Source organism: Lipotes vexillifer, unplaced genomic scaffold (genome assembly GCF_000442215.2).
Source record: "Lipotes vexillifer unplaced genomic scaffold, Lipotes_vexillifer_v1.1 scaffold680, whole genome shotgun sequence".
Classification (NCBI taxonomy): Eukaryota; Metazoa; Chordata; class Mammalia; order Artiodactyla; family Lipotidae; genus Lipotes; species Lipotes vexillifer.
Window position 1 is genome coordinate 1,260,513 of NW_006780838.1, and position 58,697 is coordinate 1,319,209.

General features: G+C 53.6%; 3 protein-coding genes across 5 annotated transcripts in view; 2 read left to right on the plus strand and 1 right to left on the minus strand.

The window, feature by feature from the left end:
- Positions 1-6,126, plus strand: part of MNT (MAX network transcriptional repressor) — a 15,139-nt gene extending 9,013 nt beyond the window's left edge. Inside the window, exons 6-7 of the mRNA XM_007454193.1 lie at positions 5,047-5,239; positions 5,378-6,126. Of these exons, the coding sequence (XP_007454255.1) occupies positions 5,047-5,239; positions 5,378-6,126 (942 nt within the window). The remainder of the gene's footprint in view (positions 1-5,046; positions 5,240-5,377) is intronic.
- A 7,089-nt stretch (positions 6,127-13,215) lies between these two features.
- SGSM2 (small G protein signaling modulator 2) lies at positions 13,216-50,677 on the minus strand. Of its 2 annotated transcripts, XM_007454194.1 has the most exons (24): positions 50,433-50,677; positions 45,825-45,900; positions 31,393-31,555; positions 30,956-31,117; positions 30,627-30,694; positions 30,384-30,529; positions 29,929-30,063; positions 29,281-29,405; positions 28,797-28,864; positions 28,494-28,654; positions 28,182-28,308; positions 26,502-26,636; positions 21,650-21,803; positions 20,655-20,719; positions 20,403-20,548; positions 19,758-19,886; positions 19,324-19,506; positions 17,320-17,694; positions 16,974-17,098; positions 16,453-16,535; positions 16,179-16,288; positions 15,658-15,754; positions 15,022-15,189; positions 13,216-14,826 (listed from the first exon to the last, which is right to left on the minus strand). In XM_007454194.1, exons 1-24 carry the CDS (start codon positions 50,487-50,489, stop codon positions 14,738-14,740), a joined length of 3,147 nt encoding a protein of 1,048 aa, XP_007454256.1. In that variant the 5' UTR covers positions 50,490-50,677; the 3' UTR covers positions 13,216-14,737. The 2 variants fall into 2 exon arrangements, with proteins under 2 accessions (XP_007454256.1, XP_007454257.1); XM_007454195.1 differs by lacking the exon at positions 26,502-26,636 and having other exon boundaries at positions 50,433-50,675.
- Positions 50,678-51,778: 1,101 nt separating this feature from the next.
- TSR1 (TSR1 ribosome maturation factor) overlaps positions 51,779-58,697 on the plus strand; it is a 10,066-nt gene continuing 3,147 nt past the window's right edge. Inside the window, exons 1-11 of one of the 2 annotated variants that reach the window (XM_007454199.1) lie at positions 51,779-51,956; positions 52,144-52,247; positions 52,572-52,791; positions 52,911-53,045; positions 53,419-53,843; positions 54,617-54,776; positions 55,210-55,367; positions 55,626-55,822; positions 56,574-56,736; positions 57,086-57,196; positions 57,939-58,071. In XM_007454199.1, the coding sequence (XP_007454261.1) occupies positions 51,860-51,956; positions 52,144-52,247; positions 52,572-52,791; positions 52,911-53,045; positions 53,419-53,843; positions 54,617-54,776; positions 55,210-55,367; positions 55,626-55,822; positions 56,574-56,736; positions 57,086-57,196; positions 57,939-58,071 (1,903 nt within the window). In that variant the 5' untranslated portion in view covers positions 51,779-51,859. The remainder of the gene's footprint in view (positions 51,957-52,143; positions 52,248-52,571; positions 52,792-52,910; positions 53,046-53,418; positions 53,844-54,616; positions 54,777-55,209; positions 55,368-55,625; positions 55,823-56,573; positions 56,737-57,085; positions 57,197-57,938; positions 58,072-58,697) is intronic. The other variant, XM_007454198.1, reaches the window with a different exon arrangement.

Consider the following 58,697-nt stretch of genomic DNA (forward strand, 5'->3'; position numbering starts at 1 on the left):
CCCGGGGCCCCCCCCCCGCCCCCCCCCCGGCTCCCCCGCCCGCCTCCACGCGGGCGCCGAGCACATGGCCCGGCTGACGTCAGCGGGGCTCCCCGCCCGGGAGGGGGCGGGGGACCGGCGCGCGTGCGCGGGGGAGCGCGGTGGTGGCGCTCGGCTCCCCTCCCCCGCCGGGCTGCCCCGCGGAGCCCCGCGATCGGCACGGTCCCTGCGGCTCAGTGTCAGCTCGGTCCGTGGCCCTGCCTTACCGCCTGCCGCGCGTTAGTGCCCCGGCGGGTGGGAAGGGCGTGGGGTGGCCGGCTCCTCCACCGCGCCCGCCCGCAGTGCCTGGGCGGGAACTGGTTTCAGCCTGAGACTATCACGGGGGGGCGGGGGGGTTGGGCGTGGCTCGTTCCGCAGGGTGGCGCCCTTGAAACACCTTCCCCCGCCCCCAGCCCGCGACTTGTAGCCCAGACGCACCAAGATCCTTGCAGTAAGCGCACGGAGGTGCCACCCCCTGACTTTGGGGGGTAAACCTAGAGGAGGGTGCAATGCGGCAGTCTGGACGAAGAGAAGCCCCGGGGTCACCGAACCTAAAGACTTACATTCTCCTTCCCTCAGGGTTTAAAAGCTCTTTTTTAAGGGACCCTCCTGGCCGTGTGTCCCTTGCCTTTGGGCATTGGCTCCTCTCTACAGTACGGGGGTGGGGGCACCGCCAGATAAGACCGTTGCCGTGACGGCCCGAGTTTCGGTTTCCCTGGAAACCGGCCGAGGGTTCCGCGTGCCGGGAAGGAGGCTGTGGGGGTGGGGCGAACGGCCATGCTCGGCTGCCCTGGAGACAGAGCCGGAGGTAGCCGTTGGGGAGTAGGAGGGACTTAGGGCTCCCGGGCTGCGGAGGCGGGGCAGCCTCAGGGTCTCCCAGTCGGCGCTCTCGGGAAGCTTGGGGGCTGGGCGGCATCACGCCCTGGGTGGGCCACCCTTTCCCCGGCCTCAACTACCTCAGGGGTCACAGCCCTGAGGTAACCGGAGCCAGACTTGTTGAAGGAGTGGGGCGGAGGCGCTGCTTCGGGCCTGCTCCCAGCCGGCAGTTCCCTCCCCGCCTTCCGCCAACGAGCGCCCTTCCGCCCACCCTCCGGACGAGGTGGAGGGGCTGGCGCCCTTCCAGGCCGCTTCCCGGCACGGGAGGGGAGGGGCCGGGCCCGCCGATTGGCAGAGCTGGGCAGGGGGCGGGACTCCTGCGCGCGCGGAGGGAGGGTGCGGCCTATGGGGAGTGACGCAGCAAAGCCGGGTCCGCGTGGGTGCGCGCGTGCTCCGGGAGGGGCGGGGCCTCGGCATCCGAGAGGGAATGGGAGAGAGAGAAGGGGCCAGGGGACCCAGCCTCGGGTTTCAGAGGCGAGGATCCCCGGGAGGCTTTTTTCTGGGATGTTTCTGCAGAACTTGGGTTTGAGTCTAAATTGCTAGTCTTTCAGCCGTAGGAGGTCATGTAGCCTGGGAGCAAACCCCTGTCTAAATTATTTGACATTTTCTGTCAACATCGGTTTCCTCTTCTGCACTGCGATGATGCTAAGTGGGAAGAAGCAATAGTATCTTCGTCATAAAGATGTGAGGAGGATGGGCCGTCTATAAATATTAACTTGATAGCAATTATCGAGAAGTAGGAAGGATGGAATGGCGCGTTCCTCCCTGTAGGCACGTATTTAGGTCCGGAAGCCTTGATTGCGAGACGGTGGATTTGAAAGTAAGTCAGAAATAAGAGACTCAGGAGAGCCAGCAGACTTGGGATTTGGGGCTGGGCTGAGTGGGAAGCAAGGTGGACCCAAGCTGTCCATAAGAGATACTTGTCCTGGGGCTAGCAGTGGAAGCAGAAATGCTGGAAAACTTAAACAAGACTCTCTGTAAATCCTCAGCTTCATTCATTTACTCATTCAGGTACTTTTGGACAGCCCTGTGTCTGATTGGGAGGCTGGAAAGTGGGGAGCAAAGGAAAAAATGTGGATCTCTGTCCTTAGGTTGGTCTTGCAGCAGAGTATCACATAACCAAACAGAGAACTCTTTTACGAGGGCATAGTAGGGATAGGGGTCACAGGATCTGTTCTGGGGAGTTAGGGAAGTCGCTGCTGAGGAAGGGGCATTTGAGTTGGGACCTGAAGGCCAGGGTGACCGAGACAAGTGGAGGGCAGAAAGCCCAGTGCAGACCAAAGTTTCTCCAGTAGGAGGAAGCAGGATGCATTTTTGGAAGTTAAAGGTGGTCAGGAGGGTTGCTGTGCAGAGATGGAGGCAGCAGGGCACCAGATGGGAGTTGGGAGGGAGTACTGGAGAGACCACGTAGGGTGGGGAGACTGAGGGCTTTGGTTGTGTGCTGGGGTGGGAAGCTATGGGAAGGCTGTAGCCCCCAGCCAGACCCATAGTACCTTGGAGGTAGTAAAGGATTTGAAAACAATATCAGTGAAGTGGACAGAAACCGGAAGAGGAGTAGGCAGGTACCAAACCACGCATCCAGGTAGTCTTAGAAAGGAAATGGGTTTAGAATGAAGCAATGGGGAGAAAAGTTTGACCCTGGGAAAGCTTTCCAGGGATCTCTAGGCCTGTGGAGAGCTGGACTAGGTGAGAACTGGAGGTTTTGGCCCCTGACATCCTCTCTTCCTGAGCCGGCAGTCTACTCTCCCCAGTAGCTAGCAGGTAGCATTCCGGACAGGCACTTCCAGCCCCCTGCATCCAGGTTTGAGTGAGGGCTGACTCACCCCAGGCCTCATCATTAGTGTGGTTCCATCCAATTGGCATGTCTAGCACTGGCCTCTCAGGGTAGAACCAGGTGAGAAGCCAGATATGTGTATGTGTGTGTGTGTGTGTGTGTGTGTGTGTGTGTGTGTGTAAATCAGGGCAGTGGGGAATCTTTCTGGCAGAAATATGGGGAGAGACAGGTTAATCTCAAAGCCAGGATGATAGAGCTGTGTGTGGCCTGGGACTGGCAACAAGTATAAAAGGTGTAAAGCTGCCAGATCCCAGGTCAGTACAGAGCATCGCTGTGTCTGGGTTGTGTGTCACAGGCATTAATGTTTGAGGCATCTCTGACTTGTGAGGCCAGGAATGTAAGCAGTTTGGGGCTGCAGGAGGGAGCGTGGGGAAGTTGGGCCTAGCTGGTGTGTGGAGTTGAAGACGTTGCTGTGCCTGGGAGGTCAGGTGAACAGTCAGGAAAGGCTGTTGCAAAATTGCCCGAAGGAATTGGAATCAGGGGAAACTCAAGTCTAATGAGAGACTGTGATTCTCCTGTAATGAGGCGGAGAGACAGGGTAGAGGTGGGTACCAACACCCTCGAGTCATCATAGATCGTTCCCCCGAGGCTAAGACGTCACTCATGGCTCTGTCCTGGCCACTGGTAGCCTTAGGGGATGTAAGGTAACCGCAGAACAGTCCTTGCCCCGCTCCCAGGGTTGGACAGGGACAGCATGTATTGAGATGGAAAAACAAAACGTGGAATATTAAGGGGCTCGTGTGAGCCAGTGTCAGTCTCAATGCTGACAGTCTCATTAAACACTCAGAGGTGTGGTGCCAGTGCCAAGAAGGGCTTGAGGGCAGGAGGATGTACCGGGAGGACGTGGGATGGGGATGGAAGTGAGGAGGTGGGGGGCCCAGTGGTGGGCCTGGAGCACAAGCAGGTAAGACCTGGAGGGGTGAGAAGGGAGGATGTGTGTGTGAGCCAGTGGGCTCTACACTTGACTGTGAATGGCAAGTCTTGGAAGCTAGAAGCTCAGGAGCAGGTCAGGTAAGAGACTCAGGGTGCAGCAAGCAAGATTGTCCTTGCTGTCTGGTGGACCCAGCAGTCATGACGTGCCTGGGCTGAGGAAAAGCTGGCAACAGGGAGGCCTGCAAGATTTAAGATGAGATGGTTTAATAAAGTGTCAGTCGGGAGGTCACAGAGGACAAGGAGAGAGTTTCAGTGTGGAAGGGAGTTGAGAAACAGGACAGGAGCTGGCAATTCAGAGCTGCTAATAAGCATCGTTCAAAGGGAAACTGGAGGCACTTCTGACAGGGGAGCATTGCCACAGTCTGGGTAGCGGGGCATCCAGCACCTGCGGGAGGGTCGACCTGAGAGCTTGCCTGTGGCCCTGGGGGAGTTGAAGGGGAGATGGTGCCATGGACAAGGGAGCTCTCTCCAGTGTTCTTAGTGAAGTGGGTAGCCTCAGTGTCACGGGGGAGGAGCTACCTGCGACGTGTCGTAAAGGACGGAACCTCTCCAGGGGTGCTCAGGTGGAGGCAACGGTGCTGTCCTCCCAAGAGCTGTTTCTCATTGGCCGGGGCAGCTCAGGGGCAGGTGTGGAAGAAGGGGCACATTGCAGGGCCTGGGGTAGCTCAGCAGCCTGGGGCGTCTGGAGGGCTGCGGGCAGCGTGGACGTAGAGCAGTATGGAGAGGCGGCACAGGTGGGCACCGTGGGGAGGAGCCCAGGAGGTCGGAGAGGAGGTGCACAGCCAGCAGCTGTCAGGGACGACATAGAGAAGGTCAAGGAGCTGAGACGGGGGTCTCAGAATCTGGTGGCTCATCCTCCAAGGGTATTGAAGTTGAGACTAGTGAATGATGAAGGAGAGAGAAGGGCAGGATCGTCTGGGGATCTTTGAGGCATGGGTTCCATGGAGGGTAGCTTGTGGCATCCGTGAGTGACAGGATGGTGTGAATGACAGCGGGGGCCTTGGACACCACTGAGAAATCTGTTACCCTTTCCGTCCTGCTCCGCAGAATGGAGGGAGGTGCCGCCAGGACGGTGGATGGGGCAAGAGGCAGCGAAGCCCCTCAGGATGGAGTTGATGTGGGGGTAGGGGAGGGACTGACCTGGATCCACACCTGCCTGAGTGCCCACGGTTGCCAAATGCTGGGCCTCCCTAGGCAGAGCCGTGGACCAGGAGGCAGGTGTGGTCTCCAACAGCCCCTGTCCGCCTGGGCCCCTGGTCACTGCACAGCTGGCCCTGGGGGCCAGGTAATCTGGAGGTGAGGGCAGCGGCGGGAGGTGTTTGTGGTACCGTGGGCCCCGTGGCTGCCGCTCAGGATACCTTGCTGTTACTGGTTCTGTTCTCCAGTCCCTGAAGAGGAAGGAGAAAGAATATGAACATGAGATGGAGCGTCTGGCGCGGGAAAAGATTGCCACGCAGCAGCGGCTGGCAGAGCTCAAGCACGAGCTGAGCCAGTGGATGGACGTGCTGGAGATCGACCGCGTGCTCCGGCAGACGGGCCAGCCTGACGACGACCAGGCCTCCACCTCCACTGCTTCCGGTGAGCTCCACCCCCCACCCGCTCCGTGTCGGCTCCGCCCCAGCCCCATAACGTTCCGGGCCCCCAGGGTCATCTGCTCCTCCAGGCTCTCCCTGCCAAGCCCTTCTGACCTGTGCCTATCTGCGTGCCCCCCCACAGAGGGCGAGGACAACATAGACGAGGATATGGAGGAGGACCAGGCCGGCCTGGGCCCACCTAAGCTGAGCCATCGCCCCCGCCCGGAGCTGCCGAAGCCACCACCCAGCACTGTGCCCACGCCTCTGCCTCCCCACCCCCAGCCTGTGGCCCTGTCTCCTGCCCACCTCCCCGGGCAACAGCCGCCGCCGCCACAGCAGAAGACACCTCTGCCAGCCCCTCCCGCCCCACCAGCTGCCCCGGCCCAAACGCTGGTGCCCGCTCCAGCCCATCTGGTGGCTGCGGCTGGGGGAGGCTCCACGGTCATTGCCCACACCGCCACCACCCACGCCTCAGTCATCCAGACTGTGAACCATGTTCTGCAAGGGCCGGGTGGCAAGCACATCGCCCACATCGCCCCCTCGGCCCCCAGCCCTGCTGTGCAGCTGGCGCCCGCCACACCCCCCATTGGCCACATCACGGTGCACCCTGCCGCCCTCAACCACGTGGCCCACCTTGGCTCCCAGCTGCCCCTGTACCCGCAGCCCGTGGCGGTGAGCCAGCCCGTGGCGGTGAGCCACATCGCCCACACCCTCTCACACCAGCAAGTGAATGGCACGGCCGGGCTGGGGCCCCCAGCCACGGTCATGGCGAAGCCAGCCGTAGGGGCTCAGGTGGTGCACCACCCCCAGCTGGTGGGCCAGACAGTGCTCAACCCTGTGACCATGGTCACCATGCCCTCCTTCCCAGTCAGCACGCTCAAGCTGGCTTGAGGATGAGGCCACTCAGAGGCCCCCTGTGGGGGCAGGGAGGGAGACCTGTCCCCCACTCTCCCACCCACCAGCTCCACACATTCCAGCCAGGCCCAGGCCCGCCCCACCCATACCCACCCCCAGGCCTCCTAGGGGAAGGGGGTGCAGAGACTCTGAGCCAGGGGAGGGAGGGGCCTCCCCAGGGAGCTGGGCACAGGGCAGGGGGTCACCCCACTGCACTAGGACTTGACAAAGTGATGAGAGACGCTCTGGCAAATGTGCCGCCTGTCCGGCCTGGTGCCAGCTCCAGAGGCGCTCCCGCCCCCCATCCCCGGAAACCAGTGCGATGTGGACATCGTGTTCTCCTGCTTCCCCCCCTGCCCACCTTCCTGTGCTGCTGCTGCTATTGCTCTGTCTGGTGAGATGGCTGAGCGCCCGGGCCCTCCCCTCCCAAGCTTCAGCTGTCTTCCCTGGGTTCTGGAGGGGAAAGGGGAGAAGCAGAACTGAAGCAACTTGGCCCGGAAAGCTGGGGACTGAGGGGGGCCCTGCTCTGAGTACAGGTGACAGATCCTAGGATGTGGCTTGTGTGGAGTCCCACAGACTCCAAACAGGTGGGTGCCCCAGCCTGGAGCTCTCCAACCTGGTTGTAGTCATTGTGACTCATCACAACAAACTAGTAAAGACAATTCTCTACTAATAGTAAACCAAACCCAAGCCCTTGCCAAGCTTCCCAAGCCCCTCAACCCTTGCCACTGGGCTCCTGTCTTAAGGAGGGCAGGCTGAGGGTGGGGGCGGGGAATGAGGAGCTTGGCTGTCTCCTCCTGCCCCCCCTTGACCTCCAGCCAGGTCTGGACTGAGAGGAGGGTGCTCTGGACCCTGTCCCCATCCCTGGACTTGACTCTTGGCTTCCAGAAAGTAGAGAGGAGGTCTGGCCTCTGTTCGGTACTGTGCACTCCCTGGAGGGATGAGTACACCTGGATGCCTCCTTGCTGCCTGGAAGATGGACCAGCGTCTGGTCTGGGTTCCAGGAGCCTGAAGCCACGCTGTTGAGGTAATCAGGAAGTTAAAATCCAGGGGCTTGGCCCTGGGGACCTGTGGGAGGGAGCATGGCCAGACCCGGGAGGACTGTTGCTTCTGACCCAGCTTCTCCGTCTCTGGCACCATCTTTCTTTCCTCTGAACGTCCCCCTTTCTCCAGCAGGCTGTTCTGAGCCTGCCCTCCCAAGTGGGGGCTGCTGTGTGCCACCACCTTCCTGTGAGGAAAGGTCCTCAGCTGGGCCAAGGACAGGGCTGAGCTTGCGGTGGGGAGGAGCAAGGGGGCCTGTGTGTAGGGCACGGTTTTCCCTGCCTTCGCCTCAGCAGACTGCTTTGGCTTCTCTTTTTACGTGCATATTTATTACAAGTGGCCTTGTGTCAGACACACTCAGTTACACATGTGCACACTTGGCTCCCCACCTGGACACACTCACCAATGGCCTTTCAGAGTGTCTGTGGAGGGGGAAGCCAATGTTCCTGGGTGTGAAGTTTGAAATGACAGCCTGGGGAGGGGGACACTGAGGAGGCCAGCAAAAGTCTTGAATAGATTGAGCCACCTAAGAACTCCCTTTCAGTTCCTTCTGGTCCTGGAGACCTACCTGGGGACTGTTTCCTTGTCTCCTGGGGTGGGGAAAGGGAAGGTCTTCTGGACACCTCAGAGGTCTCTAGGAGGGCACCCTGTACCCCCCCAAATTGCGGCTCCCACCTCACAGTTGCCGCCTTTCTGCACCTGCAGCCACTGCCACTACCACCCTGTTTTGGGCGGAGCTGGTTTCACTCTTCCTGGTGTGATTATGTTAGAAAGAGCAGAGGGAGAAGGGCAGGCCTGGCCCCCAGGAGCAGTCAGAAGTACTGGCGAGCCGTCCTCCTCTGAGCTCTGCTCACCTCGAAACTGTCCTGTTAGCCAGTTGCCCCTCGCCTGCACAGATACCTCATCCGCCCGCGCCCCTGCCCCTCCCCGCCCCCACTGCAGCAGTGCGGGCCTCGGAATCTAGTGCCGAATGACTATGTCCAGATTGGTGACGATGGGTGTTGTTGCCGTTGTTTTTGTTGTTTTCGTGAACGCTGTGACGCTGTGTGCCCAAGAGGGCAGCCTCCACCCAGCCCTTCCTTGGGCATCTCCCCTGAGAGCTGTCAGGACCACATCTGTCCTCGCCCCGTGGGACCGCCTGCCCCTCCCCTCCCTAGCCCTTCCAGCCTGGGGGATGCGTGCGCACGTGCGCACGCACACAAACACACACACACACATCTTACCTCTCATGCGTGTTTTACTTTTTGATGTTCAGAGTGGCTCACTGGCTGGGAGTCTTTACCTCGGGGAGATGGGGAGGTTGGTTCCTTGGGGGGCCAAAGAAGGGCAGGGAATTCCTGGAAGGGAATTAGGGGCCACCACAACCCCTGCCCTTTCCAGGAACAGCTGCTTCTTCCCCCATCCCAGAGTCCCACCCCCATCCCCCAAAGAGGTGGCCCTTGTTTACAGTGAGGACTTGGTCACTGTGTCTCTGTTTCCTAAAATATAAATCGTAGCGACCCCAGACTGTAGAGATTTTTATGTGTTTGGATACATCTGCTGTGTGGGAAAAAACAAACAAAAAAACTACAAAAACCCTAATTTTGTACATATTGTATTTTTACTATTGAACTGTATTCTAGTGGCTGTTCATGCTCCAAGACATTAGGTATTGAGACATGAATACTATCCATGTAATAAGCACTTGCCTGGAATAAAATATAAAATTGAAATAAACCTGCACTGAAACCCGAGACAGAGCTGCCACCTGCAGCATCTGGGTCATTTTGTTGCAAAAGGAGGCAGAGACCTTCAGGGAAGGACCTCCAGCAAGAAGCAGTAGCATCCTTTCCCTGTTGATGGGTTGGGGGCAGAGTCTTCAAGTAGATTCTAGGCTGATGGAGTTTAGAAGAAAGATGAGGGACCTTACTGTTCTGATCCCAAGGCTCAATCCTCAAGCTCTGAGAACTGCTGCTCTTCCTCATGCTTTTGCAATACTTTACACTTCCTCAAACCATTTTTACAAACACTATCTTGTTTCATCTCCTAACAGCTCGGTGAAGTAAATAGGCCAAGGAATAGCAGATGAGGAAACAGGTTCGGGGTGGCTGAGTGACTTGCTGAGGTCACATGACCAGCCGGGGACCTTGTGGAGCTGCAGTCCGATCTCAGCTGGTGCAGAGCTGTCCCCAGGCACGTGCCACCCTGTTCTGGGTCTGTCATGGAGTCGGGGATCCTGAACTCCAGAACGTTCCAATGGGAAAGCTGGAGGATCCTTTCACAGGAGGGCTTCCTGAGACAGGGTGTACTTCTGGGATTGTAGTTAGGACAGGTCATCTGGGGAATCTATAAGGCTGTCCTTTCACGGAAAGGAACAAGAAGATGAAGTTGGAGGTCAGGGGTCAAAGAGCCATGTCCTAGGCTGAGCCTTGAAGACTTGGTCCTTGTAACGACATCTTATCTCCCCGGTTTAGGAGAAGCCACCCATTTGGCAGGCTGGTAGGTGGGGAGGTAAGGGAGAGTGAGATCAGGGAGCAGTCAGCTGGGCTAAGCTGTAGACCAGCCAGGCCACTGCTCTAACTCCCTGACACTTGCCCCGCTCCCAGCTGCAGCCCGGACAAGTGACTCAACTTCTCTTCCTGGGGTGGGTCTGAGGATGCACGTGGGGATGTCATCGTGGGGAAGGGACTGGTGGCCACCAATGCCGCAGGGTCCCCTTCTCTGAAGACCCGACCTCAAGAAAGGCCGGGCTCGGTGCTCCTCCCCACTACCCTGCAACCCGCCAGCTCCTTTCATTTGTGAGATGCTTGCTCCCTCTGCTGGTAGCTCCGGGAAGTGGTCGGTCCCTTCCCCTTTAGGGAAGGCCTGGGGTAAGAGTTAACGTAAACTGAATGTCAGATGCTGTGCCCAGCACTGGGGACAAAGATGAAGACTCTACCCCTGGCCGTGATGACCCAGTTTCAGCTGAGGGCTACAGTACCTGACTCATGCTTCCTGCTACTTGTTTCCACACACAGCCCCCAGCAGACCCATCGTTTTGGCTGTGGGATTCGCTCTGGCCCTAGAAGCTCAGTCTGGGGTCTGGGAGTGCCATCACTTCTGGGTGGAGCAGAGAAGAGGTGGGAGTGTGTGAAGGAACCAGCCACTTTCCAGGCAAGTTATCAGGGCCCTTTGGTGAACTTTCAGGTGGTGTCACAGCAGAGGGATTTTTTTTTTTCTTATTTTTAAGTATACTTGATTTACATATAATGTCATGTTAGTTTCTGGTGTACAGTAAAGCAATTCAAATATATATACACATACGCACACATACATGTAGATATTCTTTCACATTCTTTTTCATACCCTTTTCCATTATGGTTTATTATAGGGTATTGAATATAGTTCCCTGTGCTATACAGTAGGGCCTTGCTGTTTATTTTTTTATTTTATTTATTTATTTATTTTTTGGCTGTGTTGGGTCTTCGTTGCTGTGTGCGGGCTTTCTCTAGTTGTGGCGAGCGGGGGCTACTCTTTGTTGTGGTGTGCAGGCTTATTGCGTTGGCTGCTCTTGTTGCAGAGCATGGGCTCTAGAACGCAGGCTCAGTAGTTGCAGCGCACGAGCTTAGCAGGCTCAGTAGTTGCAGCGCATGGGCTTAGTTGCTCCGCAGCACTTGGGATCTTCCCAGCCAAGGACTGAACCCGTGTCCCCTGCATTGGCAGGCGGATTCTTAACCACTGCACCACCAGGGAAGTCCCTTGTTGTTTATTTTTGTATATAGTAGTTTGTATCTGCTAATCCCAAACTCCTAATTTATCCCTCCCTCACCCCACTTCCCCTTTGGTAACCATGAGTTTGTTGTCTATGTGAGTCTGTTTTGGTATCCAATTTTAGATTCCATGTATAAGTGATATCACATGGTATTTGTCTTTCTGTGTCTGACTTCACTTAGTATGATAATCTCTAGGTCCATCCATATTGCTGCAAATGGCATTATTTCATTTTTTTAAATGGCTGAGTAGTATTCCATTGTATATATGTACCACCTTTTATTTATCCATTCATCTGTTGGTGGACATTTAGGTTGCTTCCATGTCTTGGCTATTGTGAATAGTGCTGCTATGAACATTGGAGTGCATGTATCTTTTCAAATTAGAATTTTCTTTGGATATATGCCCAGGAGTGGGATTGCTGGATCATATGGCAACGCTATTTTTAGTTTTTTGCGGAACCTCCGTACTCTTTTCCATAGTGGCGGCACCAACCGCATAGGAGGGTTCCCTTTTCTCCACACCCTGTCCAGCATTGGACTGTAGACCTTTAAGCAGGGCCATTCTGACCTGTGTGAGGTGATACGTCATTGTGGTTTTGATTTGCATTTGTCTTAAAATTAGCGATGTTAAGCATCTTTTCATGTGCCTCTTGGCCATCTGTATGTCTTCTTTTGAGAAATGCCTACTTAGGTGTTCTGCCCATTTTTCAATTGGGTTGTTTTTTTGTTGTTGAGTTGTATTAGCTGTTTGTATATTTTGAAGATTAAGTCTGCGTTGGTCACATCATTTGCAAATATTTTCTCTCAGTCCGTAGGTTACCTTCTTGTTTTGTTTGTGGTTTCCTTTGCTGTATAAAAGCTTATAAGTTTGATTGTTCCATTTGTTTATTTTGCTTTTATTTCTATTGCCTTGGGAGACTGACCTAAGAAAACAATGGTATGATTTATGGCAGAGAATGTTTTGCCTGTGTTCTCTTTTAGGAGTTTTATGGTGTCATGTCTTATATTTAAGTCTTGAAGCCATTTGGAGTTTATTTTTGTGTGTGGTGTGAAGGAGTGTTCTAACGGCATTGATTTACATGCAGCTGTCCTGCTTTCCCACCACACCACTTGCTGAAGAGACTGTCTTTTCTCCATTCTCTTGCCTCCTCTATTGAAGATTAATTGGCCGTAGGTGTGTGGGTTTATTTCTGGGCTTTCCATTCATCAGTTCTAGTAGTTTTTGTGTGGAGTCTTTAGGGTTCTCTCTATACAGTTATCATGTTATCTGCATATACTGACAATTTTACCTCTTCCTTTCCAATTTGGATACTTTTTTATTTCTTTTTCTTGCCTGACTGCTGTGGCTAGGACTTCCAATACTGTGTTGAATAGAATAGGTGAGAGTGGGCATCCTTTTTCCAGATTTTAGCAGGAAGGCTTTCAGCTTTTCACCATTGCGTATTATGTTGGCTATGGGTTTGTCATAAATAGCTTTCACTATGTTGAGATATGTTCCCTCTATACCTACTTTGGTAAGAGTTTTTATCATGAATAGATGTTACAGCAGAGGGAATTCTGATTGCTCCAGGCTACAAGGTCAGCTAGGGCGTGGAGAGGAGTTTCCTTGAGGGGGCTTATAAGGTCCTGGCCACAGGGTTCCTGGTGTGAACTGGTTTTCTTGCCTGGGCAGCTCTGAGTGAATTGACAGCAGGCCCTAATGCCCAGAAAGCTAGTGTCCTCTACACCAAACAACATGCTGGTGACTGCAGCCCTCTATCTGGAACTGTGGCTGATGGGGCAGTGGCCCTCTGAGGCGGGGGGAAGGCAGACGGGAACCTGCTATTTGAGTCCAGCACTCTCCATGCCTCCTCAGTGAGTTTGGCCTCTCCTGCCACTACACCCCCCACACTCCCGCCTGAAGCAGGCATCTCAAAGACGGTGCTCAGTGGGCTGGAGCCAAGGCCAGAGAGGCCGGGAGGTCTTGTAGGTTCCCCATCAAGCTCCAGCTCGGGGGGCAGAAAGGCTGGAAAGGGGCGGGGCAGGGCAGGGACTTACATGCCATCCAGAGGCTGGAGAGGCCATTGGTCAGTCTAGGCCTTTCTCTTTCTGACTTACTTCAACTCTCTAGGTACTTAGAGTCTGGCTATCACCCTGGACCGTTCCACAGCCAAGGCCCCGCTCTTCTGGAAACTTTGGTTCTCTCTCTTCACCATCCTTCCCTTGTGGGGCTGGTCCTCTTTACCGCTCAATCCGGAGCTTACAGAATTCCCCAACACAAACAGTCACTGACGGTCCAGTGCCAGCCCACAAATAGCCACCAGAGCTTCAAGCATTGCCAAATGCTGTGTTTATTCGCCTGTTACATTGAAGAGTATAGTTTCTGAGCCAAAAAACATACACACACTGCTCCTCAAAAAACCACTGAGTCACTAAGGCAGGCACACAACGGCCACTGTGCTTGGTGGAGGCCAAGGACTCACCTGGTGGGTGGGCAATGGGGCAGGCTGGCCTCCAAACAGGTGGTGCAGTGCCCGGGGCAGGGCTGGGCTGGGGAGACTGTGCTGGATGCAGAGGGGTGGCTGGGCCCTTTCTCATGTTTCTCAAATGCAGGAAGTCTCCAGACCTTAGTGATAGCTGGGCAGGCCCAACCCCGGGGCAGAGTGGCCTCCTGGCCCCAGAACAAGGCCTATCCTGCATGTATTGATGAGACGGGAAGTGGGGATGACAGAGCAAGCAGTGTGACTAGGCCTGGGGTCAGGAGCTGGGCCCTTCCTAGCACCTCCATGAGTGAGGCTCCTCTAAGGGGGTTTGTGGGTCCCTAGCGTCCTCGGCATCCTGCGAAGCATGTGGAAGGAAGAGCTAGCCTTGCTTCTCACCAAGGACAAGCTGGGGAGATCCAAGCACCCTCCCCTCCACCTCAGGGACTCAGCAGATGCCTGGGATAGGCAATGGGCTGCCCCAAGCTCTGGAGCCCGTCCCTGAGAGGAGGCCATGACAGGATTGCCTCCCTAAAGAATCAGCCTGGAGAGCAAGTGCTTCTGCCACATTCCAGGTCATTCTGCTGGCAAAAGGATCACTGATACACAGTTTTCGGGGATGCATCTAATGCATAAAGCAAGAGCAGGGTGGTAAGAGTGAGACTGTACAGATACACATGGGTGCACTGTATAGGCCGGGGGGGCGGGGGGTTGGTGCATGGGGTCACCTCGGGTGGCCAAAGGCAGTGGCAGTGCTGCTGAGGTGGGTTGCTCCCATCCAGGGCCCATGTTGTTGGGCTGTCCCGCAGTCTCAGGGGAGGGCCTGGAATGCAGCCCAGGTCTCCTGCACCCAGGGCACACACCCAAACTGGCAGCCATTCTGGCTGCTCTAACTGGGGCTGGTGCGTGCACATGCACTGGGCCTGCAGAGGGACGCTCAGAAGAGATACAGCACAGAGTCCCCTTGACCCACCCAGGTAGGGTCCAGGCAACTACAGCCCTCCTAACTCTCCAGGGCCCCAGGAGAGGCCATGGGGAGCTGTCCAGGCTGGGGCTGCCAGTGGCAGTGGGACTATCCCCAGGTGTTTGAGAGGGGAGCAGGGTAAGTGTCCCCCAAGGCAGCCATTCCCTGAGGCTGACCCCTCCCTCCCCAGTCCTGACCTGAGGGCATCCTGGCCCCTGACTCGCCCTGAAGGGCCAGCACTGCCCGGCGTCCGATCCCAGGCTCACAAGCGCTTTGTTAGGAATACAGTTGGGCAGGTGGGTCAGCTGGGGGCTGGGGCAGTCTTGGTTCTGCCGCGCCTGCACCTCCCTCTGTGGGACCAAAGGGGCCCGGAGCCCAGGCTCTGGTGGGCTGCTGCCCCCTGGCCACAGCCCTCACTTGTTCTCTATGAGCATCTGCACCTTGTGGACGAGGTCCCGGGCGATCCGCAGGATCTCCTGGGCGTCGTGATGCTCAGCCCGCTCTGGGGGAAACATGGATAACTGAGCGGGGGCAGCAGTCTGGGAGGAGCCCTGGGACTGGCCACCCTGCTCCGCTGCCACATTTGCTTACGGGGCAGGGGCCAGTATTCCCGAGGGCCCCCCAAAACCTGTGCCGGCCAGGAGTGGAGGCCCCCACGCCCCTGCTGAGGCAGCCGGAATGGCCGAGTGGCTCCTACCGTTGAAGAACTTGATGATGTCCGTGAAGTCCATGTTGTTGTCACGGATGATCTCTCGGTAGGCCTCCACCAGGGCCAGGGCGATGAACAGGACAAAGTGCTCCGAGGAGATGTGCCGGGCTGCCCAGATCACCTCCCACACAGCAAACACATCCTCATACGGCAGCTCTGGGGACGGCGAGGGGCTGAGGCTGGGCCTGGCTGTCCACAGGCCTCTGGACAGAGCCTCCTGCCGAGACAGAGCTCCAGGGGCCAGAGTCCTGGGACTCTCTCCACCACAGGAGCCGCTCCAGGAGAGCAGTTCTCTGCCCCAGGCCAAGGCCCCACCCTTCCCCTTGTAGTTCCTGCACGCTGGCCTCTGCTAGAGCAGCCTTTTATAGGCCTTGGTGCTCGGGAAGATTTGGTTCGAAAACAGTTCTGAAAACCATTGCCTTTGGGTGATTTTCAACCCTAGCTGCACTGTGGACTCACCTAATGGCTGTTAAAACGACCCCACTTAGGAAGTCTGGGGCTGGGTGGGGCGCAGGGCTCCTCAGGGGGTTCTAAAGTACAGTGTGGGTGGAGAACCACCGACTTCGGGGAAGAGGATCTCCCACCGCCCCTGACCCCAGGCCCACTCTGCAGCCCGCCCCTTACCTCTCTTAAAATCCAGCAGGAACCAGCGGTAACAGAAGTAGAAGTGGGTGTAGTCTCCATTCTGATGCATCAGTTCAAACAGCTCTGAGTCCAGTATCTGGTTTGAGTGGAGAACGGGAGCCAGACTGAACCCGTGCTGCCTCTCCCCAGCGCCCTGCCACCCAGGCCCATCCGCCGGGCCTCCCTGGCTGCCTGGCAGCTGCTCCCGCCCCTCCCGTCCAGGCTGCACTCTGCAGCCCCACCTGTCTCTCTGGGATGTACTCTTTGGAATGATGCCATATTCTGGGTGATTTCATCATCAACCGCATGACTCGCCAGAACTTTCAGAGCATAAGCGTTCACACGCTGACACTCCTCAATTAGTAAGGTTGCAAATGGTGGTGGTGGTTGGGGGGTGGTTTAATGAAAGAAACTAAGCATACGTAAAAGACATTTTGGGAGCTTTCCCCGGTCTCCCCGTGGATCGATGAACAAGCCCAGCGCTGCCCGGTCACTTGCCCCCAGGCTGCTGCCAGCCTCACCTGGATGAGGGAGCGCATGTTGGCAAAGTGGGCGTCCATGGCGCCCCCGTTGGGGAAGTTCTGGCTCATCCTCTTCATGAGGCAGCTGAAACAGCTGTAGGCCAGCTGGTCTGTGGGAAGGTGGGCGTGAGGCCGGCAAGGCAGGAGACCCCAAAGCCTCAGTCCGCAGGGGGACAGGGCCGGCTCACATGCCCACCAATGGAGACCATGCCGTCCCCTTTTCCTTTCTCCAGCTTGGGCCAGCCCAGGCCCAATCCCAACACCCGCTCCTCACCATTGTCGAGGACAACCAGGAGGGGCGCCAGCAGGTCGCACATGCCCTGCACGTAGCCTACGTCCAAGTGCTCCCACACGTAGCTGAAATGCCAGGGAGAGTCACTGTGGGTGTGCGCCATCTTCCCCTCCCCTCAGGAACTCCTGGGGAGACGGCCTCTAGAGCAGCCTGCTCCCCAGAGGTCAGACTTTCTGCGACCCTAAAGCACTGGAGCACGACGGCGAACAACCCATAGGCACTGTCCTCAAGGCCCTCAGGGGCTCAGGGAGAGAGACTGGACAGGCCATCACCGCCTGACATGCTGGGTGGGGGTCCTCTAAGGCTTCCTGGATAAGCATGGCCAAAGCTGAGATCTGAAAGACCTCGAGAATGACGAGGGGGCGGGGTGGGGTGGGGGGCACAGCAGACAGAGGGAGCCGAGCGTGAGTCGGGGACAGGGGAGGGGAGCAGGGCGCTGCCGGGTCTAACCTTTCACAGAGCAGGGCCCCTGCCTCCCACGGAGCCCCGCCCCACCGTGGCACCTGCACATGATGTCTCTGAGCCGCTCGAGGTTGGGGGGTGTGAAGTACCAGTAGCTGCGGTCACATCGCTGCACGTCCTTGTCTATGCGGTGCAAGTTTAAGGCCACGGTGTCCAGTAGTTCTATCTGGAGGAGCGGAGGGCCCTCAGGGGTGAGCTGCCCGAATAAAGGAAGGCAGCAAAGGCAGGGAACCAAGGGACTCAGAGAACAGAGTCCTGTGGGGTTGCTGAGAGATGGGCTCAGTGCCTCCCTCCAGGACAGTCCAGGCCACCCCACCCTCTGCCCCACCAGCCCCTATCCCCAGCCTTTGGGGCCGCTGAGAGCAGTGCCTGGGAACGACCACATACAGTGTAGGCAGCAGCACACACGGCGGCGAGCTCCTCCCCGGCCTCCAGCTCGCCGGCCCGCGAGGCCTCCTGGCTGGGGTCCTGAGGCTTGGAGGCCTGGGCTGCAGGGACCAGCCCATCAGAGCCTTCCTCCCCACCTACGTTCTCCTCAAAGCCCATGCTCTGGCCCTCATCTATGCTCGACTGGATGCCCGAGGCCACGGAGTAATTGCGGGAGGAAGGCAGTCCTGAGTCTGGAGAGTCGAACTCCACCGACTGTTGCTCCACCATGGTGGTGCCAGTGGGCCCGGCCCCCGCCCCCTGCTCAGGCTCTGGTCTGGGATCTTCAGGGCCCAGGGGCCTTGGAGGCTCCAGGTCATCCACAGAGACAAACACCTGGTGGGGGCAAAGGTGGCGGGGCTCACACCTGCACTCCAGCACCGTCCCTCAGCTCGGCATCTCCTTCCTGGGTCAGAACTGAGAGAGATGGAGAAGTCTCCTCACACCCCCACTCCCACCCCACGGCCTCTAGCACTGCCTCCCCCGGGTGCCAAGTGCCCCCTTTGACCCAGCTGACCAGGCTCCAGGAAGACATGAAAACACCGTCTCCAGCCCCATCTGGTCTCACACTGGTGAGAAAAAGTGTGAAGCGCTTCCTGTGGCTGCTGCAGGGAAGAAGGGGAACCGGAGGCCTGGACGCTCGATGGCCAGCATAAGTGTCACTCTACAAACACAGAAGTCATGAGGCTGCCTCGGGTCAGGACAGCTTCCATAGTGTCTTTGGTGTGGCCTCTGGGGCAGCCTATGGATGCGGCAGACTGGAGGTGTTAGGAAAAATAAGTTCTTCCTTATTTTCAGTACTGAATGTTCTGTAGAAGGCAGGAAACCTCTCTAGCAAGTACCTAATCGGTTATATTAGCTGCAGACAAACTGAGGAGAGGTAAGAAGTGAGAAGAAACATATTCTTCTGATTGAAACAGTCCACGCTCCCACAGATAAGTCACGGGGAAAAGGAGACATATACACACAGTTCTGTTCCGTTTTGTTTTTCTATTTGGACTATGTAGGGAAGGGAATGCTTGAAAAGACTTTTCGCTTTGGGCAAGAAGCATGAAGCACTGTTGGGTTACTGTCAGGTACGGCCATGATTCTGAGGCAATTCAGAGCCTCAGAATAGTGCCAGTGAGAAAGGATACTAGAGTCCATAAGCTAAGCAGCTGGGGCATTGGTACAGACTCAGGATTTTACAAAACCCAAAGCAGAAAGAGTGCTATGTTCACAAATAGGGGATTAAGAACAAAGCCCATGGGAAGGAGAGTGTACCTTGGTTATATTTCTTTAAGTCTTGCTCCAATTTGAGTTATCTGTTAGTATTAGTAAGGAGTTAAAGAGGCAATTTTAAAGAAAAAACATAAGTTAATGGAACAATGTCCTGAAAACTGAAACTTATCAGTTCTGGTTGGGCCCAGCAGCCATAGTTTGGGACTTGATGTTCACCTAAAATTCAGGGGTGAGGCCAGAAGAACCACACAGGCTGTGAACTGGCTTTGCATAGTCAACTCTATAAGGTGGGACTGCTGTTAAGTGCTCCCCTGGTCTCTGGCCAACAGCTCTTGCAGGAGCTTCTGCAATCAGAGGAGAGTAGAGCTGAGAGGGGGCACTGAGGCCCAGAGATGGGAAGAGAAGTCACTCATCTTGTCACTAGTGGACCTAGGACTAGCACCTAGGGAGGCCCATTCCTAGCCTTCAGCTCTCTCTACAAAGAGGGAGAGCCTCCCTCGTGCCCCATAAATTTATCCTCCTCTGCTAGTCCATTAGAACAGAACACAGTGCGCCATGTCATTTTATTCCTACAACACCCAGAGAAGTGGGCAGCAGGGGACCGTCATCTCATTTTTCAGTGGAAGAAAATGAGACACAGACACACTAGGCTGTTCTCCGGGGCTCCACTGCCAGCGAACACTAGAGGGCAGGCCTACAGCGCTGGTGGCCCCACCTCCGGCCCCCAGGTCCCCTCGGGCTCACGTCATTGCTGATGGTGGAGTCTCGATGGATGAGGTGCTGCACATGGCTGTCGATGCTGCTGCCTGAGGAGAACTTGGTGAGCGTAGCTGGGTGAGCCTCCCGCTCCCGCTGCCTCACCACCACCTCGCAGGCCTTCCACTCCGCCAACACCCGCTGGTACCTCGCTGCCACCACTGTGTCCACCTGTACTCAGACCACAGCGTGACCATGGCGGGAGGGGTGCACCAGGTCCTCCTCTGCAGCTGTCCTCCTGGGACAGCTGGAGACTAGGGTCGGGCCTCGGGGTAAAGACAGTGGGGCCCCCCTGCTAACATCTTCCTCTGCCCTGTTCCTTTCTGGCTGGGAAGAGGCTGAGGTTTCTGAGGCCCCCCTCCCTGCTTCCCATGGCCTGGCTCCCCATCTCCCTACCCCCATGGGGAACAGGCTCCCCTTACCTGTTCCATCTCCTTCTTGCTCATGCCAAACTTGTAGTGGCCAAGCAGAAACGGCCAGACGTCCTTGCGGACCTCGTGCTCCACGCCGCCAGAGTAAACCTGCCGCAGCAGCTCCAGCTCCTTGTAGTTCTGAGGGACCCAGGGGGGGAAGACTATGCAGCCCCTGCAGTCTCTGCAGCCCAGCTCGGCGACCCCATGTCCTGAGAGCTGGGGCTGGGGACGGTGATTCGTTTGGTCACTCTGCTGAAACCCAGGCAAACCCGGCTTTGGGACCGTCACATCCTCCCTGCCCCCAGACTAGAGCTGGATGCAGATCTACTCCAACCCTGCTTCCTTCCAGGGCAGAAAAGGAGCCCAGAGAGACGAGGAGATTTCCTCAAGGTCGTGGAGTAATGCAGAAGCAGAATGGACTTCCTGTCCAGTCCCCTTCCTGTGGAAACCCACAGGTCTAGTTGTGAGACTCTACCTTGACCCAGGCACTCCAAGGCCATCAGTCCAGGCCTGTCACCTCTGACCCTGGACAACCTTTTACCTGAACGCCCATGTAGTCTGTGAAAGCCACTCACAGAGCAGGCTGGTCTGCTCTCCCTGCTGGCCCCCAGCCCCTCGAGCCGGCCTCGGTCCCTGGCACCCCAGAGCGTGCACCTTTTTGTTCTTTTGATACTTGCTCCACATGTCCTTGGTGAGGCCCCCCGAGGCCCCCGGTGGCCGGGTGGGTGGGATGATGTTGTGATGCACCAGCGCTGACAGGTGGGTCCGCACCGTGGACAGGTGGCGGCAGTATGCCAGCCCTGTGGGGGGGGGGAGGGGGGAGCCGGGAGGCCGTGACCCTCTGTCCCGGTGCCTCCCCCTGCCCCTGCTCCCACCCCCTGCGGCCCCACCTCACCCCACACTCACAGCCATAGAAGGCCCGGGACACGATCTGCCTCTTCATGCTCTCACACAGCAGCCTGAGGGGCAACCTGTGGAATCAACCTGACTCAGGGCTGCTCCTCTGGAGGGAAGAGTGAGAAGGAAGGACCTTCTGGCTCAGAGGGCAGGTGGTGCAGGGAGCCGGATCTACAACCCAGAAGCATGTCAAGGGCTCCCTGGCCCTGCCAGCTACCCTGGGTAGAGCTGCTGGGGGCCCAGCCTGGCCCCCAACCACCCAGGGGATCTTGGGCAACTAACTTCACGTTAGTGAATCTTGGTCTCCTCATGTGAAAATGGAGAGAGCCGTCCGAGGGCCAACAGGTGTGACAGGTAGGAAAAAAAAAAAAAAAAACCCGTCGGCAAGCATCAAGTGTGGGCACATGGCCCTCACGCAAATGCCATTCACACAATGTTCCTGGCACGTGGCAGATGCCAAGATACCTGCTGAGTGTCCTCAGACAGCAGCCTGACGGCAGGATCCAGGTCCACCTTGGAAAGGGGAGGTCCAGGTACTGAGAACTTGCTCTGCCGTCGGCAAATCAAGTGTGGGCACATGGCCCTCACGCAAATGCCATTCACACAATGTTCCTGGCACGTGGCAGATGCCAAGATACCTGCTGAGTGTCCTCAGACAGCAGCCTGACGGCAGGATCCAGGTCCACCTTGGAAAGGGGAGGTCCAGGTACTGAGAACTTGCTCTGTGCCAGGCACAGCTCTGGGCACTCACGTGGGTTATATACCTCATTTAGTCCTCACAAGTACCTTAGGGAGAAGGGGGTATTATCCCCATCTTACAGATGAGGAAACTGAGGCTCAGAAACGGAGAAGCTCAGAGAGACTCAGCAACTTGTCAAAGTCACATGGGGAGCAAAAGTGAAATTCGAACCCAGGTGTGTCCAACTAGAGATCACCCTTCAGGCAAGTGACGCAGCCCCAAAGGACAGACTGACACATACACACGGATGGACACACCCACTCACCGGTCGGGGACACAGCTGCAGTGGCTGGGGGGTACGTATGGGGAGCTGCTGGTGGAGTAGGAGAGGCAGGAGGAGCCCTGGCTGCACAGGGGCTCCAGGTGCCAGGCTGGCAGGCTGGGTCCCAAGCCCTGCATCTCGATCATGTCGCCAGCATCTGAGGGCAGGAAGGGGGCCATGGTCAGGGCCCAGCAGGTCTCCTCCCCCAAGTACCCTGCAGCATGCCCACCTCTGTGCCCAGAGCTGCAGCATGAAGTCACCCTTTGGTGGAAAACCACAGGGGTGGTGCCTGCCTGGCCCAGGGTCCAGAGCCCAGAGTTGGAAGTGGTGGAGAGAGAGGGCGCCTGACACTTCCCAGCATCCATCTAGTCTTTCTGAACGAGGTAAGATACTTTCACTGAGTCGTGGATGATTGTGTCTATTCTCTCCATCTTGCTATAAGCAGTGGAATAGACACTTGTTTTTCTAGAGGGAGGAGAAAAAAGAAGGAACAAGAAAAGCCTGAGCTCTCTGAAATGCTGCCAGCTGCCTTGGCCTTCCAGGATTCAGCCTGGTCCTCTTGGGCAAACTCTGGGATGTGCAGGAAGGTGCCTGGAACGTTGCAAACTTTGAACCTTCCCAGGCCAGGAGCACCCACCGATCAAAGCCCCTGAAGGACCCCTGAGCCACCAGTCCTGGTCCACAGACCTCATCCCCCTGAGGTTTCTAGACCTGGCGGCCAGTGGCTAAGCAGGAGCAGTGCTCCCTGCCCAGGCCAGGTGCCCCCAAGTTCGCAGCAGTGGGTGAGTTCTCCATCCTTGCCTAGCCTGAATGCACTGCATGGTGGCCTCCTGCAAACACGCAGGTGAACTGGCAGGAAGGGCAAAGCTTCCAGGGCTGCCAGGCCACTGTGGGGATGAGGGTGGCAGCTGGGCATGCACGTTCCACCATCCAGAAGAATGTGCCCGGTGCAGCCTCAGAAGACAGCTCCTTGGACAATTTTACACCACAGCAGACCAAGCCTCCTCAGCCGGCCCAGCTAGGCTGAATCAGAACTCAAGACCCTTGAGAGCTTCGAAGGCCCACGTGGGGCAGGCACTGCTCGTGGGGGACTCTGGCAGGTCCAGTGAGCCACAAAGATGAAGCAAAGTGAGGGCAGAAAGTGAAAGGACCAGGAGATGACGCCAGGAAGGAGGGAGAGAAGGAAGAGTGAAGAAGACAGGAGAGAGAGAGCTGTGTGTGTGACAGCCTGCTCTCAAGCAGTAGTTCTTTTCTGCGAATTATGGCCTGGGCCCTGGCCCGCTATGAGTCTGGAGCAGACCTAGGCCTGGTTTTTGTGGGAGCCAGACTCCAGCTCTGGGTGTGCCTTGGTGGGGAGGGCTGAGCTGACCCCCTCCAGTCCCCTCAGGGGCTGCCCTGTCTTGGCCCCAGGGCTCTCTCCCCAGACCCACGGCTGGGATTTTTATAGATATCTGGCCCTTCAGCTCCACCAGGAGGCAAATTAAGGGAACACACTTGGTGTGGGGGGGCTGCGGCTTTGGGAGTGAGGGGTTGCAAGCCATGCCTGAGACTCTGGGAGGAAGGAGGAGGGGGCAAATGCAGGTGGGGTGGGGCAGGAGCCAAGCTCAGGCCCCTGCAGCAGGCAGGAGAGAGGCCAGCGGTGGGAGGAGCCGGGGCGGGGGGGCGCGGGCGGTGTGTGTGGCAGGAGCAGGCCCAGCCAGGTAGGCAGCAGGCAGCAGGCGGGCAGGCAGGGGGTTGCCAGGTGCAGAGGGTGGGCACACAGGGAAACGAGTTCATGCCCAGAAAGCAGGGCCCAACCAAGGCAGACTCCTGGGTCAATGCTCTTCACCTTAATTCTCCAGGAAGGAGCTGAACCAGCCAGCATTGAACACTGCGTCTCTGAATTAACCCAGTGCAGACAGCTGGAGCTCTGGAGTGACTGGGCGAGGGGCAGCAGGCTGGACGGGGGTCTGCTGGGCCAGCTTTGACTCTGACTCTCTCCTCTGAGCGTGAGGAAAGTTTGAAGCAAAACAATTAGGGTGATTGAACCCCACAGCCCCTAAGACTCCGAGTGAAAGGTGCCTGGCCTGGAGCAGAATTAGAGTGAACAGCATCTCTGCTCTGTGGGGAGGCAGCGGGAAAAGGAGGAGGGGGGGGGGAAGGAGAGTCTGGACACCCGCCACTTGATTCACATGCACAAGTCAAGCACGTTGCAGGCCTGGAAAGCAACGGCTAGCAGAACGGACTCAACAGTGTTGTCATTATGGACTGGAGTGGAGATGGGGGCTCCCATACCATCTCCCCAGCCACCTGCTGATTCTGCTTCCACACCTCCTCCCCTTTCTCAAGTGTTGGGGTCCCAGGGGCTACACACTGGGTCGGTCTGACCCCTGAGTTCCCCAAGAGGATGCCCAAACAAGCCCCGAGGCCTCTGGACCCTGTAAGTTTTCCTGACCCTGGAGGCCTCAGCTCTTAAGAGCAGCCAGGGATGACTTCCTGTCTCCAGGTCCACTAATTATGGGCTCTACTGGGACTCCCGCCCCACCACAGCCTCCAGCCTGACTATAATTTTTGGGGCGAGAAGGGGCTCCCTGGCTCTCCTGACTTAGCTTCCCCACACGGCTCCAAGTCAGCTAACCTGGAAATAAGCATCAGCCTCAAGCCCAGGTTTGCAAGGAACCAGGTGGCAGGCAAAAAACATGACAAGTGAGGAGGCTCCCCCGAGTTGCCACCAGCTGGCCTGCAGGTCCCACTGGAAGGGCTGGGAGCGAGGGCCGGCACAAGGACAGGAATGTGATGGGTAAGGGGGCAGCTGGCAGTTGTGCTGAGGGTGTGCTAGGTGTGTTCTAGGCCATGGACTTGGTCACCCATTACAGGCTTGGTGGCTGAGCTAAGGAACTGGGTTCTTTGGTAGAATTTTGTGGAAGCATAAGGAGAGTGTCACATATCCCTAGATGCCCCCTGTAGGGGCAGGGAAAGGGGAGAAGGAATTAATCTGGGGCCAGGGGCAGAAGGGAGAGATAAGTTAGGAGTTTGGGATTAACATGTATATATTACTATATATAAAATAAACAACAAGGACCTACTGTATAGCACAGGGGACGATATGCAATATCTTGTGAAAACCTGTAATGGAAAAGAATCTGAAAAAGATTCTGAATCATTTTGCTGAATCATTTTGCTGGGTACCTGAAACTAACACAACACTGTAAATTAGGGACTTCCCTGGTGGTGCAGTGGTTGAGAGTCCGCCTGCCGATGCAGGGGACACGGGTTCGTGCCCCGGTCCGGGAGGATCCCACGTGCCGCGGAGCAGCTGGGCCTGTGAGCCGTGGCCGCTGAGCCTGCGCGTCCGGAGCCTGTGCTCCGCTACGGGAGAGGCCACAACAGTGAGAGGCCCGCGTACCGCAAAAAAAATAAATAAATAAAATAAAATTGTAAATTAACTATACTTCAATTTAAAAAATGGTTTAAAAAATTAAAAATAATAATAAATTAATTAGTTAGAAGAATGGTAGGGAATTATTCAAATGGATTCAGGGAGGCATAAGCAAATTGGAAGATATTACTGTAATAATCTGCCTCACAAATTCAATGTTCCAATATTTAAAAGAAGCTGAAATTAGGGGTGTGGTATATGTGTGTATGTTTGTGTGTGTGTGTGTGTGTGTGTGTGTGTGTGTGTATTTAATAGAAATCTATTGACTTCCGAGCATTGGCTATAATGTCTGCAGTTGGATGTGGCTATGGATAGCAGTCATGCCCCCTGCACCAAGGTGCTTTGGTAGGGCAATTGGATCAAAGGGTTCCATGTTTGCATTAAGGTCTGATGAAACAGAGATGGGTTGACACTTCATTCTGGACAATGGTGTCTTAACTTTCTTCTACTTGTTGTGTAAACCCCACCCTCATCTCCTAAAAGGTTGCGGATTATACATTTAATTGGTCATTCTTAGAGTATAGAAAAGAGAGACGAAGCTTTTCCCACTAGCTCCTATATGGACAATAAAGAAAGAAAGAAAAAGAAATTCACCTGTGGCATGGGAATGGTGGGGGTGGGGAGCCTCCCCTAAACTCCAAGACAGGTGGCCTCGGCCCTTCAGAAGCAATCTTCCCTGAGCACCTGGGCCTGGCCCTCACTGGTCCCCTGACTAGTCCCTCTCTACAAGTCTAGCTCTGCACTGAGTGGTGGACAGAGGAGCTGTGGGCACTGTCCTGTCATTTCCAATGAGGGGGCCTTGGTAACCCTGGAGTCAGGTCCATGAGGGCGGGAACACACCTGTCTTATATCCTTGGCACAGATATTTCTAGATTTCATGCTAAAGTGCCAGCTGGGTAAACTGAGCCCTGGGTCTCTTTCCATGGTGACCCTGACCCCTCACCTGACCACAGGTGACTCCTGTCCCCATGAGCTGTCCAGCCCCTACCCCTGCTAAAGAGGGTCCTGGTACTTCTGTCCTGTTTCCGTTAAGTCAGGAGTCAGAGGCACAGGGCCTGTCTTCCCAGCCAGCAGGAGAGAAAGAAAGAGACCCTGTCCCGGGTTTGCCAGCATGACCCCTCCAGAGTGGGAACAGGGCTCTCAGAGAGCCATTCCTTTCCAGCAGGGAACCAGATAATCAGACCTTCCCACAAGTCAATCTCTTCCCTCTCGGGTGCAAAGCCCTCTCCTCACGTTCAATGGGGAGCCCAGAGTCAACTGCATTTTGTACTGTCCCCTCCTGCCAGCACCTCCTTCCACCCTCCCTGATCTGCCTCCTGGGTGCAAGTCCCATAATGCCAACACTGCCATTTGAGCCCCTGCGGTGGGTGGCAGGTGGGCCCAGGGGGGTGGGGCCGGAGGACGGGGTGGGTCAGGGAGAGGGGGAGGGATAAAAACCTTTCATCGGATTGGGAGCTGTGAGGTTCCGCGAGCAGATCATTGAGAGCATCGCGTGTAGTTTATCCTCCTCTTCCTCATCATCGTCCACCGAGGCCGCGCGGCTGGCCGCTAGGTGGTGGTAGTTAATAGTGACTGCTCAAAAAGAATAGCAGAGATGCAGAGGCATGAGGACCCTAGTCCGGGGGCAGGAGGGTCCGCACTCCCTCCTTAGGGAGAGCAGAATGGAGTCTGGGTCACCTTGAGCCTGCAGGGCATGGAAGCGGGGAAGGGGGGACCTGAGAGTCTTTTGATGAGTTACTGGGCCAAGTATGGAAGAAGGTGAGGACCCGGCGGCAGCCCCAGAGCTCCACTCGCCAAGGATGCCCTCTCTAGGAAGAACAGAAGAGAGAGAACTGATGGGGGCGCCAGGGTGGTGAAAGACAGGGACTCCCAGCCCTGGCTGAGGCGGGGCATGACTGCTGGCAGATGGATCCCAATCATTCTTCGGCTCGTGTCACGGTCAGGCTGAACCACATCTGAGGGCTACCCCAAATCCCCCGCTTCAGACTATAAACCCGACCTTCTAAGGGCTTCCCAGAGCTGCTCTCCAGGAGCCTGAGTCACCCCGCTGGGCTTCAGCTCCTTGAAGTGACTGGAACTGGGAAGTACCAAGGCTTGAAGAGGGCAAGTGGAAGCTGCAAAATCTGAGGCAAGCAAGAGCCTGAGATTTAATGCCAGGTCTGCAAACACGTTCTGGCCAAAGCTGAGTCTCCTTCTCTTCATCAGGCACTCCTGGGAGGGAAGGGGGCCCCAGGTCTCCTGCCCTCCGAGCCTGTTAACAGAGAACTCGCGCTGTGGCTGTGTGTTTGCAGTCTGGGCAATCTGTCCACTAATACGGAGACAACTTGTTGACAGCTTATTGGCACGAGTTAGCACATTTTGGGAGCAGGTGGTCTGGCTGGCAATAAATGCTCTGGGCTGGCAAATTCCCTGACCTTATCCCCGAGATCAGCCATTCTGGCCTGGAGAAACCTATGGGCAACAGCAGTGCTCTGACCAGAAAGGGAGCTCGTGTGTTGGTAGATGCCTATGGACAAGGCCCCTGGGGCCCAGAGGGGTTATGTCCACGTGGGGTAGGACCCATGAGGGTCAAGTCACCTTTCAACTCCTGGCCCCACAGATTCCCACTGCAGCTCCAAATCTCACCCAAGATGCCCCCCTACCTCTGCTAATGCTCCCCTCATCAGTAGCTGGTTGGGGGAGGGTTCTGGCTCTAGCAGAGTCAGTGAAAAATTTGCACCATCTATAAAGATGCGCTGACCCTGCACCCAGGCCGCCTTGTGGGGGTCAGGTGGCAGGCTGAAAAGAAACCAAGAGTTCTCCACCTTCTATGTGTAGTCTCACAACATTTTTTCCCTGGGGCAGAGCATGAAAGGATGACCAAGAGAATATTGTACAGCGACACCTGGATCGGCTGAGCCAAGAGCCTGGGGTCACGAGGTGGGGAGAAGACAGCTAGGTAGACAAGAGGCCACTTCTCCAAGGGATGATTTGCGGGGGGGAAAGGTCCGGTGAGAGGCTGAGTAAAGACCTGCCTGGGTTAACCGGGCCTGGGCAGTGGACCCTGCCTGTGGCCCCCTGGGTGACACTACACCCCCACCTCTCTCTTCCTCCACGAATGACGTTTGGGACACTTACTGTGCTCGTGCCTGTGGCCAGGGTAAATGATCCGGAACACGTAGTCGGTGGCCCGCCCCAAGCCCACGTCCTCCACGTCCACGGACCGCATGCTGCTGCGCTTCCGTAGCCTGGGGAATACCTTCCCCTGCGGGGAGAGGGGTGGGTGGTCAGCCTGCCCAGGGCGGGGTCCAATCCACGGCCCCCCCGCCCCCCCACCCCGCTAGGCTGCTCCTAAGAGCTCTGTGTGGGGAAAGGATGGGAGGCCAGCAGGTGGGCGGAGAACCCACCCCACACAAACCCTCACCCAGAGCCTCCCAAGCCCTGAGGTACCTTCCCCTGCTGGGTCCAGAGTGGGGGCTCCAGCTGTCCTCGAGGCAGAAGCCCGTTCTCCAGGCAGGACAGGAAGGACAGCAGGTGGCCCCCCTGCGGGAAGTGCAGTGGTGGCCTCTGGATGCCATCCTGGCTCACCAGCACGAGGGTGCCGCCGTTCTCTGGGGGGTGAATGTGGGCCAGTGAGGCTGGGTAGGAGGACAGTGGGGTGGGAGCGTGGGGACGGAAGGAGGGGGACAGGAAGTCCGTGCACGGCGCAGGCTCTCTCCCCTCACCCCTGTGCCCAGGACAGGGGAGGCTCACTTTGCTGGTGGCAGTGGATGCAGACAATCTGACTGAAGGGCACAACAAGGGCGTAGTCCCAGTAAACGCTGGAAAGGAACCAGTTTGGTGTCGCTGTGTCCCAAGACCTGCCATCCCACCTTCCTCATCTCCTGGCCCCAACACCCGTGAGACTGCCCGGAATAGTAGTATTCAGGGTACTACTATTAGTACCCTGACCGTAGCCGAGAATGTGACCTCGGCCAGCCACCTTGTCCCTCTGGGCCCCACGCTGTCCTCATGGCACAGAGCCTGGCAGTCTCAGCTGCCTAGAGCTTGGCTCAGGCAAACCTCTCCGTGCCCAGGCCTGGCTCAGTCCTAGAGAGCTCGGGAACCTGTCCAGGCAGCCTCCCCCTGCAATTCTTGGCATCGGATAAGGAGTGAGGCCTGCCCCCTGGAGCAGCCTGGGTCTCTCCATCCCCCGCCCAGGAGCAAGGCTCCTTGGAGGAAGTCCCAAAGCCCCCACCTCTTTTCCAGCTCGGAATCCCCCAGAGTCCCGTTCATGAGCTGGTTGGGGGTCCACTTCAGAGTCAGACTGCCTGCAGACTGGTGCAGGGAGAGGTAGCCGGGGACAGCCTCCACGTCCCCCTTCTGCAGGGAGCAGACACACCAGAAGACAGAGAAGATGAGGGCCTGAGAGGCTCCTGGGGATGGCCTACGGAGAAGGAGCTCCAGGTGCTGCGTGCAGGGAGGCCAGGCCAGGCCAGTCACAGGATCCTGGGCTGGGGGCCAGGAGGAAGCAGGGGGCATCACGTGCCACAGCAGATGTGGGTGCCTCCTTCCCCTGGCTGGCCTGGGGTCACTGGCTCTGTCCTGTCAGCCTCCTGGATGCCAGGCGTGTCCGGGCCAGCCATACCCAAGCTGGGCGTTCACCCTGCCTGCTGGCTGACTCTCCTACTCGCGGACAGCCTGGTTCTCAGCTGGCCAGAGCAGATGCCACTCCTGGCTCCTGCCAGCTCAAGGCTGGGCGTGAGGCTATGAAACAGTGAAGGAGGGGGTGGGGCCCTTCTCCCCCTTCTCTCTAGTCAAGCCCCTGGGAAAAGGGATGAATGTGGCTGGAGGTCTTGGTGCCTTTGGAAAAGGGAGAGGAGGGCCGGGCGTTAGGCTCTCCTACCGGCTGTACCAGCACGTTGTTTTTGCCGTAGAGCAGCCGTGTCCTCGAGTTCTGGTGCAGGGACTCCACGTACTCACGGGCGCAGGCAGCTAGCCTGTCCTCCGATGCACTGCCACTTGAGTGCCGCTTCCGGATCTGCACACAAAGTCACGGCTCTGCCCTCAGCCCCAGGAAGTCAGCTGTGGGGGTCAGCCCTAGGCCTCCCTGCAGACCCTCTCTAGCTGACCCCAAGGGTCCTTCCTGTCCCCAGTTTGCTCTCAGCCACGGACCAGCTCTGTGCTCCTGGCATTTATGTGAGTGCCAGTGTGGGGAAAAGGCTCTCCTGGGGTGGCCACTACCCTGGGCATCTCCGAGGCCCAGCCTAGGTCTGCCAGGAGCACACAGCCCAGCTGCTCCTCCCCAAAGGCCCAGGGGCATATCCTGGGTGAGCACAGGGTGGGAAGAGTGACACCTACTCCTAGGGCTGGGCGCTTTGCAGGGGAGTCCTGGCGATTTGGGGGACCCCGGATACGGTGCCTCTGGACCAGCTCATCAGCCGAGGGGTCAGTCCAGTAGTGATCGGCTGTCTTGAGCTTGGTGTACTCCAAGGCACAGGGTCCCACTGTGGAGACAGGGACAGCCAGCTCAGGGGCGCCCCCTCAGCACTTGCCCTGGAGCCCCCACTGGCCCAGCGCAGGCCTGTCCGCTACTAGGCTTACCTAGAAGAGAGCCCAAGATGGGGCCAAACACAGGGTCTGCCAGTAACGCCTCCTTCTCGTAGTACTTGCTGCCAGGGGAGAGACAGACAAGGTGACCACTGGGGCTCCAGAACTCATTCCATGGCCCTCAAGCTCACCAAGGAGATACATCCCCACAAGGATCAAATTCATGTCAGTTACCAAGAAGAAATGAGTCCACTAGGGCTGAGCTTTGTGGGGTGCCTGGTGTGGTCTCTGCTTTCGGGATGCTACGGGGGGATGGCACATGCCTATGGACTGTGGTGGGCAGTCCAGCACAGGGAGGGGTGGGCTCAGGGAGGGGCAGTCACCTGCAGTTCTCCACCAGGTACTGCACGACCCTGTCCAGCACTTTCTCGATGAGCGCTGTGCGTACCCATATGTGTTTCAAGGCCTGCAGGCTGAGGGCTGGGGCCTTCCCACTGGCAGAGCCCTGTCTCTGCTGGGTCTCCTGGTTGACCGCCAAGGGTTTCCTGCAAAGAGGGGGTGGGCTTCAGGAATGGGAAGGCTTGGGGATAAGCCTCATCGCAGACTGGTGGCACTGGGAGCAGAGTTTGGAGCTGCAAGACAAGAACCCAGAGGACTGATTGGGATGGGGGGTTGGAGGTGGTGGACAGGACCTTGTGCCTGAAAGGGCCCCCACCCCCCACCCTTGGGCTGGCCCGTCATCCGAGAGGTGAGGCCCTGCAAGAAACAGCAAATGGAAAGAGCAGAAGGGAGGCATGGGAGGGGCTGGTTCAGGGCTTACCTGCCCTCTACTTGCTGCTGCAGCTCCTGCACCTTGTGGCAAACCTCCCCAGCCACTGGGCACGCCTTCCCCACCTTGGTGAACAGGGCTGCCATCTTGTCACTGCGCAGGAAGCCGGCAGCACGGCGCCTCAGCTGATGCAGGAGGCAAGCCTCCACCGCACCTGGGCCACAAAAGGAGCAGCAGCTGAGCCTGGGCGAGAGCGGGAGAGAGAGAAACACACCCCTCCCCCATACCTATGGAGAGCAGAGAGGCGAGGGCAGGCCCTGGCTCTGCTAAGACTAGGGGGTGTGGTTCAGGCTTAAGACAGGCCACGGAGACATACCCTGACCTCTCTCCAAAATGCTCCCGTGGTCCCCTCCCCGCTCCTGCCCAGGGTGGACCTGCGGGGGCTTTGCTGTGCCACACCGTCCCTGTCCCTCTCTCTCATCTGGTATGTATGTGCCTCCTGTATGCAGCATCGCCCTGAGGCTCTGAGGACAAAGCTGCCAGTGCCAGTTGGCATGGGTGGCTCCACCCCCTGCCCACGAGGGCAAGCACGGACAGCTCCTACAGGACAGGGGATGTAGGGAGCACACAGCCTGGCAGCCCTCCTGTAGAGCAGAGATGATGTGGTTGCTAAGGAACGAGGCTCTGGAGAAGGAGCTGAAATATTGATGAAGCCTCTGCAGAGATCGGACCTGACAGCAGCCCTGAATTATTGATGAGCCCTGCAGCCGACAGTGAGGGATTTCTACTTCCCATGCAGGGAGGGCTTCCCTTCATTCATTCATGTTTTTAGGGGCTAGGCCCACTCTCTCTGTCTGGATTCTGCTTTCAGCAGACAGGCCCCATAGGAAGGAAAGAAGGGCTTGGTGGGGGAGGGTGGGGAGCTGCCCTGGGCACATACAGATTCTAAAAAAATTAGTGTGTAGGTGTGGGGGAAGGAGGGGCTTGGCCATTATTGAGGACAAGCTGATTGTTTTCCAGCCTAGGAAGGAAAGGCCCAGAAAGGGGAAGAGAGCTGATTCGAAGTCACAGAGTGGCCGAGCTGGGCGTAGACACAGGGCCCCAAACACTGGCCCAGCCCCTTTCACCTCCTCCAGGTGTGTTGGGGGGTGGGGGCCCACAGGTGGGAGGAGGTCTCCCCTCACTTCACAGGTACTCTTTTTACAGGGATTGTGCTGGAGGTGGAGAGTCAGAACAGGGTCTGAAGCGTGGTGCCACTCGCTACTTCTGGAAAACATGGGTAAGTGACTTAATGCTCTGAGCCTCAGTTTTATCATCTGTGAAATGGGGGAGACTTCTTACGACTGGTGTGAATTGTTACACGAGATGAAGTAGGTAAACCCCTCATGCCGGAGGCCCTTGATGCAAGTCGGTTCCTGACTCCTAACCTCTTTTTGTCGAGATCCTGTTCTATGGCTAACCTGTAAGGGCTGGGTTTTTGCAAGTCCTCTCACTGGCAGAGAGAGGCGAGGACACACTAGAGAGAGAATCACAGGCTGCCCCAGAGGTGGGTGGAGGTGTCATTCTCTTAGGAACAGGGGAACTGAGGCCCCATCAAGCTTACTGTGACTAGTGTTGTTAGAATATGAAACCTGGGGACTTCCCTGGTGGCCCAGTGGTTAAGATTCTGCTTCCACTGCAGGGGGCATGGGTTCAATCGTTGGTGGGGGAACTAAGATTCCACATGCCACACAGTGTAGCCAAAAAAAAAAAAAAGAAAAAGAAAAAAAGAAACCTGGACTTAGGAAATAATCACTGAAAACAGAGGCTCTCACCTGTTTTCTGCCTTCATTGTTACTGACAGACAGTCACTGATGACCTATAAAAGAGTTTTGTTTGGCTCTCTCTTGTACTGAGGTCAAGAAGTTAGAGAGAGTCTCTGGGGCCAATGTGGAAGCTGGCCAGTTCATTGAGAGCATCCCAGGGAAGGGGAAACAAGACAGGACCCCCTCCCTCTCCTGGGAGCTCAGGCCTCGGAGGACTTTATTTCACAAGTTGCAGCCTTTCCTTCATGGCATGTTCATATATCGATGAGCACACGCGTACGCAGACAGATGTATCCACAGGTATCATGTGTGTATGGGACATGTGGGGGAATCTTTGCTTAAGTGTCCACATATTCCCCTCCATGGCTGTCCCCTTGGTCCCTGGAGGTCCTGCGTGGCCCTAGGGTACATAGGTGAGTGACCTTTTTGTCATAGTCTCTTGGTCCTGGGGCTGCTGCAGCTACAAGTCCACAGCTGGAGGAAGGGGGTGACTATTTCCTGGGGCGGCACTCCCCGATCAGAGCGGGAGAAAAGCAGCACTGAACAAGGCCAGAGCAGCAGCAGGTGGCACCAGTCCTGCAGAGAATCATGTGCCTTGGTGACGTGACTAATTGCCGGGATAATGAGTCATTCATTAGCTTTCCTACCTTCCCCAGGCGACTGCCCCTGTAGCCAGGCTGGGGAGCCTGGGGATGCAGGCAGCAGCTTGGCCTCACCCAGCCTGCCAGGCAGACTGTGAGCACAGGCCTCAGGGTTCTCTGGGGTGGGTGGAGGCATTCCTCAGCAATTACTGCAAGTAGGGAATATTGAGAGAAGCCCAAACAACACACCCAGTGCCCCCACTCACCCCATGGCTCCTAAGTTCCTTCTGTGAAACCCGGGCAAGGTGCCAGGCAACGTCTGCAGAGGGAAAAATCTCTCTCAACTCTCTATGTTCCAAGCAAAGTAAATGACCCTCTATGCCAGGTATTCCTAAGCTGGTTCCATGGGCTCCTTGGCCAGTAGTTGCTCAAACTATCCTAGTCCTTCCCCATTCCCGCAGGGCTGTCCCCCACAGGGAAGGAGCACGTCACTGTGTGCAGTGTGTAGGCAAAATAATAATATAATAACACTGATAATATATAATTGAGAATTACTCTCCTAAGAGGGCTTGTTGATAGGCTTCTGGACCTTCGAGACCCCCTAAAACTGCACACAGAATCACTGGTCTGCTTCTGCATGCTTAGGTGAGTGTTTTTATTCTGGATAAAGGATCTTTGGCTTTCAGTTTCTAAAAGGGGTATCTGATCCCAGAAAGTTTTAAAACCCTGCTCTAAGACTTTTGGGTTGAGAGGAACCACAGACACTTCCACTGATTGACACTTACAGATATGCAAGTACAGAGATCCCCCTGGCCTCTCCCCACATACAGAGAACACCACACTCAGAACTGCAGTTGTGGAGCTGTCAGCAATAATGCCCAACTCTCCAGCTGTCTGTGCTCCCCAGGAGGCCCTCTCACAGACCAACAAGCACCCTTTTCCACGGAGAAGGTCACACAGAGGCCCCTGGAGAAGACGCCCATCACAGCCAAAGCACCAAGTCAGCCGAAATCATCCCCCTTCTAACTGAGCTGTTTGGGCCCTGGTCCCCAGCCGTGCTGTGAAGGTTTCAGGAGCCCCTGTCTCAGGGTTCCCAGCACCACCCGCAGCCACTCTGGTTGCCCCAGAAGAGGGGAGAGACAGCCCTGACATCATTCGGATCACTTCACATAAGAAAAACACGTACTAATTGATAAAAATCAACACTGTTTTGGTCACTGGTTGGGATGGCAGGTTTGGGTGAATGAAATGAAACAGAGAAACAGACATGACTCAATAAGCATGACCCTCTCACTCCCCACCTTGGTCTTCCAGTGGCCTTTGGAGGTATGGTACCGGATGAGCCCAGGGTACCCTTTCTACTCTGTCATCCTATCCAACAGACAGCAAGGCTCAGGGAACTGCAACTCGGAGTGGGCAGGAGTGGAAACAGTTTTAACTTTAGCACCCTGCTGCGGACATCCCACCCTGACAAGGTCTGGCACCATCTTCCCAAGGAAAAGCAGTGAACTACAGCCCAGACGAGCCCTGGGACTGTCCCTCACCAGTCTCTGACATGCCCCTAAAGTCTATTAAGACACGGGGCTCAACAAATGCTACATGGATTGGAGACCACGAGTGCTAATGGAATCTTATAGGGCCCCTCCCACAAACTCCTTACTTACTGATTTAACCATTCCAAGGAGTCCAATTTAGAACAGAGGAGACATCAGTAGATAGAGAGGGAAGGGACTTGGGAAGTTACTGAATGTTCTCAGACCTTGCAGGATTGGTAAGACCCCCTACAGTGGCAAAGTGGCACTGTCTATTAACATTGCAAATAACCTCTGACCTAGTAACCCCTCTTGTGAGAATCTAGCTTACAGATAGAATCAAGCTTACTTAGTTACAACAGCAGAAGACTGGAAACTATCCCCTTGTCCATCAATAGAGGACAGATTAAGTAAATACGGCACATTCATACAGTATAATATTATGCCACTCTGAAAAACAATGAGAATGATCTCCAGGAACTAATAACAGAAAGGTCTCCAAAAGCAAGATGCAGAGCAGTTTGACCGCATGATACCTTTTGATTACAGAAAGGGTGGGGTAAACACAGAATAGAATTAAAAAAAAAAAAAATCAGGACAGAAAACTCTGGAAGGATGCACAAGAAGGAAGAGTGGTAGTATTACTGATGTGGAAACTGGTAGGTGGAGGGGAAGTGGGTGAGTGGGGGCAGGGAAAGGAGTGAGACTTTTCACTGTGTACCTTTTGTATAGTTTTGATATTTGAGCCAGGTTACCGATTCAAAATAATAACAATAATTCCATCATGAAAGGATGCTAGAGAGTCTCTCCAACCTGGAGGTGAATTGAAAGTCATGAAACTCAGAAAGGCTGGGTCTGTCCATGGGCACCCACCCCATCACCAGCTCCCTCAGCAAACAGGGTCTGCAGATTAGCTTGGTTCCCCCTCCCACAGGATGATCTGGGCTCTGCTTAGGGCAGCCACTGGTGATCTGAGCTGCGTAGGGACCGGAGAAACAATTCAGTGGGCTGGGACAAGCTTAGGTGTCTCAGGAGCCCATGAGAATGGACTAAAGACATGGCTGCCAGGAAATGCAGCAGTGGTTGAGAAGGGTCCTCAGTCAGCCCAGCGGGCCTCAGAAACAACCCCCGGCTGTCACACGCATATCCACATTTAAACTGTGTTCAGCAGCCAAGGGGCCTGGAAAAGCCGAGCCTGGTAATAGGGGGACCCACTGAATGGCCTTCAGAGAACTAGGTCAGTTGGCTGAGGTAGAGGGACACAGCATCCAGAGTTAGCACAGCCTGACATGAAGGCTAGGCCCAAGGCTCTGAGCCAGGAGGGGTTGATAATGGGAGGAGCACGTATGTCCAGTGTCCCCTGCTCCCCACCTCTGCCAGCTGCCATCTGTGCAACAGGCGAGTTCAGCTTCCAGGTGAGGAAAGCGCTGGGTGGAGCAGCTAGCCACAAGGGGCTTGTTTTGGTCCTGGAGTTTTGGGGGACATTACTCAGAGCAGAATTTTTAAAAGCCTTGGATGGTGAAACCAAGATTTCCAGGAGAGGAGCAGTCTCCCTGGAGATAAAGGGATGGGTAGGATGGGCGGCCTTTTTTTAAGTAGGAACCTCCTCAACTGCGCATGGAGGGAATCAACATTTCACTTGTAGCGGATGAAGTGAGGGGAGCAAAGAGGCGAGGCCAGGCATCCTACGTCTCTCCCCTCCCCACTTCCCCGGCCAGCTATTTCCACCAGGGATTTGTGACGGCTGCCTCCAGGCGGAACAAGCATTTCTATGGTAACAAGGGTACATTTTTCCTTCCGCCTGCACTGGTGATGCTGGCGGTTTGCTTCAGCTTTGAGGGGGGTGGCACTCAGCCTTGTTCAAAGCCCTGAAACAAGAACGCAACTCTCCCACCCAGACTTTCACTGGGAGGAGAAAGCACTGCCCTGATATTCTGGAACCAAGCAAGTGAGAGAAATGAAGTTCATACCACACATACCCATCTTCCTTGCCCTGCTGGGGATGCAGGGCAGAGTCTGCATGTGCAGTGCTCACACTGGCTTGCCAGGGAACCAGGCCAGTGCCAGCCTCACCCAGCTCGACAGGAGACCCGCTGTCTCCCAGGGTATCTCTGGACATCATGAGTCCACTCTTTGGTGATCCATACCTCCAACTTCTCCTCAATGCCCCACACCTCCAGGCTCCACTCCTGGGTAGGCCTCACACAGGGGGACCCATCCCTGGGCAACACAGGCTTTAGAGTCAGACAGATGTGGGTTCAAACCCTGGTTCCTTTCCTTACTAGCTTTTTGACTTTGTGCAGACCACTAAGTCTCTCTGAGCTTCACCTGCAGGGAGGGAAAGGAACAGGTCCCACCTCAATGGGTGCTGAGTGACTAAAGCCAACAGCCTGTGCAGAGGGGCACAAGGCTCTTTGTAGCACCCAGAACATGGAAGGTGATGGATGAGCATTAGCGCCTTTCCTTCCTGCGCTGTGTCCGTCCCCTGCCCTCCCTCTGGTACCTACAGGTGCTCTGGCTGTGCTCCCCTCTAAGGCCGCCCCTCCCACCTGCGCATTGGATTTCAGCCCCTTTCACCTCTCAAGGACATCACTCCAGCAAACATCCCTTCTCTTTCCTGTATCTTTAATTTTTTCCTATTAGATACTTTCCATTTGTACATAACTGTTCTGTAATTTCTCCAATTAAAAAAGCCACACCACCACCTCCCTTGGCCCTACATCCCCATTTAACACCCCATTTAGGTGTTAAACCATTTAGCTGCTTCCCTGCACATAAAATTTCTCAATAAAGTTGTGTGTGTGCCACGCAGCTAGATGTTGTGATAACTGTTGTGACAGGTCATCTGGAGCTGCCTCCCTTGATCTCAAGGGAAAGACTCTAGGTGCCCTTCCTCGGGCCTGTCTCCATAGAGGGCCCCCTTGGCAGCCTGAGAAGGCAGGACAGGGAGGGGAGGGAGGACGTGTGCTGTGGTCACCAGAGCTCTCCCCACCCCCCTCTAGACAGGCATGGCTGTGGCTCCATCAGGGTCAAGGATTTCCCGTTGCCGGTGACTTACGGGGAGAGGGATCACGTAGAGCTTTTCTGTTGGGACAGGAGAGCTGCAAACGCTCGTTTTTCTTACAAAACCAGCCTTCATACCTCACCTCAGCGGTTATGGTCAGCACTGAGGACTCAGGGCTTTGGCCTTCCCTGTAGGAGCTCCCTCATGGTGGGCCCAGTGTCCTGGGTTTCTACTCTTCCTCCTCTTCTTGGATTTCACCATGACTGGCCACCGCACGACTGACCATCCTACTGTCGGGCAGCCAGGTGATGACTGGCCTGGTGTGGGCCGGTGAAGGGCTGGGTTTGCGTCCGTCTCTTCTGTGTTCACGCTCTAGAACTACCCAGGTCCCCCACCCGGACCCTGTCGTTGGTTTAAAAGACCAAGGATGGGGGGCTTCCCGGGTGGCGCAGTGGTTGAGAGTCCGCCTGCCGATGCAGGGGACGTGGGTTCGCGCCCCGGTCCGGGAAGATCCCACATGCCGTGGAGCGGCTGGGCCCATGAGCCATGGCCGCTGAGCCTGCGCGTGCAGAGCCTGTGCTCCGCAACGGGAGAGGCCACAACAGTGAGAGGCCCATGTACAGCAAAAAAAAAAAAAAAAAAAAACCAAGGATGGGAAGGGAAGGCAGCAGCCTCAGCAACGGCAGGTCCTTCCTGACTCCAGCTTGGGGTCCAGGATCAGGGAGGACCCTTCAGCAACATCTGCTCCCTTTCCCTGTTCTCCCCACTGCCCCTGGGCAGAGGTTCTAGGTTGTGAAGCCTCCACCACTAACAGATGTCTGTACGTGGACTTGGGGACAGAGGCTGGGCCAGCTCGGGGGTGGGACTATCTCTATGTGTTGGATTAAACACAACAGTGTACAAGACAAATTAAATTATGAAAATTCAGTGACTAGCATTTAATGCTGATCTACTCCTATAAAGTATTCTAGGACTTCCCTGGCGTGGCGGTCCAGTGGTTAGGACTCCACGCTTCCACTGCAGGGGGCATGGGTTTGACCCCTAGTGGGGGAATAAGATCCCGCATGCCACGTGGCACGGCCTTAAAAAAAAAAAAAAAAAAAAAATTCTACATTTACGTGACTTTAGACCCCACCCTCCAGTATCCAACATCCAGTTCCAACACCCAGAAGGTGGGGCAGATTTCCATACTTATTTGTCTGTTCGGCAGGCTTACGTGTCCAGAATCCTGTTTAAGGTTTAAGGATGCATTCAATACATACTTTTTGAAATAAAAAATATCCTATAAAAAAAGGCTGCATACACTTGCTATCTCTATCTCTTCCTCCACCCATCCCCTCCTCCTCCTCTTCCTCCTTTTTAAAAAAACCATTTCATTATGGAAAATTCCAATCATATACAAAAGTAAAGAGAATGATATAATGAACCCCCGAGTACCCATCACACAACATTAAGCTATGATCAAGGAGGGACCGATCTTGTGTTAGTTATACCACCTCCAACCACTTTCCCCCTTATCCCTAGATTATTTTGAAGCAAATTTTACATATCATATATTTTTGTCCATAAATATTTTAGTGTGTATCTCTAAAAGATGACTCTTTTAAAAACATGTACCTAATACCTGCACTGCACCTAAAAAATCAATAATAATTTCTTAATATTTTCAAATTCCTTGATTGGGTTCCCAGAGTTCAAATTTTTCTGATTGTCCAGATGCTCAAAACTCTCAGAAACATGGATTCCTAAAATGGAATCCTGGAGAAGGTTCTAGGAGGCTTTATGGGCAAGGTTAAAAGATCACTTTCAAGAACAAAGTTGAATGTCACTTTGGTGGTGATGACATTTACTGAGCACCTACTGCATACCTGGCTCCATGCTGTCTGCTTTACCCGCATCACTCTTTTAATCCTCACATCAACCTTATTCCATAGGTTCAGAGTTGCTGAATAAGTGGCCATGGTCACACACTTGGTGACATGGTCAGTCTGTGAACGCAGGTCAGGTCTGCCGGACTCCCAAGTCTCAGCTACAGACCATCACCACGTGCCCTCAGCCATGCCCCAAGACAGGGCGAGGGGAGCCAGTCTCCCAGAGGGCCTTTCTTCCTACTGGATCATTACCACATGGAAAGTGGAAGCCAGATATGCTGAGAATGAGCTGTTCATTCAGTGTGGGCGGGAAGAAGAGAGAAGGAATCCCTTTCACTGAAGAGAGACAGAGTAAAATCTGGCTGGTGCCTGAATCTCAGGAAGTGCTGAAATACCTCTGGCTGCAGTACCCCAGGTGGGACGCACCCTCCCGTCACACCTGCTTCTCTCCCAGCTCATTAGCATCTCCTTGCCATTCCCCAGAGGAGCTTGCTGCTGGCTGAACTTCCCGGCTAATGAAAGCTGCTTAGCAACAGGCAGCGGGTTAATAAAGCCCTGGTGTTGTTCCCAGCTCCACAGACTCCACCCCTGTCTCCCATTACAGCTCATCCTCAGTCTGAAGCAACCCTCAGGTGGACAGATCAGCGTGGGGAGGGCAGGGAACCTAAGGACTGAGGAGCAGGGCTGGTCTGGGTCCCGCCCCCAGTGCCTGTGGCCAGAAAAAGATGTTTACAAATCTAAGAACCTGCTCTGCCAGGCCGGGAACCTCTCTGTGGGCCTCCTAAAGCCCTTCTACCCACCAGTGGTTAAAATCCAACCTCAGCGCCCAATTAGAATGGAACAAACAGAGACACTGTGGAGGCAGATGCTCCCCTCTGAACCAAAGGGGAGGGGAGGCACAGGGCTCCTCGGTTAAGGCCTACACTACCCCAGACCCCTTGATGGGAAGAGTAACTGGGCAGTCTATGCACAGTCATATTGCTATTACAAATGCGGAGTTCAAAGGTGAAACTTAGGACAGTCTGCTGTTTAACCCTGACCTTGAGTTGCCCACAAGCAAAATTTAAGAGCACCTTGCCCTCTGGGGGTTGGGGTGGCAGGAGATAAGCAGCCTACGCCAGGGGGGTTCAGGAAGCCACAGAAAAACAGGAAGCATTAATTTCTTTCAGCAGCACAAAGTTTCAGAGGCCATATTATGGAGCAAAACGCAAACTTGACATGACTTTTTTTTTTTTTTGCGGTATGCAGGCCTCTCACTGCTGTGGCCTCTCCCGTTGTGGAGCACAGGCTCCGGACGCGCAGGCTCAGCGGCCATGGCTCACGGGCCCAGCCACTCCGCGGCATGTGGGATCTTCCCGGACCGGGGAACGAACCCGTGTCCCCCGCATCGGCAGGCGGACTCTCAACCACTGTGCCAGCAGGGAAGCCCTGACATGACTTTTTAAGATGAAGACGAGATATCCAAGAACCTTTTCCCAACAGTGGGGTTTGGGCCTATTCTCCAGTGCACAGGTACAGTCACACAGGTCCTGGGGGCTGGCAGGGGGTGCCTCAGAGCAGCAATGCAGCCTTGCTCTGTGGTAGGAGAACAGCACACATAGAACCCCTCCCTGCCAGCTGGGTTTGCCAGCAAGGCCTCCTCACAAGGTTCCTACTGCTGGGGCCTGACTGGCTTCTAGACAGACAGGTTTAGGAACAAGCACAGCAAACACAACAAACGCATGTCTCGTCAGTCCTGGGAGTGTCACTCCTCCCCTTGAGGAACAGGAACTTTCCTGGGTTTGCCCAGGGCCAGGTCTTGACCCAGGGATTCTGCAGTTCCATTTCTAAGGCTCTCCAGGAAGGTTCTGTTTCCGGTTCAAATGTCTGTATTCTAAGGAAGCTCAGGGAAGCTCATCTTGCTCAGGCCCTGCCCTCTTCGGTCACCCCCTAGCCGTCCTCTGCGATGAACAGAGGGGCCAAGGCAGGGTAGAGGGGCCCGGGACCCCAGCCCTCCACAAAGCTCTAGTAAAAGGGGTCACTCCCTGCACAGTTAATCCAGTCTCCACAGCCTTCACTCTGTTCCCTTTCTCTCTGCACTTTCTCTGCACTCCCACTTCCCCAAGAACAAAGCTGAATTCTGCATGTGGCTGGGACAACTGCAAGACCCAGGGTAAGACTGGACCCACTTCAGACTAAAAATGCACTTCTGAGCATTTTTCCACGGGGTGAAGGAGCCTGGCATTTCAGAATCTCCAAAAAGCCAGAAGAGTGGAGTTTTCCATCAGTACATGTCTATTCTCTCTGCCTTCCCCTAGGAATCCCTGATTATGATTTCACTGTGTGATGCAGGCAGGAAAAACGGTTAATAATCACTGCTTTTTTTTTTTTTTTTTGGCCACACTGGGTGGCATGCGGGATCTTAGTTACCGTACCAGAGATCAAACCTGTGGCCCCTGCAGTGCAAGTGCGGAGCCCTAACCACTGGACTGCCAGGGAAGTCTCGATAATCACTGCTTTAAACCAACCTTATTTGGAGCGCGAACTGAGATCCCCCTCACCACTGAACACCATTTTCAACAAAGTATAAAGATTCCTTTTCCCGTGGGTCTCAGATGCCCCGGCTTGACTTAGCTTTATACTATTGGGAGCCCCTCCTCCTAGCATTCCCATCCGTGACTGTGCACTAAGCCCAAAGCAGAGGCAGCAAACTGGCAGAGGCTTGCAGATGCCTTTTGTTTAGCCCACACAATTTTTTTTTTAATGGGAATTAGTTATCAGCATTTAAAAATTGGTTCATTTCATGTAAAAACCCAGACTTCTGGCTTCTCTTAAAATAAAACAAGGGCCATAGCAAGCCAGGGCCAGCATTCCTTCAGAAGCTGAGTGGTGGCTGCCCCCTTCAAACATGGCAAGTGCTACCCATTTCACCCCAGTCCCCACCATTGCCTGCTGTCCCACACCCGGACTTTTCTCGTTCGACCCTGTGGGCATTTAAGTTTGCACTTTGACCTAAGGCACCTCCCGAAATCCAGCAGAACAGGGCTCCTCTTGCTTTGGGGCTGATCTTAGAACCCTGGAGACCTGGGTCTGTTTCATAGACCCTTGTTCTAGTTCCGTGACTGAAATTGGCTGAAAGTAGAATCATTCCTTTTTCTTTTTCTTTTTTTCTTTTTTTATTTTTTCCCCCCCCAGAATCATTCCTTTTGAAGGTGATATCCCTGCCTGCTGGAAAGAGCGACGGGCTTCAAGGCAAGAGGCAAAAATGAAAGCCCTACTGCTTCCTGGGGGCCCCTGGACTCATCAGAGGAGAGCTGACAGTTTCTTCTCACCCTCATGGACATGATGGTGGGACGCCAACAGCTTTTTCCCCTGCCTCTCTTCCCCCATTTACCTACGGCCGCCCACATGTGGCGCCCATGCACAAGCTGTCTGTGCTATTTTATTCTGTTTTCTGTTTGCTGTGTGTGCTCTGGACGAAGCCTAGCACCATGCCATGACTAACTGGGCCACCAGTAGAGCCCTTCTGGTGACAATGACAGACATTGGCTGACTTCAGGGAAACACAGCACAGGTGGAAGGGAGTAGGGTTCTAATACTCGTCAAAGTCACCTATTGCAAGACTACGATGCTTTTTCCCCAGCAGGGCTTCTGCCCGAGAAAAGTAGGATCAGATTGCTCCTGCCAACCTGAGAATCGTTATATCATCTCAAAGAACCAGGGAAACTTACCCGAAAGGGAGATAGTAGGACCTCAAATCCTGCAAACCTAGTTTCAGGCTTAACATCCAAAAGAGGAGAAAACACAGACATTTTTCTCATCTCTTACAACGCTAGGAACCTTCACATGTATCATCTCAATACCCACAAAAATTCCTTGAGTTGGGAATCACCACCCTGTTTTTAGAGGAGCAAACTGTGGGTAACAGAAGTTAAGAAACTTGTCCAAAACAACTTGAGAAGTAAGCAGAGCACCAGGATTTGTCTGAACCCTCAGTCTGTCACTCGGGCTCTGCTCACAGGCTGCCTCTCCCCAGTCGCCCTCCCACATTTCTCTGCTTTATTTTTTTTTTCGTAGCTGTTGCCACACCTGTTATTGCAGGATACATTCACGTGTACATTTGTTTTCTGTCTCTCTGTCCACAGAATGTAATCCTCCGGGGCAGAGACGCTGTCCATCTTGCCACTGCTGTTTCCCTACCTGGAGAACAGTATCTGGAATCTGGGGGACCTTCAGTGTTTGCTGCTGGACTGATGGGAGGGGCAGCTCTATCGGCCTCACCATGCTACTGTCAAAAGTGTTCCTTCCCGTATCTCCTCCTTTCATTCCTGCACCTCAGAAATGCACAACCTCCCTTCAATGAACACCAATCTCAGAGGCCAAGGAAAACAACATAAAGGTGGCAAATGGGGGACTTCCCTGGTGGTCCAGTGGTAAAGAATCCGCCTTCCAAAGCAGGGGGTGTGGGTTCGATCCCTGGTCAGGGAACTAAGATCCCAAATGCAGCGGAGCAACTAAGCCCGCACGCCACAACTACTGAGCTCACGCGCCTCAACTAGAGCCTGCGTGCCACCAACTACAGAGCCCACTCACCCTGGAGCCTGCGCACCACACCTAGAGAACAGAAAACCTGCACGCCACAACTAGAGAGAAGCCCATGCGCTGCAACAAAAGATACTGCATGCCGCAACTAAGACCTGGCAAAGCCAAAAAAAAAAAAAAAAAGATGGCAAACGGAAGGTCAAATTCCTGGAAATCCAAGAAGATTCAGTTGTGTGTAAGGACAGCCTTGCTCCTACAAAAGCAAAAGTGTTCATGCTGAGGCAGAAGCATTGGTTTATTACAGACTTTCTCCTTTTCTAAGGTGGGAAGGCTTGGCTATCCCTCCTTTACACTCATGTTGTTTTGCACGCAATCGAGTGCTTGGATAGTTGGGATGCTGGAGCAACACAGGTGGGATTAATTAGAAAATAGATGTGGGGCTTCCCTGGTGGCGCAGTGGTTGAGAGTCCGCCTGCCGATGCAGGAGACACGGGTTCGTGCCCCGGTCTGGGAGGATCCCACATGCTGCAAAGCGGCTAGGCTCGTGGGCCATGGCCGCTGGGCCTGCGCGTCCGGAGCCTGTGCTCCGCAACGGGAGAGGCCACAACAGTGAGAGGCCCGTGTACAGCAAGAAAAAAAAAGAAAGAAAGAAAAAGAAAATAGATGTGGCACAGAAAGCATCCAAAAGCACAGACCCTTCCCCAAAGTTAATGTAAAGATAAACCAGAGCAGTGGTTCCCAAACCCAACTACCTAGGACAATGGCCCTTAAAGTGTGGTCTCTGGACCACCAGTATCAGCATCATCTGTGAACTTGTTAGAAATGCAAATTCCTGGGACTGCCCCAGACAGACTAGAATCAGAAACTCCAGGGTTGGGACCCAGGAATCTGTTTTAACAAGTCCTACAGGTGACTCTGATGCATGCTAAAATTTGAGCACTACTGTCCTTGGGAACTAGACATATATAGTCGATTCTTGGGCCCTGGAGATCCTGATTCAGTAGGCCTGGGATGGGACCCAGAGATCCCTTTCATAAGCTTCTGAGTTGATTCTGACTTGCAGCCAGATTTGAGAACTACTAAACTTGAGGACTCATCTTTCCCTGGCCCCAAGATAGTGTCCTCAGTTTTTAAACCCCTCTCCCATTATCCCCCAGTCACTCACTCACCACACAGAGTAAGGATGTGGCTGCTATCTTCATGCACAAACTTCCTGGTGACAGCCTCCTCCATGATTTGCTTCACCTGTGAATAAATGGGCAGGATCGTTATTGATTGATTGATTAATTGATTGACCAAAGGCCTGTGAGCAAGTAAATGGCTTGGCTCTGCCCCCCTGGTCTGGGTTCAGACACCTGCAGAGTAGATGATAGGAAAGGGAGGGGTGGGGAAGCAAAGTTTCTTCTGTACAGATAGCACCAACATCTTGGAAAGGCAACCAGGAAAAAAGATGCTATAAACCCACCAATCAATCAGTGCGGATATTCCAACCCAGGAGGAAGTGCCCTGCTATAGAGAACAGGGGTGGGATGCTATTTGCTCATTTGTACTTAGCTGCAGAAGGGCCTGTGGGCAGACACACTGTCCTTTAGGGACAAACTCTTTCAGTACAGGCTCCAGATAAACAACCTGACCCTCCTTTTCTCTCTTCTCTGAGGGTAGGGGTACGTCCATCTAGGCCTCAGGGACACTCCCCACATGCTCACAAGCCCAGTCTTCTTTCTGTCTAGGTAAAGCCCTATGTTTGGGTTCCTACCTGGATGTAAAGGCTTCTGAATGCCTTGTAAGGTAAGCGGTCACAGTCTTCTTTAGAAAGCACTTAAAAAAAAAAAAACTTTAAAATTGATATACAGGGACTTCCCTGGTGGCACAGTGGTTGGGAATCCGCCTGCCAGTGTGGGGGACACGGGCTCGGGCCCTGGTCCGGGAGGATCCCACATGCTGCGGCGCAACTGGGCCCGGGCGCCACAACTGCTGAGCCTGCGCTCTATGGCCTGTGTGCCACAGCTGCTGAGGCCCACGTGCCTGGAGCCCGTGCTCCGCAGCAGTGGGGGGGCCACTGTAGTGAGAGGCCTGCACACGGCGGCGGGGGATGGCCCCCGCTTGCCGCAACTGGAGAAACCCCACACCCAGCAGCAGAGACCCAACGCAGCCAAAAATAAATTAATTAATTAATTTAAAAAAATTGATGTACAAATAGAGAAGGGTATATATAATTACACAGCTTGAAGAATTTTCACAAATTGAACGCACCTATGAAACCAGCATCAGATCAAGAAACAAAACGTGACCAGCACCCTAAAGTACCCCCAGACTCTGCCATGTTTCCTTCTAGTCACCACTTCCCTCAAAGGTACCCACTATCCTGACTTCTAACATCATAGAGCACTTTTGCAGGGTTTTGTACTTTTTATAGATGGAATGGCTCACTGTGTAGTTTTTGTGACTGGGTTTCTTTTGCTCCTTGGTGTGACTGTGAGATCTGTTCATGTTGTATATGGATGTGCGTTGTTCATTCTCCATTGTGTGAACAACTCACAGTTGACTGGCATTCGGGTAGCTTCCAATCTGGGGCTATTATGGGTAGTGCTGCTGTGAACATTCTAGACATGTCTTTGTGTGAACACGGGTGCTCATTTCTTTGGATTTATATTTTTAGGCAAGGAATTTCTGATGAGTATATTCTATATTATTAGATTTTGCCAAGTTGCTCTCCAAAGTGGTTGTATCAATTTACACTCCCAGCAGGAGTATATGAGGTTCTAGTTGCTCCCAACACTTAAACCATGCACTTTTTTTTTTTTTTTTAAACCATGCACTTTTGATGCCTTGGGGGAACCTGCCAGGAGACAAATACTAATACTGAAGATTAGGGGGATGGATTACCTCAATCCCAACGTTAAATCTTACAGACACAGTAAGCTCTGGGAGAGCTAGCCTTTGCCGTTCTTTGAACAGTGTCCTGTGTCCAGTGTCCTGATGCTGCCCTTGCTCCCCAGGCCCTCACTTTGGTTTGGAGGGTGGTAGAGCTTCTGAAGTCTGGGGAGGAGGGAGGAAGGACCCGGAGTCTCCTCCCTGCTGCAAAGTGCTCATGGTTAGCGGTTAGGTAAAGGGGGATCGGATCGATTCTGCACTCTATTATTTTTTTAACATCTTTATTGGAGTATAATTGCTTTACAGTGGTGTTAGTTCCTGCTTTATACCAAAGTGAATCAGCTATACATATACATATATCCCCACATGTCCTCCCTCTTGCGTCTCCCTCCCACCCCTCTAGGTGGTCACAAAGCACCGAGCTGATCTCCCTGTGCTATGTGGCTGCTTCCCACTAGCTATCTACTTTACATTTGGTAGTGTATATATGTCCATGCCACTCTCTCACTTCGTCCCAGCTTGCCCTTCCCCCTCCCCGTGTCCTCAAGTCCATTCTCTACGTCTGCGTCTTTATTCCTGTCCTGCCCCTAGGTTCTTCAGAACCTTTTTTTTTTTTTTTTTTTTAGATTCCATATATATATGTTAGCATACGGTATTTGTTTTTCTCTCTCTGACTTACTTCACTCTGTATGACAGACTCTAGGTCCATCCACCTCACTACAAATAACTCAGTTTCGTTTCTTTTTATGGCTGGGTAATATTCCATTGTATGTATGTGCCACATCTTCTTTATCCATTCATCTGTCAGTGGACACTTAGGTTGCTTCCATGTCCTGGCTATTGTAAATAGAGCCTGCACTCTAAACTATTAAAACCTTCCTAGATTACTTCCCAAGGGGTTTTGCATTAAACAGAGCATAATGTCACAGCTCAAAGACCTACAGGCATCTGAAGCAGGCTGTTGGGGCAGATTTTTGGATTAGGAGGACCTATAGATACCCTGGGAATTCCCTGGCGGTCCAGTGGTTAGGACTCGGCGCTTTCACTGCTGGGGCCCAGGTTTAATCCCTGATGGGGGAACTAAGATCCCACAAGCTGTGCAGCACAGCCAAAAAAAAAAAAAAAAGAATTATACTACAAGTCCTTTATGAAAGGCCAGACTTGCCTACAATTACCCCCACTGTCCCTACTTGTAGGACAAGAAAGGATTTTATTTCTCTTGAAATCAAGCGCTGAAGGGGGAAGGGAACTAAGAGTTCAGAGCGGGTCAACCTGTCAGGTAATACACATAGCTGTGGCATATTCTGGACATTTCTTACATTTGTCTAAGAATCATTCTGGGAGTAGTACAGACAGCCTTCTAAATACTGCCTTCCCCCAAATCTTTCCCATCATCCCTGACCAACCCCAAATTTGGAACACACCAACAATCCTAGCACATCTGCCCATAGTTTGGGTATGGCTACATTTTTGTTCTTGTTTATACTGTTCATATAAGTCTCTGTCACTAGACTATTTGTTTCCTGAGGATAATTACTGAGATTTGAGATTTCTTTTTTCCTTGGGGAGACCAGAGGTGGGGCTTAAATTCTAATTTGATGTACTCCTGGCCTAAAAAACCTCTCACTTGGCCACTTCACAGCAAAGGCACAATAGAGCTTCTCACACACAGTTGGAAAAGGTGATGGCTTCTTTGCCAACAGAAGGGAAGGAAACAAAAGTTAGGGCACAATAGCCAGGCCATAATTAATGTGGGAGAACGATCTAGAGCCTTCCAGGATTTTATAAGAACCCAGAGTCTTCTCCAGTCCTGAAACTCTAGGAAAGGGTAAAGGAACCAATATGGTAAACTTTTATATATGAGGTGAATATCACTATCCTTATTTTAGAGATGAAGAAATTGAGACTCAGAGAGGTTAAGTAACTTATTCAAGGTCACAAAGAGCTGGTGCAGACTATCCCAAAGTTTATGCATTCCCATCAGACTTTGCAGTCTCCAAGATCAGCAAATTTATTTACCAAATAGTCATTGAGTGCCTGCCTATGCGGATACAGAGCTCTGGACAAAACGGATGGGTGTCCTGCCCTCATCGAGTTTACACATCTGGCAGACACAGAGGTAGGTGGGAGGAGTTCGTGGCTCCATCCAGAGACCTAATCCATTCTAATCCACTCTGTGGGTTTGAACTCTCCAGCTCTCATTTGGGGGTGAGTCATATGGACACACCCCCCCCCATCACCATGAAATTGAAATGGCTTTTAGGGCAGGGTCAAAGTAAAGGACATTAGTACAGAGAAGGACTTTTTTCTCTTTCTGATGTGGGCGGGGGTACTCCTCAAAAGAGGAAAATAATCTTGAGTCTTAAAAACCATTCTCAAAACACCCCCTGGCCTCTGGGTAGGGAGGTGGGCGTGGAGTGAGAAGCAGTGAGGTGTGCGGCGAACCCTCCTGCAGCCAAGACTCGGTTCCCAGAAAGATAACTGAATGGGGTGTAGGGCAAACCGGAGCTAAACCCCCAAGTCACCCGTTTAGCGCTCTAGGAGGCCTGCGAAGGGCCCCGCCCCCTCCTCAGGCGGCGCGGGCAATGAATGGGCAGCTCGGGTTCTCCAGAAATTGCCGCCACCCCTCCCCCGACCTCGGTCTCCCAGAGCTGCCGCCTTCACAAGGCGGGGAGCTGCGGGATCGCGGAGCAAACTAACCCTGAGGCGCCGGCCTAGCCCCTGGGGCCGAGGAGAGCTGCCCCCAGATCCAGGAGTGGGGCGGAAACCGCAAACCAGTCCAGGACCCCGCCCCCGCCCAAGGCCAGCGAGCGCCCGCGCCCCGGAATGGGCGCAGATCTTTCTGTCCCTTGGGCCTTGCGGACAGGGACGCGAGCCCCCGGGGGTCCGTACCCCGACTTTACCTCCTTTTTCACGTTCCACAGCAGTTTCTCTTTGACTGCGTCCTCCGAGCTGCCCATCGTGCGGCGGCTGACTGGGAGGTGATGCCCAGCTGCCGCCTAAGACCCCCACGCGCCCTCGCTGCCTCCGCGCCTCTCGGCTCAGCGCCCCAAGCGCCAGGAGGAGCCCCCGCCCGCCGCGCTCCCCGCCCGCCGCCGCCGCCGCCGCCGCAGCCACTGCCCGGTGCTGGGCTCTGCAGCCATCTTCCGAGCCCCGCACCGACGTCAGGAGGCTGGCCCGGCCCCTTCCCACAGCCGGGGGCGGGAGGGGGGGGCTGCGCTCAGCCACGGGGTGGGTCGGGAGGGGGGAAGGCTGCGCGCGCCTGGGGGCACCGTGCCCGGGCGCGCGCCACGGTGGCCGTTGTCATGGCAACGCGCCCTCTCCAGCACCGAGGGCGCGAACCTGCATTGAGAGCTACAGCCCGCCGCGCCCAGTGCCGGGCGGGGAGGCCAGGCGCGCCCGGCACCCCATGGCTGAGGGGTGAGTCGCTCGGGCCGAAGCTGGCCCCCATCCAGCTAGACGTCCCGATTCCTACCCGCTCGTCTTCCCGACGGGAAGGGCCGGGGCCCCCGCGCCTCGAGTCTGGCCACGGGGAAGCCAGTGTTAGTCCCCTGGCTGGGAGAAAGGCCGCGGAGCGCCATCGTTTCTCCAAACATCTCTGCCAGCCGGGCGCCTTCAGTTGCAAAGCTTTTGGGAAGAGGAGTGGGAGCTCAGCAGCCCCCGTCTGCAGAGGCTCGGCTATCCCTAAGGGCGCGAAAGTCACGGTCAGCCGTCCCTCCCCCGAGGGGTCGCCACGTCCCGTCTGGCCCTTCACACACACACACACGTGGGAGGTGGGGGCGCAGCTTAGAGTGACTGGGACCAGCAGGAGCTTGTATGGAACCTGTGGAGGTGAGACAAGCGCCTTCTGCACGATTTGCCTTGTAGACTTAAGCAGCCCCATCTGGGCACTGAGGGCGAGAAAAGGTTGCTTAAAGTGACAAAGAACACCTGCTGCTGCAAACTGAGGAGCGGCGTGTACAAAGCTAGGTGAGAGGAGGGGCTTAGCCCTCTATCGCACAAATGGAGACTCCCTAAGTGATGCAACCTGATAGCGCAAAAAATAAAAATACAAGGGAGCAAAACAGCTCTCCGAGACTGAAAGCCCAAACCTCGAGTCTACATCCGGCGTTTTAAAGCCCGCAACAGCGGACCACCACCTGGGAAAAGTTTACGAGCAGGTTTTGTGGAGACTCGGACGCCGTCCTCTCAGAAGCGGGTGGAAGTGATCCTCGCGGGAGGACAAGAGGAGCCTTGCCCGCCCCGGGCGAGGCCACACCCCCAAGGCGGGGACCGGAAGCGCTCGGTTCGGCCCGGAAGTAGTGCCGAATTGGTACACGTGAGCGGCAGCATGGCGGCTCATCGCTTTGGCCCGCTTAAGCAGCAGAATAAACCTCATAAAGGCGGGCGGCATCGGGGTCGGGGATCCGCGCAGCGGGACGGCAAGGGTAAGAAGGTAGGGTTGGAGGAATAAGGGATGTTTAGTCGATATTAACTGCTTTTCTTCATGCCCAGAATGAGCTCTTACCTACTCCGGCCTGGACCCCGCGCAAAGGCTCTGAGGAGAGCAGAGAGGGATCTCCTTTCTTGACCTGCTAGTGCCCTGCGCAAGAGCCTTTTCTGGTCTCCCTACAGGCCGTCTAGCACTGAAAACCCTAAGCAAGAAGGTGAGAAAAGATCTCAGCAAAGTGGACCAGAGGCATCGTGCCAGCCAGCTCCGAAAGCAGAAGAAGGAGGCGGTGAGAGGACGCGGGATTGGGGAATGGTGTGGCTTCACAACCGTTCTAGGCGGGTAATGCCTCGAACTAGAAAGTGTGACCCTGGGAAGGGGCCAGGGATGGAGAGTAACACTCTCCATCTGGGTCAGGCGTGCTGGCCCAGACTCATGCTAGAGCATTCTTTGCTTTGTTCCTAGCTCCTGCCTACCTCCTTGGCATACATGACACCTTTTACAAGAGAGATGCTGGTTGGAGGGTCGGGGTGGGCATCTGTACTGGTGGAAATGCAGTACTGAAACAAAGTACTGAAACATTGAGATGTTCTCTGATCCTTTCTTTCCTCAGGTTTTGGCAGCAAAGAGACAGCTCGGCAGCAAGGATGGCCCTCCTCATCAGGTACTGGTGGTTCCCCTGCACAACAGGATTTCCCTGCCAGAGGCCTTTCGACTGCTTCAGGATAGGGACACTGGAACAGTACACTTGAATGAATGGGGAAGCACCCATAGCTTTATGCTGTTATGCCCCCGCTTGAAACATCGGTGGTTTTTTACATCTGCAAGGCCAGGTTAGAGCATACAACAATATTTTCTATCACTATGTTTTGCATATTAGTGGTAATATTTTTTTAGTATAATGTGCTGATGTCAACCACCTCTTCCTACTGACTTTGTCTTTTGTTTCCAGGGGATCTGCACACTGTGTTAGACATGGCTAAAGTGGCTGATACCATCCTGTTCCTCCTTGATCCACTAGAAGGCTGGGATAGCACTGGGGATTACTGCCTTTCCTGCCTCTTTGCTCAGGGCCTTCCCACCTATAGTAAGTGAGCTGGGAGTATTGGAGGCCAAGGAAGGAAGTGAATTAGCATGTATAGTGCACTTACAATTTGCCAGACACTATGTCTGATGCTTGATACTATTGGAGGGTTGTACATGTATGGCCTTAACTTGGTCCATTGTTTACAAGTTACATATGAAGATGTCTTTTTATTTCTGGACTGCCCATTGCCCAGAGAAAGAAGAAGAATATGAAGTTTGGTTTTATTGTGAAATTTCTTTAGGGTAGCGGAGTGTTGGGTTTCCCAGTGATCTCTGGACTCACAACTGAACTGTTAGCTTGTTTGTGAGCCACAGGGGGGGGTTTTCATATAGTGAGGCAACAAGTCATGATACCCTTTCTCTTTTGTTCACAGCATTAGCTGTCCAGGGGGTTTCGGGCCTCCCACTGAAGAAACAAGCAGATGTCAGGAAGAAGCTAAGTAAAGCAGTGGAGAAGCGCTTTCCTGATGACAAACTCCTCCTGTTAGACACTCAACAGGAGGCAGGGATGCTGCTCAGGCAGTTGGCTAACCAAAAGCAACAGCATCTTGCCTTTCGAGATCGGCACGCCTACCTATTTGCTCATGCTGCTGACTTTGTGCCTAGTGAAGAGAATAACTTGTTGGGCACCTTGAAGATCTCAGGCTATGTTCGTGGGCAGGCTCTGAATGTAAATAGCTTGCTGCATATCATTGGACATGGTGATTTCCAGATGAAACAGATAGATGCCCCTATGGACCCTTTCCCTTTAAATCCTAGAGTGATCAAATCCCCAAAGGACCCAGGCATGGCAATGGAGGTAAGATTGGTGTTCTTAAAAACTATGTATTGTAGGTTCACGTGTAAGCTGGCAGAGGATGGGAACTACAGAGAGGGTAGTCTGTCTGCACACTTGGACAACTATCCTAGTCCCTGGAGGTAACGGCTAGTTCGAAATAAGGCAGTAGTCAACTACAAATAAGTTGCTATATCATATACTTATCCAGTACTTTGTAGATGCCTTGCATAGCAATTGGGTCAGGATTTATAGAAGGCACACAGGTTGTAGTCTCTTTCCTTAGACAACCTAATTAGGTCAGAAAAAAATGGCAAAGACCTGTGAAATAAAGATTGAGAAAGCGTGGTTGAGGTGCACACCTGCAGTGGAAGTTGAGAAAGAAGAGTGGCAAGCTTCACAGAAGAGATCAGACTTGAGCTAGGTGTTGAGAAGGATGAACGTGATTTATGAGTTGAAAAGAGATGGAAGAATATCCTAGCAAATAAAGACAATATGAACCTAGGCAAAGTGATGGACCAAAGGGTTTCTTTGAACTCTGAAGATAACAGCTTGATGGGAGTAAGGTGTGTAATAAATAGGTAGGCATGAGACCAGATTATGAAAGGTCTCGAGCCAAGCAGAGGTATAGACCTAGAATGGTAGGAAATGGAACCAGTTGAAAAATTCTGACAAGTTTTCACTTTCTGTTCTTCTATTTGAGGACTATGTTATTTCTAGATCTTTCTGGTTATTATGTCAGATTTAGTAGATTTTTTGCTAATATTTAATTGACCATCAACTGTTTGGGTTTTCAGATTTGTGCTACAGATGCTGTAGTTGATATGGAGGAAGACCTGAAGGTCCTAATGAAGGCAGACCCTGAGAGACAAGAATCTTTGCAAACAGAGGTTATCCCAGATCCAATGGAGGGGGAACAGACCTGGCCCACGGAGGAGGAGCTGAGTGAAGCAAATGGTTGGTATCGGCAAACTTGAAATTCTGGCCTAGAATTGTGGGTTTTGTCTAGCTGCTCACAGTGAGGACCTTATAAGGTAGAGTAGGATGAGGAAGTATTTGGAAGTCTTCTTTTACCTCCAGAGGCTATGTGTTTTCACTAAGCAAACACTGGACACAGCTTTACTTCGTCTCTCAAAATTACTTACGTTATTGTTTTCTAATGAACAGATAAACAACTTCTGATTTATTATAGGACTTATTTAGCTGTGTAAGTATTGCTAGTTCTGAGGCAGCTGAATTAAATTGGGAAGTAGTCTGTTCTCTTTATAGTGCCTGCCAGAGTTCCTGGTATCGGTAGCAACATGTAACATCTCGCCTATGTGAGAACGCCCAAAATAATAGGGGAAGGAAGGAGGTATATAATTTACTTAACTCATCTGGGCTTTTACAGACTTATTGAAGGAAACTTCCAAGGTAGTAAAGAAGGTTCCCAAAGGAACATCCAGTTATCAAGCTGAATGGATTTTGGATGCGGATGGCGAAAGTGGTGGGGAAGGAGATGAGTATGATGATATAGAACGTGAGGATTTTATGGAAGAGGAATCTCAGGTAAGGAAGTGGGCCCTTGGGCAACTTCTGTGTACAGCCCCAAATGCAAGGCAAGGTGCATTCCTGACCTTAAGGGGTATATGTGGTCAGTTTCTTAGGAAGGACTTTGTTGCCGGGAATGAGACTTTGTTTTATAACTTAGTCTCTATTAGAATTGATATTGGTTTGGACTAGGTATCTAGTAGAATTATTTTAGCTCGATGGCCTTTAGGGTAGAGATAGGAGTTTCCTCTGAAATGGTAATCCTTCGTTCTACAGGATGAGGGTAGTGAAAAGGAAGAAGAGGAGGAATGTGAAACTGTGACTGTAGGAGAGTCCATGCATGATGATCTGTATGATGAGAAAGTGGATGAAGAGGCTGAGGGAAAAATGCTGGAGAAATATAAACAAGAAAGAATGGAAGAGATGTTTCCAGATGAAGTAGATACCCCCCGTGACGTGGCTGCTAGAATTCGGTTAGTCAACAAGTCTAAGATCAATCAGTATGTTTTTATTTAAAACTTACGTGGCTCAGAACTATGTCAGTGTGATGTAAAAGAAGAAAAATACATTGTTCTTGCTCCTGAAGGGCTAATACTATATGGGAAGGTAAGACAGACATACGGGAAACAATGTTCATATTCTAGACTGTGTAGTACAGACTAATAACGTTACAGTACATTACTGAAGGAAATGCTGTGATTAATGCTTCCTTTGGAGCTAAGACTCAAAGTATATAACATTTGGAGATTTGGGGAAGTTTGGGTAGAACAGTGAGAATAAAAGAATGAAGATGTAGATGATCCTGTTTGCTCTAAAGGTGAGTCCAGAGAGTTTATGCTGGTTATTAGAGAGATAAGGCTTTTATCGAGGATCTTGCTAGTCAGGTTAAAGAGCCACTCCCTGATATGCACCAGGGAGCCGCTGTAAATACTTTTTTAAGAAGGTGGGGTTTGGTGCTGAAATACTTGTTTCAGGCTGTTTTGGAGTGTGGTTCTGATTTAAGCTGTTAGGTTATTTTGAGAGATAGTGAATTCTTTTAAGCTAAAGCCTTAGGCATTTTATTTATTTACTTATTTTTCAAAAATTAAAAAAAAATTGTTTTTTTTTTCTTTTTTTTTCTTCTTTTTAAGCCTTAGCCATTTTAGAAGTGAGTTGAGTGAAACGGTTAAGTAGCACCATATAAGTTTCACTATTGATTTATTTAAAATATCCTCTGTATTCTAGATTTCAGAAATACAGAGGCCTCAAGAGCTTCCGGACATCTCCATGGGATCCTAAGGAAAACCTCCCTCAGGATTATGCTCGGATCTTTCAGTTTCAGAACTTTATTAATACTAGGAGACGCATCTTTAAAGAGATTGAAGAAAAAGAGGTTGAAGGAGCTGAGGTATCTGCCTTCCTTTGTGCATCCCTATAATTTGTTTTTGTTTGCCAAGGTGCCCCCTCTACTCCTTCTGTTGGCATGAGTACCTTAATTAGTTTTGTGCTGCCTACAGCTGAATTAGAGGAGCTACTGAGTCAGCGGTAAGAGTGATATTGGGAACAAAGAGGTATCAGAGATGTTAGCTGAAAAAGCTTAATCTAGGTAGTTGAGGCATCTGTGAAGGGCCATCTTGAAGGGTGAGGATTGGCTTTATGGTAGTCTGAGAGACTTTTTAATTTATTTGGAGAAATGCTTCATCATTATTGAGACCTTAAGGGTAATTGCATGATTGTTTTCTGCTTTCTTCTGGCAGGTTGGCTGGTATGTCACACTTCATGTCTCTGAAGTCCCTGTCTCAGTGGTTGAGCTCTTCAAGCGAGGTGCACCCTTGATTGCATTTTCTTTACTACCTCATGAACAGAAGGTGAGTTAGCGTCTTGTGGGAAATGGGAGTTATGACACTTCCCAACCAGTTTTGTCTGGCAGTCTAAAGTTTTATGTGACTGACATTTTGCTCATTGGGATGCAAAAGTCTGCCTTTATGATTAGAGGTCAGAGAGGATGACAGAGAAGTCGATGATGGTTTTACCCAACATGTCTGAACCTGTCTGATACATCTCAGTGACGTGATCTCTGTGTGGTTCTGAGACTTCTCTGAGATAAGTACGTTTGTCAGGTCCCACTTGAACAAAGGGTTGGCATCCATGAAAATAAACAGGGTTAGTGCCAAGGTATAGATCTTTTTTCTCTTGATGGCCAGCAGTCATGTAGGTTGGGGTATATGTGAGAGCTCTGGCCTTTTGGTCACTGTGAGTAAGGGTTGAGGCAAGAAGTGTCTTGAATGAGTGTGGTTTAGAGGTGTGTGATGAGTGAGTGACTTGTAGGCACTGATTTTGTGGCAGATGTTGAGCTCTTGCATGTTAGACATGGGAAGGTCACCTACTGTAGCAGGGACATGAAAGCTCTGAAAACCAGCATATTTTCGATTTGAATGCCCGTTGTTGGTGAAGGTAAAAGGTGAATTTGTGTCTCTTCATCTACACTCCACCATAAATTAGTATTGTCAGTTCTTAGAGTAAATCTAATCTGCTGGTTTGGTTTGCCTTCTTTCAGGTTAGGCTACTCTATTCCTGATATGAAGTTCTGTTTTCCTATTTGGTCCCCAGATGTCAGTACTTAATATGGTGGTGAGCCGGCACCCTGGCAACACTGAACCTGTGAAAGCTAAAGAGGAGCTGATCTTCCACTGTGGATTCAGGCGCTTCCGAGCCTCACCTTTATTCTCTCAGCACACTGCAGGTAAGCAGTAGGGAAGCTTCTGGGTTCTTGTCCATCTTACTGTCTTTTAGGGGACTGAGATTTGGGGAGAGATGCAGAATACACCATTTCAAACTCTCAGTCTCTGGGTTAGAGGTATTTTCAGTACTCTGGTTTAGGAGCCAATGATGTTTCCATTCAAAGTGTCTGAACCTGTCTGAAGCATCCCAGTGATGCAACCTCTGTGTGGTGCTGAGGCTTCTCTGCCATGAGTATTTGCTGCAGAGGAGGTTTTGGATAGGAGTTGGCTGCTTTCTAGAGATGATGTGTCATGGAACCCTTGGCATCTGTTGTGCCAGTGGCCGTGTGGGTGAAGGCTAGGGGTGCCCTCAGTTGGATAAAGCAGAGTGTGTGGCTTCTGAGATGTTGAGACTGCATGAGAATTTAGAGTGTGGTGACCAGGAATACTTTTATGACAAAAGATGATTGTGCTCTTACGTATTAGGAGTGGGAAGATGTTTGCATTAACTTGGGGGCTTCTGAACATTACCTACACTCTCAACTCTCAGCAATGGCCGGAGGAAGGTGATAAAGGCAGCATTAATGGATGCTCTGGATAATTCTTTTCTCACCAGCCATGCTGTCTAAATGAAGGATTAATTTCTCTT

Excerpts from the sequence above, each read along its gene's own strand:
- SGSM2 (XM_007454194.1), bottom strand. The coding sequence starts at position 50,489 with ATGGGCAGCTCGGAGGACGCAGTCAAAGAGAAACTGCTGTGGAACGTG. Across the intron at positions 31,118-31,392 it reads CAGCAGCAAGTAGAGGGCAG|GAAACCCTTGGCGGTCAACC; the intron begins GTAAGCCCTGAA and ends CCCTCTTTGCAG. Across the intron at positions 14,827-15,021 it reads CATCATCAAGTTCTTCAACG|AGCGGGCTGAGCATCACGAC; the intron begins GTAGGAGCCACT and ends TGTTTCCCCCAG.